The sequence below is a fragment of the Amborella trichopoda genome, chromosome 8, assembly GCF_054954075.1.
Source record: "Amborella trichopoda isolate Santa Cruz 75 chromosome 8, AtrichopodaSantaCruz75HAP2 v2.0, whole genome shotgun sequence".
Taxonomy (NCBI): Eukaryota; Viridiplantae; Streptophyta; class Magnoliopsida; order Amborellales; family Amborellaceae; genus Amborella; species Amborella trichopoda.
In genome coordinates this window covers 42,318,318-42,390,406 of record NC_142343.1, presented here as the reverse complement: position 1 = coordinate 42,390,406, position 72,089 = coordinate 42,318,318, and the positions used below count along the sequence as shown (strand labels likewise).

At 34.9% G+C, this 72,089-nt stretch overlaps 4 protein-coding genes and 1 long non-coding RNA gene across 21 annotated transcripts; 1 reads left to right on the top strand and 4 right to left on the bottom strand.

Annotated features, from left to right (window-relative positions):
* The first annotated feature begins 6,209 nt into the window (after nt 1-6,209).
* Nucleotides 6,210-11,427, top strand: LOC18432259 (putative pentatricopeptide repeat-containing protein At3g25970). Its single transcript, XM_011624415.3, has 4 exons — nt 6,210-6,320; nt 6,438-9,289; nt 9,442-9,620; nt 10,995-11,427. Exons 1-2 carry the CDS (start codon nt 6,225-6,227, stop codon nt 9,138-9,140), a joined length of 2,799 nt encoding a protein of 932 aa, XP_011622717.2. The 5' UTR covers nt 6,210-6,224; the 3' UTR covers nt 9,141-9,289; nt 9,442-9,620; nt 10,995-11,427.
* A 14,233-nt stretch (nt 11,428-25,660) lies between these two features.
* LOC18432258 (transcription factor SCREAM-like protein) lies at nt 25,661-27,146 on the bottom strand. The gene is made up of 4 exons (XM_006842369.4): nt 26,906-27,146; nt 26,210-26,335; nt 25,897-26,073; nt 25,661-25,776 (listed from the first exon to the last, which is right to left on the bottom strand). The coding sequence occupies exons 1-4, from the start codon at nt 26,981-26,983 to the stop codon at nt 25,681-25,683; spliced, it is 477 nt and encodes a 158-aa protein (XP_006842432.1). The 5' UTR covers nt 26,984-27,146; the 3' UTR covers nt 25,661-25,680.
* A 21,731-nt stretch (nt 27,147-48,877) lies between these two features.
* LOC110007094 (BTB/POZ domain-containing protein At3g56230) lies at nt 48,878-52,908 on the bottom strand. 2 transcript variants are annotated; one of them, XM_088875081.1, is made up of 4 exons: nt 50,687-52,908; nt 50,335-50,541; nt 49,266-49,709; nt 48,878-49,090 (listed from the first exon to the last, which is right to left on the bottom strand). In XM_088875081.1, the coding sequence occupies exons 2-4, from the start codon at nt 50,503-50,505 to the stop codon at nt 49,055-49,057; spliced, it is 651 nt and encodes a 216-aa protein (XP_088731207.1). In that variant the 5' UTR covers nt 50,506-50,541; nt 50,687-52,908; the 3' UTR covers nt 48,878-49,054. The 2 variants fall into 2 exon arrangements, with proteins under 2 accessions (XP_088731207.1, XP_020521810.2); XM_020666151.2 differs by lacking the exon at nt 50,687-52,908 and having other exon boundaries at nt 50,335-50,680.
* Nucleotides 52,909-53,263: 355 nt separating this feature from the next.
* LOC148781113 (uncharacterized) lies at nt 53,264-62,215 on the bottom strand. Its single transcript, XR_016061758.1, has 2 exons — nt 57,367-62,215; nt 53,264-57,266 (listed from the first exon to the last, which is right to left on the bottom strand). It is a non-coding gene; the product is annotated as an uncharacterized LOC148781113 (long non-coding RNA).
* An 894-nt stretch (nt 62,216-63,109) lies between these two features.
* LOC110007077 (BTB/POZ domain-containing protein At1g01640) lies at nt 63,110-71,866 on the bottom strand. 16 transcript variants are annotated; one of them, XR_016061754.1, is made up of 8 exons: nt 71,631-71,720; nt 71,342-71,469; nt 67,744-67,836; nt 67,319-67,425; nt 67,033-67,239; nt 65,836-65,917; nt 65,448-65,729; nt 63,110-63,637 (listed from the first exon to the last, which is right to left on the bottom strand). XR_016061754.1 is itself a non-coding variant. In XM_020666020.2 (8 exons), the coding sequence occupies exons 4-7, from the start codon at nt 67,829-67,831 to the stop codon at nt 65,489-65,491; spliced, it is 831 nt and encodes a 276-aa protein (XP_020521679.1). In that variant the 5' UTR covers nt 67,832-67,836; nt 68,178-68,235; nt 71,423-71,469; nt 71,631-71,709; the 3' UTR covers nt 63,110-63,637; nt 65,448-65,488. The 16 variants fall into 16 exon arrangements, 12 of the variants coding, with proteins under 12 accessions (XP_020521679.1, XP_088731202.1, XP_088731203.1 ...); XR_016061755.1 differs by having other exon boundaries at nt 67,346-67,425; XM_020666020.2 differs by adding an exon at nt 68,178-68,235 and having other exon boundaries at nt 65,448-65,917; nt 71,423-71,469; nt 71,631-71,709.
* Nucleotides 71,867-72,089: the final 223 nt, after the last annotated feature.

Here is a 72,089-nt window from a genome sequence, read left to right as displayed (position 1 = left end):
CTCTAATTCCTCCTGCCTCTTTTCCATGGCCTATCCTGTGCATTCTCATCGATTGGATGTGTGACCAAGTGGGGGTGGTTAAACCCCAGCACTAACAATTCAAAAGAAAAAATAAAACAAAAAAGAAAAAGCTCTAGCACCAATCACATGGACTTAGAAAGGTAATTGATTTGGTGGTCTTGAGATTATTGCTATATTTGAAAAAATATACCATGAGACCATTTACCTTTGGTGTTAGGTGGTCACAATTAATCTTGACCATTGGATAGAAAATTGGATGGTTGCATTTATACCATTGATCATGCACAAACTTCATAAAAAAGTTTTTCGAACTTTGTGACACACCGAAGTATCAGATTTCACATCGGATGGTTATAAATAATTGTAGCTTCCTTGCATCAAAGGTAAATAGTCTCGTTTATACTATCCCTTGCTAATTTGTGATCTCTCAAATATGTAGGTATCTTATTTTTTTAATCAAAGTTTTCAGGTCGCCTTTGATTCTCTAATCCCCATTATTGTTATGAAAATCCAAATGAAATTCTCCTCATCCCTAAGATGGTTCTTTTTCAAAAGATGTTCCATATCAAATTCACCTCGGATATTGACTCTTGACTTCCATATGATTACTTCTAGGTTTGCAAGTGGGCCTGGTTGGCCCAATGGGCTGAGCAGCATAAACCCCCCAAATGTGTGGATAAAAGGGCCCATCGGAATAGGGAAGACCCACAAAATTATTGAGCCGGGCTTGGGCCTTAATCTGGAGCAGTGGAGGAGACGTCATATCTTCCATCACTTCTTTATGTCTTTGCATTTAAAAACCCATTCAATTTGAATTCTAAGACTTCACTTCTTTTTTTTTTTTTTCATCTTTCTCTTTAGTACCCAATTCCCCAATGGCCTTCTGTTTATATTTTGTTAGGTAATCACTGTCTATGTATTTCGCATTTCTTCTTACTCTTTTTTTCTAAATAAAATTTGGTCTCCTTTTAGTTTAGTTGCACAATCTAAGCATACGTCCCTTAATCACAGGAATAATATAACGTCCCTATCATGTGGAAGTTGGATGTATTAGTACCATTCAACAGTTCAGATCAGAAGATCAGAAGATAAAACATGGACAACCATGATTTTCCATATAGTACTTTAATTTTGATTATTTACTATTAATTAGATTGACGTAAAATTTCAAAGGTGTTTGTGCACATCCTGAGGAGGCTATTACTTTCCTGAATCAAATATTTCATTTATGGCTTTAGCTATGTATACGGTTGAAGTACTGCTCACATGGGCTGATTCACTGAGATTATTAGTGATCCAATTTTTATTTTATTTTCAATGTTAACCACGAATTTCATTGCAACATTAAAAAGTACAAAGAAAATACAGTTCCAAGAAAGATGTAATCACCAACGATCATTGGTGAAACCCCCCCTTTAACTAAGGCATCAACCTCAGAGTTAGTCTCTCTATAGCAGTGCGAAAGGCTCAAAAGAGCGGATAAGTAAGAGATGGTGGATTTCATCAAATAGAGCCCTTCATCTCCAAGGGGGCTTTACCTCACATCTTGCCCATGTGATAACATTCGAAGAATCCCCTTCGATCATCTCATTTCATTCCATTTCAATTAGCAGCCTTTAAGAATCCCCTTCGATCATCTCATTTCATTCCATTTCAATTAGCAGCCTTTAAGAATCCCCTTCGATCATCTCATTTCATTCCATTTTAATTAGCAGCCTTAGACCCTCCAATAAACCTTTGTGTTACCACAGGGGCTGAAGAAATCTTTATTACTCACCCATTATGGTCTTTGGATAATCCCTCCAAAGCCAGCTAGTCCTGGATTGCCAATGGAGCTTCGATCAAAATTAAGTTTAAAACATTCCAAACGGTAGTGGTGTCCATATTGCATGGACCCTATTGAATTACTTTCTTAACTTTACCACCTCTAAATGATTTTGAATTGCTTGGCTCTTGGGTATACAGCTTGCAAATATATTTGAGAATCTTTATGCACCGAAAACCAGTCCACCACCATCTATTGGGTGGTAGGGTCAAGACCGGGCCTTGCTGCATTAAGCCAAGTGCAACTTGTTTGAAGTGGCTTTGGCTTGTTCACCCAAAAAGCAGAAATGGCTCGGGCTTTGGGTAGCCATTTTCAGGTCCTATCGACCTTTGACTTGTTTGGGCCCGGCCTGCTTGCACATTTAATTACATCTAGGTTTTTAAGGGTTATGAACCGTTTCTTGGTATGCACCAAAAGGTTCGGATGATCTACTAGATTCCTCCCTTTATCCAGCAATTTTAGGCTGAGGTATGTTTGGTTACTGGATGCTAGGGATTCCTTAGAACTTGGAAGTTCTAGCTCTTTGGAAGCTGGAATCTAGAACTATTGATATATAGAAGTTCTGAAAAACTTGTTTGACAATTTGTTTGGAAGTTTTAATACTATAGATCAAGCTTCACATTGATCTTATAAAGTTTCACAGATATTAGGCTTCAAGAACTCACATACATAGAGAGAGACATAAATATGACAAATCAAGAGAAAATACACAATTAGAGAGTCATGGCTTAGAGAAATAAAAAAGACATGGTTAGAGGGGATAAGGAGTTAAAAGGGAGAAATGATTCATTCCAAAAGATAATTGAGTTCGAGAGAAATGAAATGACTAGAGTGAGAGGATTTAGAGAGAGAGAAAAAAGGGCACGATTAAAGAGAGAGGAGAATCGTTGAGAGAAAAGGGTGCTATTAGATAGAGGAGTTAGAGAGAGATAATGTGTGGCTAGATAAAGTGGATTTAGGGGACAAAGGGCCCGACTCGAAGAGAAATGTCGTAGTTAAGAGTAAGAGAGAAAACACAATTGAGAAAGGAGTGAGGGAGAGAAACGACACATTTAGAGATAGAGATGCATTACGCGATAAAGGGTAGCATTAGAGAGAGTCAAAGAATGACATGGTTAGAGACAGGATTTAGAGAAAGAAAATCCGTGATTAAGAGAGTAAAAAGCTAGAAAGAGCAAGGGAAAGTGAGAAAGGACACAAAGCAAAAAAAAAAAGGTTAGAGATGAAATGGGCCGGGTTAGGTCCATGTCAAGCCCAATCCGGACCTGACCCAACTAGGTCTAGGTAAACCTGGACTCAAGTTAGGTCCAGGTCAATTGGATAGGAACGCTACCCACCTTGTCAGGTCATGTCTGGTAATAAGATTACTATTTTATCTATTTAATATTATATAGTTAATATTAAGATACTAAATTACTAATATATACTGGGAAGGGTCGGGTCAGTTTGGCCTTGACCTGGACCTCACCTCACTTGACCTAAAGTGGATCCAGACCTTGACCCTGGTCCAAAGTCACGTGGACCCAATCCCAACCTGTTGGATCTAATGTCCGGGTCCAGACCAGGACTCAGATAGGTCAACCCATTGGGTCGACTAAACCCATTTTCCACCCCCAATAGAAGTGCCATTGCAAAATGGAAATCCTAGCTTATGAGGGTGAAAGTTCCAACCATCGAAACATGGTCTAGGAGTCATTTTGTGCGAGATTTAGAAAATGGTTGTTAGTGGTTATAATGGTCGTTATAAAGGAAATGTTCTCTACCTATATTTCATAAAGAAAAGGAAAAGTCTAAAATAAAACTATTTACCTTTATTGTAAGGATACCACAGTCAACTTTAGTCCTTTGACGTGAAATTGGAGGGCTTGGGGTGTCCTCAGATTTCAAAGAAGTCAACTTTAGTCCTTTGACGTGAAATTGGAGGGCTTGGGGTGTCCTCAGATTTCAAAGAAGCCTTGTTGCAAAACCAGTTGGGTTGAACTAGATCCTGCCAGTTTACCCAGACTTGCCTTCTAGGCGAGCTGGGTTTTTGGTTGGTTATAGGGGTCTACCTGCCAAAGGTTGGACCCCCCAACCTAAGCAATCCAAGTAGATCTTCTACTCGGGCAAGTCTTTCTACTACCTGACTAGGTTTTCTTTAACCTGACTGAGTGATCTTTAAACTGGCAGTTACCAGGCTACCTGTCTGTCTCTTACTCTCTCTCTCTCTCATGGGGATAACAGGGCTCCTGCCCTTCTCTCTACCTCTCTTTCTCTTGGCAACAAGGCCCCTACCCTTTTCTCTCTCTCTCTCTCTCTCTCTATATATATATATATATATATATATATATATATATATATATATATATATATATATATATATATATATATATATATATATATATATATATATATATATATATATTATATGGTTTGTATAGAGCCGAGGCTCTAAACAATCAAAATAAAGCGCACTTTTAAATATTATTGAGGAATGGGCTTTCAATACTGAAAATCTTTGTGATTGTCTTGAAATATATTTTAATCTTTAATTATAAAATTTAAAGCTTTAAAAATAGTGTAGATCAAGTAGATCTATGAAAACTTGAAAATCTTGAAAATTGGCGATCCAAATATGCGTTACAAGATGCACTATTTTCGAAACTTGAAATCCATTTTTTTTCTCATGTCCATGCATCTTGATGTCTAGATGATCAGTTTGAGTATATTTGGGCATCAAAACAATCTTTTGTAGTGAAATTTCTGAGGTAGGCTCTAATTTGATTGTTTAGAGCCTCACTCTCATAAAAGGGACTTGCCCGACTAAGGATGGGTTACTTGTGTGAAGAGTCTCAAGTGTCTCTGAAGAGTCTCAGTGTCCATTAATTGATATGAATATACAGACTTGTCTTTAGATAAATTACAGATGACACTAATATATGCTAAATCATAGACACCTAAACTATACCTAGACTTACCATAAAATACAAGACACAATATCATACCCTTCCCATATTTACTGATTACAATATATGCCTTTTATATTAACCGGATATACAATATATACTTTCCTTTCATATCTGGGACCTAGTTTGGGTCTCCGCTCGGCCCATGGTGGGGTTTTGTGCTTGTGTCGGGCAATCCTACCCTGGTAAAAAATCTTTTACTTAGTGACACAACCCTACCCATCAACTTTCACTTTTAATGGTTGTAGTTAGTTGTAAATAGTATCACAAAATATAATTCCTTATTTTTTTTCTTTTCCACATTTCCCCTTTTTCCCTTTTGCCTTTGTTTGTGTAAAATATTGCCGTTTCCTTTATAAGGCTTGCCACAGTTATACAACAGAAATGCACTAACCCTTATTGTTTATTTTCTGCAGTTAATGTTTTTTTAAATTTGCTGACTCCAAATAATTGGGATAAGGCTTGGATGATGATGAATACTTCTAAACCTGGATTTTTTTGGAATAGAATGAAAGGGCTTGAAAGTGGAACTTGCAATCAGGTTGGGTTGCCAAAGTCTAGAAGTGTGACCTGATAATCAGGTCAGGTCCATGCCAAGCCTATGCAAGTTGGATTGTTGTATCTTATCCGAAACATATAATATTATCATATATCCATTTTTATTTTTCATATTTCGACATAGGTTGGGGCTTGTTCTAATGACCTAGACCGGACCGGGTTGGTTTGGAATTGGTCGCACCCTCTCACCTTGTGAGGCACTTCTAATATAGTTAAGGATGTTTTCTTGTATTTTTTGTTTTTGGGTAAATCAGTGGGAAGAAGGCTCCGTACCTATTTTTTATTAAATAATAACAAAAATTATAACTCACAAATTTACAACCTTATGTTAGGCAATTGCGTGATATCATGAAGTAAATGAAGAAAAATACAATCAAGTGGCCTAATCAGCCAAATGGTTGCATCAGAAAAACCGTGGCTTTTTCATTGAGTGTGTCGGCAACCGTAGATATGTAAATTATAGTACATACATCTAATAAATCTCCTTCTACAGTTGGCAGGAACAATGTGAAGACACCATGAGGCTCTGCATCCATCACTTTAGTAGAGAACAGCAAATTTAACTCAGTAGCAAGATCCCCTCGGCCTTGCTAGAAAGGAGATGACCCATTTACCAGAAAGTCCAACATTATTTTGATTCGCATAATTTTTAATATCCGTACAACATTGTTAATATCCGCAAGTCTTCCAAACAATTGACGTCGCAAATACTGGGTTTGACTTAACTCCACCACAATTGACGTCACGAGGCTCTTTCATGAAATATGCAAAATTATAAAATAAAAACCACGCCGCTGACAAAGGCACAAGTACACACGCCAGAGTAGATATAAAGTAAGAGGGTTTTATCATTACAAACTACAGAGAGAGGGGTTATGGCATGTCATGCCTTCCCTCTGCAATTAAGGAGCACAATACATAGCTCTCTTCCATTCCACCACCATTCCTCAAAGCCACTTCCATTACTACAGGTTAGTCACCTTTTCTTTTTTGTGTTGTTTTAGCTTCAAAAGTACTCTCTCTCTCTCTCTCTCTGTTTGTGTGTGTTCCGATATAAATGAATAAGATTATGGGTAACTCGATTACAGGCACGTAATTTTGCTATAGGCTCGTCACCAGAAAGACTCAAGTTTCGAATTCACAATGATGCTATCATTAGAACCAGAATTAACAGATTCATGGCCACAAAAGTGGAAGGAAAGTTATGTGTTCACAATGAAGAAATGGAAGTTAAACGGTGTATTGATGCAGAAGAAGGTGAAAATGGAGGGAGGATTGAGGGTGGGCGGCTTGAATCCTCACAAACTGAAGGTAATATGGATACCCACAAGGGGGAATTGATAATTGAAGAAAATAATGAGAAAATTGAGCTTACACCTTCATATTTTGAAGAAAGAATGGGAACCCAAAAGGAAACCGTGAAGATTCTTGGCTGTTCCAATGACCAAAATACTAAAAATATAGGAAAAACCAATCTTTGCAGGGTTGGACCATCACTAATGGGAGAAAAGATGAGAATCCACATTGAGAACATGGAACTTCAAGCTTTTCTAAATGAAAAAAGCGCTGAAAATAATGGAAATATCCAGAAGATGAAGATTAGCCCTTCGTTCAAAATGGAGGAGAACACATCAACGAACAATTTGGAATTCAAAAGCAGAGGAGCTTTTAGAGAGAAAAATGACGGTCCTGAAAGAGACCCAAGTCTTTACATTGAGCTTTTACGCCAGTGTGCGAGCAGGGGAATGCTTATGGAAGGAAAGGGATATCATGGGTGCTTGATAAAAACTTTTTTGGGCTTAGAAAATATTTTGTTATTTAATTTCCTGGCGCATATGTATGCCAAATGTGGAAGTTTAGAAGATGCTCACCGGATATTTGATGAAATTCCTGAGTATAATGTGTTCTCTTGGACTGTTATGATTGTTGGTTACACCCAAAATGGGTTCCCTGAGGAAGGGTTTAACTATTTTGTTGAGATGGAGGCAGCTGGAATTCAACCTGATAAATATGCATTTTCAGCAGCTCTTCAGTCCTGTGTAGCCTTAGGAGCTCTTGATAATGGTAAAATGGTCCATGCCCAGATTATTAAAAGTCGTAATTCTATCCATGCATATGTGTGCACTTCTCTTATGAATATGTATGCGAGGTGTGATGTAATCGAGGATTCATCAAGAGTCTTTGAGACAATGGCTGATCCCAATCAAGTCTCTTGGAATGCTATGATATCGGCATATACTCAGAGGGATTATCATAAAGAAGGTTTGGAATTGTATTCAAAGATGGTCAAGCAAGGTGTCAAACCAAATTTGTACACCTTTGCCTGTGTCTTGAAAGCTTGTGGAAAGCTAGGTGCTCTTGCAGAGGGCAAAAATGTCCATAAGTATGCAAAGGAGCTCGATTTGGAGTCTAATAGTGTTGTTGGGACTGCTCTTATTGATATGTATGCAAAGTGTGACTGCTTATCTGATGCAAGAATGGTCTTCGATAAGCTTGCAGATAATGGTGATAATGTACCATGGAATGCCATGATCTCCGGTTATGCTCAAAGTGGGTTTACTTCTCAGGCAGTTGATCTCATTATTCAAATGCTAATGAGAAGCATAAGGATTGATTCTTTTACATATGGTAGCATCCTTAATGCTTGTGCAGCTACAAAACATTTGGGACTAGGAGAGGGGATACATGGCATTATTATCAAAACATGTGACTACTTGAATGATTTAGCTGTGACTCATGCTCTAGCTGACATGTATGCTAAATGCGGGTGCTTGGAAGAGGCGGTCATGGTTTTTGAAGAGATACCTGAGAAAGATGTCATTTCATGGACTACTATGATTACTGCATATGCTCAAAATTGGCAAGGGGACAAAGCAATGGAAATGTTTTCAAAGATGAGAATGGAAAATTTAAGCCCCAATCAGTTCACTTTCTCCAGTGTCCTTATGGGGTGTTCTGGCCTTTCTTTATTAGAGTATGGTGAACAAATCCATGGACTTGTTTATAAATTGGGATTCAATGAGTATGCATGTGTTGGGAGTTCTTTGATAGACATGTATGCAAAATGTGGGTGTGTATTGGGTGCTCGTAAGGTTTTTAAGAGAGTATCGGACCCTGATGTCGTGTCTTGGACATCCATTATTTCAGCCTATGCCCAGCATGGTCTTGCAAATGAGGCACTTCAACTCTTTGATGAGATGGAACTCACCAGTATCAAGCCAAATGGCGTCACCTTTCTCTGTGTTCTATTTGCTTGTAGTCATGGGGGGTTGACGGATAAGGGCCTTTACTATTTTCAGTTAATGAGAGAAACATATGGAATTATTGCTGAAAAGGAGCACTATGCATGCATTGTGGATCTTTTAGGACGTTCAGGACGCCTTGATGATGCACTTGAGTTCATTAAAAATTTGCCTGTTGTTCCAAGTCCCTTGGTTTGGCAAACACTGTTAGGTGCTTGTAGAGTCCACGGCAATGCTGAGTTGGGCAAGCTTGCAGCAGGGCATGTCCTCTCTTTTGAACCAGAAGATTCGGCAGCTTATGTGCTTCTTTCGAACACATATACATCATTGGGAAGTTTGGAGATTGGGATTAGTGTGAGAAGCCTGATGAGAGAGAGAGGTGTCAAGAAAGAGCCTGGCATCAGTTGGATTGTGGTTGGAGGAAGGGTTCATAAGTTCTATGTGAGGGATGGGAGACACCCTAGAAGAGACGAAATTTATGCCAAATTGGGAGACTTACTAGACAAAGTTAAAACAGCGCGATATGTACCTGATCTAACATTTGTATGACATGATTTTGGGGGGGTGACTAATGAAGGTGGTGGTCTTTTTGATATTTAGCTGGAGAGCTTGATCTTTATTTTAGTTGACCTTTCCTGATGTTTTAAGATATTAGCTGTGAAGTGATGGTGGGAAGGGAGTTGAACCTTGCCTCGGAGGTATTCTTTTGAATAAACCCTCGATTAGTTGATACAGTTTATGGAGATCCATCTTGTTTAGGAGTACTGCTTCTTTGTGTTTCAGCTTCCTGTTAGCTCTAGTATTCTTGACGTTTATCCATGATATTAGTTTTTTTTTTTTTTTTTTTCAGATATGCAACTTCATCTTTTTGAAGCATTTGCATTGGCCCATCATTTGAGCACAAATAACAGCACAAATAAATCAATATTTTGGCTTCTTTGTGCTCAAGATAAAGTTGGCATCAACATAGAGATATCTATTTTGGAAGCATCGGTGTTCATCTACGGCTGCAACAAGTGAATTTGTGAGGCAAGTATCTTGAAGATCAGGGGCCAATTCATGAACTTTGATCAACTAAGTTGCTTCTATGCCACTCTTTTGCTCAGAGATTGATTCCAACATAATATTTAGAGATATGAGTAAAATTAACTTGATATCTTCCACTATACTTCTTTCAGCTTTTATGGACGGATAATGTGGATACTGTACCAGTGAAGGAGATATTTCAGTTTTCTTTTCAAAGAATTAAAATAATTGAAGTTATCATTAAGTATGTAGTAGACCATAGCTGCGTAAAGACATAGTTTTTTTAAAAGAGTTTAAAATCGCTGCTGCGTGTTTCCTATGGGCCTCCTTGTAGCTAGAGATCCCACTAAACTAGGATAAAGTGATTGAATTTGACCATTGTCTCATCTTAATTCAACACATTGTCATGCCTTTCATTAAAGTGCCCCCTTCCTTTTCTTGATAGGATTTTAGTTTCTTTTTTGGGAAAAAATCTATAGTACTTTCCCCATTAGTAGTTTTTTTTAGATTGGTCTTATATTCCCTGATTTTTGTTGTCTTATTTTAGGGTTCATTTGATACATGTTGTGTGCCATGCAGCTTTGTGATGTCCTGGATTGTCGAAACTCGGAAAGTGATTACTGGTTGTGTTTGTTCCTCTTGATTTTCACGTTTCTATTATCTAGTTCTTTGCTGATTATTTAGTTGGGATCACATTCAAGTCCATTGGTTTTCCTTTGAACTCAATGTGGACCCCATCTACGTATCGAAAGTATGGCATAAACATCTTGTGTATGGTATCCCTATTTACTGGCTGGGCATTGACCATCCAATCTCAAGATGACGGTGCAGATGAACTAGACACTAGGTGAATGTCTATCATAGCAACTATGGTTCATCTCCACCATTAAATGTTGACTAGGGATATTGTACTCACTGTCTGTATGGTATATCTCCATATAGGCACAAAAGCCTGGTTATTGAACTATTTGAAAGTAGAACTTCCCCATGTATATTTGAAGCTGGATCAATAATCCTGCATGGATCCATATTGCACATTTCTTGCTTTTACTTGGAAATCCATGGATTTGTTTTGCATCAAGTAGACCATTATCATATATTTACCTTTCCTCTATATTTTGATCCCCATTTACATTAGTTTCAAAGACTAAATTTGGGAGAAAATATGAATTTAGCTTTCCATCACACTACTTGTGGATCATTTAGAGACCCTTTTAGTTTCTTTCATTTTATCATTCTTTTGCAATTTCTTATGCTTAGTGATTTCTATCCAATTCATCATTTAGTTGGACATTTGACTGTTGCTAACTTGTCCAGTAAACATGTGCACATGTCCCTTGTTAGTTGAATATCTTACTTGGTCCTGTTTTTGTGCAGTAATTTCTAGAAGGTGAGCTTTCGCTTTAAATCTTGGTGAATTTGGCTCTAATTTGGACACTATCGACATTCAAGGCATGGACATTTGGGGAAGTAAAAGCTGTTCAATTTGTTTATAATTAGGTTGAGTGTTGGAAACTCATAAGGTGCTGTAACAATTCCCAAAAAGTGCATCCTGAGGCTTGATGCGCCCCAAACGCAATGAAGTCGGGGTTGGGGTATAGCTCCTAATTTCTCTCTCTCCTTCTCTTGTATCAAAAGTGTGCATCGTATTTCATTAAAGATGATTTTAGTTACTAAGATTCACTCGTTTAGTGAGCTTAATGTATCTGTAACAATTCCCAAAAGTGCATCCATGAAATATGAAACAATCTAGGTGTAATTGTGTGCCTCAAAATTCAATTTTAAAAGCGAGGTTGTTTTTGTTTCTCAACACTATGCAGGCATTATTATTATTTGAGCAAAACAATGCATCTAAGAAAATTAAAAATCTTTCTAAAGTGGTCCATTGTATCATAATGGTTAGTGACCAGTTGACCAACAAATCATCTCTCTGGAAAATATTTTTTATGTGCAGCCCTTGCATCAATATTACCTCTTAATATCATCAATACACAGCATGAACAATTTATGCGCATGGATATGGAAAGGTCTGTAAGGCTACCTGCATTTGCAGATCCATTTTGATTATTTTGGCCCCTTTTTTTTCAGTCAAGATTTAAACTTATTTATCGCTTGTGACCTTTACAAAATTGTGTGACAGTAGCTAGAACTTTGGAGAAATGAATTGATCCGAAGCCTTTTGGGCTACAAAAATTTGATGGTGATGGGCTGGGCATAAAATTGTATAAATCAGAAACAAACAGGATTCCTCTGCACAATATGTATTATGTGACTCTGGCAAGTGTGGTGCATATCGGTGGGTGGGTGTGAATTTGACTTGGTAACCAGAGATGGTCATCCACCCCATTCTTCGCTATGGTATCAGCTTAGTCGTTAGCTTTCCTCCAGAACATGGCTAAAAGTAACCGAAAGTGTTGAAAAAAAAAAGGTATTTGATCTAGCACATACTCCATGGTTTTGCTTTTTCTATCTTAGCCCAGAATATTGTGGTTGATGAATGTCTTTATTAATCAAGTTTTTCTCCCACCTGCTGTCAAAAATTTTGAGTCCAATTAGAAGGGCTTGGGACCTCAGCTTGGATGGAGTCACACTTCCCACTTAGGGCATGAATAGGTCCAACATGACATTAGTGGCCCTTCTATAGACCCCAATTCCGGAAGGGTCAGGGTTGCCCATCAAGCTTCCGCAAATTTCGACTTTTTTACCCTAGGGTATGGGGGCTTGCTAACACGAAGATCTGGTGTCCTCTGTGAGTCTGGAATGGAGAATAGTCAGTCAATTGTGATTGAAATAGATGGCTGAAAGTCCCTGGGATTCTTTCCTACTAAGGCCCAAAAGATGATAAGCGATTTGATCCAATCCTGATTGCTTACCATTCTAGACTCTGCTTTGAAAGATTCTTCTATATCTTTCTAACCAAATGGGATGGAATCACTCCAAGAATTGAAAGGCAACATAATAAAGTGCTTCAAGGCCAAAACCAAATGATTATGCTTGTGGGAATTTGATAAAGTGCTTCAAGATCAAAACCAAATGATTATGGTTGTGGGACTATGGATAAACAAGTGTTTATTTGTTTTTCTATAGGGTTTTTGGGAACCCCTCGCTTGCGAAATCGGGAATCCCAAATACTAGGATCCCATCTACGAGCTTGTACATGATTGGCTAAATGCGAAGTAAATGAATACAAATATAAATTGAATGCAATAAATAAAGCAAACATAAAAATCACATCACAACAACACACAATTTACGTGGTCTATTCCGTAGGGCTACGTCCACGGTCTCGACAACTAGAAATCCACTCTCATAATGAAGATTATAGTTTTGGGTAACAAGAGATATACGTCTCTCTAAACATCGGTAAAAAACCATCACCGGTCTTCCTTTCTAAACCTGCTCTCCTAACCAAGTAAAACTGTCGATCAATACATTTTTTTCCACTGCAATACTGCGACCAAAATGATAACCTTGAGAGTAACCGAGATACTTTCTCTATCTAGAAGTGAAAACCTTACCAACCCAAAATTCACGAGAATACCACTTCTCTCTCGAAGGCCATGTCTCTCTCTCTCTTGGAGACCCATCTCCATATTGGAGATCCATTCCCATAAACCCCAAAGGGGTGACCATCAAAAAACGGTTATTATGTCTTCCTTAACCCATTATATAGAAATTACTTTCTTGCTTCCCAAAATAGTCCCTTCTCATTTTACCATAATACCTTTAATCTTTAGAAGAAATTATGGGTACAGTGATTTGGCAATCACCAAACCCAACAATCTCCACATTGATAGCAAAAATTCACCGTAATTTCCTTAGTGATCTTCATTAGATAAATTTCTTGATTTTTTCACACTTGCCTCCACTGTGGAATTTTCACAAACATTTTGCCTCCCTATTTCTCCACCTCAAATCATGTATCTATCAAACTTCAAGATTCATCTTTTTATTAATGTGAGCCTTAGCCCCGTACACACCTTGTGCTCTTGTACCAATTGTAGGGTTCTCGAGAACCCCTCGCTTGTAGAACTGAGAATCCCAAATTCTAGGATCCCACCCAACATCTTGTACATGACTGGCTAAATGCGAAGTAGATGATTACAACTATAAATCGAGTGCAAGAAGTAACGCAAACATAAAAATCACACTACAACAACACACAATTTATGTGGTTCACCCTGTAGGACTACATCCACATCCTCGACAACTAGAAATCTACTATCATAATGAAGATTACAGTTTTGGGTTACAATAGACATACCTCTCTTTAAACATCGATAAAAAACCATCACCGATCTTCCCTTCTAAACCCGCTCTCCCGACCGAGAAAAACCATTGATCAATACCTTATTTCCCACTGTAATATTGCTACCGAAAAAATAACCTCGAGAGCAACTGAGAGACTTTCTCTATCTAAAAGTGAAAGCCTTACCAACCCAAAACTCAATGAATACTACCTCTCTCGGAGGTCGTGTCTTACTCTCTTAGAGATCAATCTCCATATTGGAGATCCATTCTCATAACCCCCAAAAAGGTGACCCTCAAAGGATGGGTATTATGTCTTCTTTAGCCTATTATATAAAGATCACTTTCTTGCTTCCGAAAAAAGTCCCTTTTCATTTTACCATAATATCTTTAATCTTTAGAAGAAAAGACGGGTATGGTGATTTGGCTATCACCGAACCCAACAATTTACACCTTGATAGTGAAATCACCATACTTGCCTTGACGACCTTCATTAGGTAGATTTCTTCGCACTTGCTTAGATTGTAGAATTTTCACAAATAGATTGCCTCAATATTTCTCCACCTCAAACCATGTATCCATGAAATTTCAATATTTCTCTTTTTCTCAATGCGAGCCTTAGCCCCGTATACACTTTGTGCTCTGATACCAATTGTAGCGTTCTCGAGAACCTCTCACTTGTGGAGCCGGGAATCCTAAATACCAAGATTCCACCCAATATCTTGTATATGAATGGCTAAATACGAAGTAGATAAATAAAATTATAAATCAAGTGCAAGAAATAAAACAAACATAAAAACCACACCACAACAACACATGGTTTACGTGGTTCACCTCGTAGGGCTACATCTACGGTCTCGACAACTAGAAATCTACTACCACAATGAATATTACAGTTTTGGATTACAAGATATATACCTCTCTCTAATATCGGAAAAAAACCATCACTGGTCTTTCCTTCTTAACCCGATCTCTCGACCAAGCAAAATCGTTGATCAATACATTCTTTTCCACCGCAAATACCGCTATCGAAAAGATAATCTCGAGAGCAACCGAGAGGCTTTCTCTCTCTAAAAGTGAAAGCGCTACCAACCCAAAAACTCATGAGAATACCGCATCTCTCTCAGAGGCCATTTCTCTCTCTCTCTTAGAAACCTATCTCCATATTGGAGATCCATTCCCATAACCCCAAAAGGGTGATCATCAAAGGGTAAGTACTATATCTTCCTTAGCCCAATATATAGAGATCACTTTCTTGCTTAAAAAAAGAGTCCCTTTTCATTTTACCATAATACGCTCAATCTTTAGAAGAAAATATGGGACGGTGATTTGGCTATCCCCAAACCCAACAATTTCACCTTGAAAGCAAAATCATCATAATTGCCTTAACGACCTTCATTAGATGTATTTCTTGATTTCTTCGCACTTGCCTCCATTATGGAAATTTCATAAACATTTGCCTCCATATTTCTCCACCTCAAACTATATGTTTATCAAACTTCAAGATTCCACTTTAATGTTTTCCTCAATGCAAGCTTTAGCCCCGTACACACCTTGTGCTCTGATATCAATTGTAGGGTCGCCGGGAACCCCTTGCTTGCGGAATTGGGAATCCTAAATTCTAGGATCCCACCCAACATGTTGTACATGGTTGGCTAAATGCGAAATAGATGAATGCAACTATAAATTGAGTGCAAGACATAAAGCAAACATAAACAACAACATACAATTTATGTGGTTCACCCCGTAAGGCTATATCCATAACCTCGGTAATTAAAATTTTACAATGACAATGAAGATTACAGTTTTAGGTTACAAGAGATATACCTCTATTTAAACATCAGTAAACCTGCTCTCCCGACCAGGTAAACCGTCGATCAATACCTTTTTTCTCATCGCAATACCACTACCGGAAAGATAACGTCGAGAGCAATCGAGAGACTTTCTCTCTCTAGAAGTGAAAACCTTACCAACCCAAAACTCATGGAATTCCACATCTCTGTTGGATGCCATGTTTCTCTATCTCTTGGAGACTCATCTCCATATTGAAGATCCTTTCTCATAACCCCAAAAGGGGTGACCTTCAAAGAACGAGTATTATGTCTTCCTTAACCCATTATATAGAGATCACTTTCTTGATCACCAAAAAAGTCCATTTTTATTTTACTTTAATACCCTTAATGTTTTTTAAAAAATATGGGTACGGTGATTTGGCTATCACCAAACCCAACATCTTCAGCTTGAAAATACTCTACACACCTATTAGGTACTGGAATGCCTCCATGTTGCAACTGATCCACAGTAACTTGTTCAAGGCAGCTAGTCCATGGAACGCCTGGACCTTTGGTAGAACTCGAATGGTCCACATTCAGTGGACGCTGGGATGGGAGGGATTTGGATTAGCTATAGGTTCTATAGAACAGGGAGACAGCATCTAGGCACTCGCTCGAATCCACTATGTTTTCCATTACTTCCCAGCACGTAAAATCGCCCAATCTAACCCTTAACCACTTGGTTAGATCGGTTTTGGGCGGATATGGTGATCAATCTGTATTTTAAAAAAAAATTCAAAAAATGTATATAAATTCTCAAAAACAATGAATTTGATTTGTAATGTATTTTAAAATATTCTTTACATTATGGCAAAAATTAAAAATTATTTTAGTCATTAATACTCACTTTTATATTTTCTCATCTTTTATAAAAAATTTTAAAAATAGCCATTGGAAGATATAAAATGGGCTAAAATCCATTTTTTGTTAGTATTTTTTTGACCGCCCGAGGCTTATCCAGTTAGAGTGGTTGAATCGGTAGGTTTACCAGTTAGGCTGGTTAAACCGCTTCTAGGCTCATATTTGATTAACCGTTCTTGTTCGAGTTTGCGAACACTGATTCCAAGTGAAATGTAGCATTGTTTATATTGGTTGCAGAGAGAGTAAGTTATTCCTCTCTGTATACTGGTGTAATAATGTAGCATTTATTTATGGGTTTTGTTACACTACGCCACTTGTGGTTTATACCCAAAGTCCTCAACATTTTTGGACACCTAGATTCAACAATTTTTGACATCTAGATACCCTTGAATTGTAATACACTATTTTTTATCATTTAGAGGGGTAGAATGGATATTTCTATAAAAAAATAGTGGCATGCTATTCTGTGGCCTAAGGCTATAGACAAAGCAGTCTGGGTCCAGACCTCTGACCGGTGTCACTCTGTCCAAATGCCCCAGACAGTCAACAGAATGGTGTCAATGTTTGGAAAAAAGAAAGAAAAGAAAAGTAAAAACCGGTAGTTAGCTCTTTTCATATTGGCTCTTTCGGTAATTAGCAAACTAGGAAAAATAAAGAAACCACATGGGGACTGACCATTGACGTAATTTTTGGGAAAAATTAGATCTTTCCATATTTTCCTATTTGTTTTAATGTCTGTATGTATATTCCTCATATTTTTAATAAAATAAATGACCAAAATATCTCTTATCGTTATAAGGGCATTTTATTCATTATTTCATAAGAAATATTATTTATTTAGTTTTCTTAGGTGCACTATAAAGATGGCCCATATTTCAACTTGTAGAAAAAAGAATTAAAAATAAAGTGTTAGACATGACAATGTCGTTGAAGCTATTCCCATAATTTCTTTGGATGGAGTATGGGTAACAGGCTAACAGCATTCACGTTTACATAGGGTAGTGCCACATAAAGAGTTTTCCAGCTACGAAAAACAATTAGGAAGAGTTAGGACAACTAATTGGAGATTAGGAACCTTCGCTCTACACAAAATTTGAAGAATGTTACCAAAAATAATATGAAAAAAAAAGGGCAAGTGAATGAACAGTTCATGTTAACAAGGCAGCATGGATACATTAATAAAGTGAGACGTGCTGGTTTTAGCGAGGTTTAAAAGTGATCCGGTTGCTCTTTTGAAAAGCCGGTCCAAATATGTGGACCGGTAGTTCAAATCGACGATGTAGCTAAGTGAATTGGAGAATCATTATCATCGGAGCTTTATCCTAACCATTTAGGATCCGCCACATGAATCATGTCAAGTTACTCTGCACTATCAAGGGCCAAAGTCTAAGTAAGACCATAAGTCCCTATATATTTTTTTTCACTACTTTCATGTATGTCTTTTTGGGTATTCTCTTACACCCTTTAAAGCTTTCCATTTGAACCAAGTCAAACATCCTAACTGATATTGTAGTACGTCTACGCTGCATATGACGAGTCCATCTAAGTCTACTTTTTTCTCATCTTATCACCCAGTGAATTAGCGAATAAAGATTTTAAAAATTAAGGAATAAAAACTTTAAAAAGTCAAACAATAAAGTGAGACACGATCTCTGGCATAACCGGCCGGTTCATGCAGGGAGCCAGCTGGTTCCCAATATTTAGAAGGATGTGGATCACCGAGTTTTAAAACCATAGTTTGCAAAGTACATTGTTATGTTATGGTGGGAGCACATTCTATAATTCACTCATCCAAAATTTTGGATCCACGAAAATTCAGTAGACTTCTATTTTAAAAAAAAGAAAGATATTGAGTTTTTTAACAATTAGGTCTAACCCTCCAAAGATTGAAAGTTCTTTGTTCAATATCGTGACTATGATTTTTTTTAGGTCTAACCCTCCAATGATTGAAAGTTCTTTGTTCAATATCGTGACTATGATTTTTTTTTTTCAGGTCCATAGATATTGCAGTTTGTAATAAGAAAAATCTGGGTTATTCATGTCATTTTACATTAATATGACGCATTAAGATGATATTTTATATTAAAAACAGGATACATATCAAAATCTTTTATACTTTTTTTTTTTCTTCTATCCAAAATGTTTTTGGTGTATCATCTTTCCCCCACCTTTTTTTTAACCAATAAGTAGCACATGAATTTTTGGTGTACCCATCATTCTCTTTTATTTTTTTAATATACAGTTCCCTATCAAAAACTATGCATTATAGTGAAAGCTTATCTTCTCAAAACTTAACGTAGACGTCTTTTTTGTCTAAATTTTTTGTTGGTTATGATATAATGGAATGGAACTCAAGACGTCATGGTGTTACAACCACCACCCTGACCACCTATGTTTTGAGCCCATTCTTCATATGGGAGCTCATAGAGTTAGTATAAGGGAACAAAATCATTGTATATCTCAGATTTGAGTGATAACTTTTTTTCATATGATTTTTTGAGAGATATCATTTTATGTTTTTTCCTTGGCATTTTTTTGAATGGTGTATTTCTTCCTTTGCTCTTGCATGTGTGTGCCTGACTAGATGTTTTAAAAAAGTGATATGTGAGTACATGGCCGTGCCAAATGAGTTAGTGAGAAATGTTTCTAGCATATGGTAATGGAAGTTTGAAGGAAAAACCCTTTGTACACTTTTTCTTCTTTCTCTAAATTTCTTTGAAGTTTTTCAAAAGATGGAAGGTGGTTCATTTTCACCTTTAAGGGCGTGTTGGACCACCCTTCTATATAACAGCCGAAAAGGAGTTTCCTATTCCCTATAAAAAGGCTATCCTTATTGTGATGGAAGGGCGGCTCTTATAGAAGACTACCCTTCCATCATTTTTTTATAGAAGGGTGGCCTTCCAAAACTGCCCCCTCTGGATGGGTGTCCTTTCAAGAAAGCTCGATTTTAATGTTGCAAAATGTAGCACGAAAGGCCACCCTTCTATACACACTTCCATGGGGCATTTTTAAACATTGGGAGTAGAATGTTCCACTCCCACATCCAAAAAATTCCTATTATCAAAATGCTTTCTTTATAGTAGGTGAAAATGAATTGTATACAATGAGACAATTTATCGTTGGTACATGGAGATCATAATTACTTATAATCATCCAATTTGAAATCTTAAGTGTGTCACGAAGTTCGAAAAAATTTGTTTTGAAGTTTGGATTTGATCAATGACATAAATGCAGCCACTCAATTTCACATTCAATAGTCAAAATTAATTGTGACTGCTTTGTACCAAAAATAAATAGTCTTATTATATACTTTCCCGAAAAGAAAATAGAGGCATGTGTATATCTGAATCTTAGAAAGCAAAGATTAAAAGTCCTCAAGTCCCAATGATTTTTCAAATTTTAAAAAGGAAAAAAGGTTCATGAGTCCTACAAAAAGTCTAGGGTTAAACCACCTCTTTAAGCTCCTTGGGCAACCTCCTGGGGAAAGAATTCACTTAGGACTTGCTAGATGAACACATAGCGTTGCACAAAGTGGGAATATGTGACATATATACACAGTTGCACCAATTTTTACTAGCAAAAACTATGCATGAGCGGTAGTTCCATTCCTCATGCTGGCAAACGGCTAGGCGAGGCCCGAGTCCGGCCTGGTTTAGACAGGGTCAAAGGGGCCATGGTCCTAGTGCAATACTAGCCTAGGCCTGGGCTTAATAGAAGAAAAAAGTAAAAAGAACATAGGGTAGAGTCAGGTTGGCCCATGCCGGTCTTGTCATGACCCTCGAGCCAATCCAGTCCCGCCCCAGCCATGCGTAACCCTCGAGCCACATTTTCTGGCCTAGGCCCTAAGTTTTTAAGTGGGGTTGCCCATTGCTAGCCCTGAAAAGAGTTTTGTGTCCTTTGTTAACAAGCCCACCATGTGCGGATCTAGACAAGGCTTATTAGTCTATCCGATACGCCAACGTTTTCTTTTTTTTGTATAAAACGAGACAATTTATCTTTATTACAAGGTCACAATTACTCCTAGTTATTAGATATTAAATTAGATAGCTTAGGATGTCATAAAATTCGAGATTTTTTTTTTTTGGAATTTTGAGTCCAACTAATGACGCTTTTACAACCATTCAATTTGAAATCTAATGGACAAGAATGTTACAACCATTCAATTTGAAATCTAACAAATAAAGGCGATTGTGACATCCTTGTGCTAAAATAAATGGTATCCTTATGTATTTTTCCTTTTTTTTTTATGTTTATTTCCTAGTTGGCAAATTTCTACCTAGAAATCATTTTGAATTTGGTAAATAAGGGCATACCAGTAGTTATAGATGACTGCATAAAAAGCATGATAGGATGCTTGACTTAGATATGCTATTGCATGCATTCTTTCAAGAACCTTTTGGGGATTTAGGGTTTTGGAGAAGAGGTCGTTTTTTAATGAGTTAGGGTACCTACCTATTCTTATGCATCTGCCTTCTGAAATCCTTCTTATAGATGGATTTTGTATCCCACATTTTTTCCCTTCACTACGATCGTGAATTTGGGAAAGAAAAATTCTTTGAGTCTTAAAAAATAATTAATTTTGTTCTGATTTTTGTATTGTTCATTTCAATTCTTCAAAGATCCTCAAATCCACACTATTTTAAGAGCTCTCAATTGACAGATCTGATGCCCAAATGGATTTGCAATAATTTAATATCTATTTCACATTCTAAACTAAAAACCAAAGTAACACATGAATCAGCCGACCCACATAAACTTTCCCTGAAAACATCCAATAACTCTACATCACGTAGTCCACATACTTTGAAATTAGCGGTGGGGATTGAGTTGGGTTTACCTGGGATCCGACCGAGTTCATGACCTAATGGGTCTGGTTTGGGTCCACTTGACCTTGAACCGACTGGGTCTGAGTCCATTCCCAAGCCCAGGCCCAGCTTGGATCCTATCAGGTCGGATCAGGTCAGGTCCCCGATTGAAGCTGGCCCGACCCGAACTAACATGCATATATTTATATGGATTATATATAAATAATATATATATATATATATATATATAATATCTAAAATAAATTATATATATTTCATTTATGGATCCTATCCATCCCTTTAAGTTCAGGAGATTCAGAAATGAGCCAACAAATCACTTCAGTGTACAAATTACACTAAAAACTTTTCAAAGAATCCTTAGACATTGAAGACAAGGAAACCACCAAAAAAACGTACGGACATTTTGATGCCAAAGGGTTCCAATTACACAAGCCATAGATGCGCAATGAAGAATACCTTAAATGTCCTCGCACAATTCACTGTTGTAGAAAGGTATCTTGGACTTTCCAAAGCTGTATTTGTCCAATTCTCAAATGTTTTATAACGCATTTAGATGCTCAAATCTTCTTATAACCCACTCAATATACCATGAATTTATTGCATTGAATGCTCATCTTTGACATTGCTTTCCTTCTAGCTCCTCCCAAATTGTGTACTGAAATACAAAATGGAGTTCTAATTGATCCCAAAGAAAGTTTGGATCTGTTCGGTTTGCAATTTTTTTTTAATAGTCTTGACAATTTTATCACAAACGCATGATACATGTTCTAGCAGGGTTTCAAAACCCGATTATCTGTATTGAGAATACCAATCTGGATCAGATTAGGGGGTGCAAGACCTGATCCCACCCTCGTCCCCCTTCCCCGAATTCCTCCAATTTTGGTTTTTTATTATTTTCTTAACCAATATTTCACTGGTTCAGATAATCTGGATCATTCGTTCGGATTAGTACAACAGGTAGTCATCCAAAAACTCAACTCTGAGTTTTAATACACTTTAGAGAATTGTATTGTACATAGAAACAACAATAAAACATGAACAAGTAGGTAGTCATCTAGTTTAATGTTTTCTGCAAATCCCAACAGAAAAGAATTCTATCCTCATTAAAGTTAATGGTTTCCTCTAGGAAATCCATTGCACTTCAAGGGCTCATTTGATCGGTGGAAGTTGAAACTTCCAAAGCCACATCTTCTGGCAGCAGCTTCTTTAGTTGGTGACTTCCATGGGGGAGTATGGAAGAAAGTGTTTTCTTGTAGAGAGAGAGAGAGAGAGAAGCCCTTTGTAGGAATTGTTTCTTTTATTAAGTTCGTGGGTCCATGCCGAAATACTAGTATCCACACATTTGTTCTTTCTTCTTGTGATTTCTTTCATAATTTTTAATTCTCTCTCATAAACTTGGTTAATTTGCCAAGTGATGTTTGTCGGTAAATTTTATACTGCATCATGGTCCAACCCTTATGAACTCCTTCAAACTCCAAAACTTTATTAACGTAGTCTTTGGTGCATAATTCTAGCTTTTTGTGCCAATAATATAACATATTATTATTGAAACTGATTCTTCAATTAGATGGCTAACTCACCCTAACCACATTTCCCCTTTGAGCTTAAAAAAAAGATGATTTTTGCCAACAAATATCCCTGACTATGGAAAAAACCTGATAATATTACACAGAAGTCACTGTTAAATTTTGAACTGAATTTTAGATACCAAATCAACATATGCTAGAAAGATATGAGGGAAAAATGGATTGACATTAGGTGACCAAATTGGATTTTTGAGTTTTGTGGTTTCGACATGAATTCAAGTATCATGCTTGATGGAGTGAACGTTTCTTGAAACTGTTCCAAACGCCCTCATTTGTCATTTGCAGAACGTTTTAGGTTTCATGATGCTAGATCTTTGTCTATCTTGTGTGAATTTAGATAACCACATAAATCATGGAATTGCTCTTTGCTCAGCTATATCATGCAATTGTAGTCATTCATAGTCCTGTAAATTCTTAATGCTTATTTACTCTAAGACCTGAATGCAACCTTTCCTCCCTACCCCTATTTTTATTACCAATTTAAACCAATTTACAGAATCTATATGAAAGAATCCTAATTCTCTTTATATCCTTCATTTCTAGGTCATTTGGCTTCAAGCTTCGTAGAGATTGGAGAAATAATTTAAAATTGCTATGATATTTTTCTCAAACTTAGAAAATTAGTTGAATCTAATATTTGGACTGATAAAACCATCTCTACTTCTAATAATTCTCTTAATTCCAGTCCATATCAACAATACCATCCAAATCTCGAATCATTGAAAAAAGCTGAAATTGTTGCAAACCAACTTGTGGCAACGAACAGACCGACGGCCAGAGTGGGGACGTCAACTCGACCCCACTCCTCAAATTTGAGTGCATGAGGTGGCCATGGATATCATCAAATGATTCTTTGAATGCTGTGGGGTTCATTGGTGGATTCATGATGCATTATTTAGTGAAGTTGAAATTGTACTCATGGCTCTCTTGGTTTGTTCATTCACTATACAAAGACCATTATTGAAGGTGACTCTTTGAATGCTATAAAATCAGTGAAATTTTTGAGGACTTGGCCTGATGGTTAGAGTGTTTTGTTGGATTTAGGGCTATCCAAAATTATCCACATAAGGACATTCCATATTATGTGGGATTGAGAATGATATTGATAAGATTCCTAAAGGAAATAGAAGTAAAAAAAGATTAGGACTCTTGGATATATATCTCTTAGTTCGTAAGATATATGTAACATCTATATGAAGTTTTCTATTTAGTGTGGATTCCTAACCTTATATATATGGGATGAAAGAGGAAAGGTGTATGCCCTATTTGGGTCACCATATGGGAAATATGGCTTCCTCTAGAGAGAGAGGGCGGCAGGAGCCTCCTATGCATGAGAAGTAAGGCGTCTTCCTAGAGAAAAGAGAGCTTCCTATGAAGAGTGTACATGAGATGCAAGGTTTCCTCTCAGAGAAAAGAGAGTTTCATATGAGGAGAAACATTATGATTATGTCTCTTGTAGACTCCTAAATTGAGAGACTAGTTTTTTGTAGAAAAGCAGTTCTCATAGAAATTTGGGTCGTTTTCTTTTAGTTAGAGAGTCAATTTGTTGTTGTTCTTGCCTCTCTATCTGGTGTTATCAGTAATGGTCGCTAGAAGTAAAAAGAAGGAAGAACGACATGTAGTGTTGGTCGGGAGAGTAGTTTAAAAGGGTTTGCTCAATTTGGTTTTGTCGAGGGTTGGAGAAGTAACTCTATGTCCATAAATCTTTGATGTAACTTTCATTGGTATAGTGGATTTCAGTTTGCCATGCCCGTGGATATAGCCCTTGTTGGATGCACCACGTAAATCTTTGTGCTCTTGTGGTATGTATTTTATACTTTATGTGGTATGTATTTTAGGCTTTACTTGTAAAAAATCAACCCATCAGGTTTAGAGCTTCCACGCACAACATTTTTGGAAGCTATAACACGATGTATTGGGTTTGAATACTATTTGTTAAACTACCTTGGGGCAAAAGAGATGCTAAATGTACTTGTGGATGTCCTAGAAAAATATTGATTGGGGGCATGGGTGTTAGGGGGGGTGGACGCTTCAACATAACATCTGCCCTCCATTCCCATTTTTAACATTTCAAAAAAAAAATACAAAGAAAAAGAAAGATTTGACGTTACTTTTGTCATTTAATCCCACAATTTTGGGATTTCATTAAATTTGTTCTCTCTTACAAAATAGAGTTGTTAATAAGATCAGATTTAGAAGCTTGAAATGTTTGATTTTCCCTATATTACTTCTGTAGTTTTAAGGTCTATCAATCTCTTGGATTTCTGGTGTTTTCTTTTATTACTTTTGATGTTCTCTGACCATTAACCACATATATCCATACATGGCATTCTTGCTATCTCAAAATTCCTCTAATTTACTGGTGGAGTGTTTTTATAGTTTGTGTCTAGCTGTATGGAGGACCTTTCTAAGTCTTGGTACTAATTTTGACTGCATTCTAGGGTTTCAATGGCAACTACTCCATAAATAGCTCCTCAAAAGAATGTGGGAGCAAATGAACACACACACGGAGAACCCCTTCATCAGTTGTACTTTTGGTGTTTAAATTTGGGTTCTTGATCATGTACCGTAGGAAAAAGATCATTTCTAAACATTGGGTTTTCGAAAGCATGATCATTTTGCTTGAGCCATCCAACGTTCATCACAAAAACTCCATCAAACCCGTTAGAAAAACCAAAGAGAACAGGAAAGAGGAAAGAAGGGATGATTTTTATTCCTGGCCACTACTTCCACTACAGTTATTGATTGCTTGCAAGACTACTTGCTTCACCGCTTGGGCATCCACGCTTTCGTTCTCCACTTGATCCTGCAAAAAATTTCCATATTTGTTGCTAATCAACTTGATTTAGAAATGACTAGATTCTTAGTTTGGATGGTTATAATTGAGATTAGAAATAGCTATATATCAGAGAGAGTTTAAGCTTACTTCTCCTCCAACTGCTTCGAGCCGAAAGGTATCAGTACAAGAAACCCTAGCTTGTAGCACATTTAGGCCCAATTCCTCAAACGCCTCAAGAATTGAGACAAGCAAACCAGGGCCGCTTTTTGCCGAAAATACAGTGATTAAGAAGCCTTTTTCCAGTGTCTCCACTGTAACTTGGTGCTATAATTAACAAAAAAAAAAAAAAAAAAGACAAATAAATTCTTCAAGATTAATAGAGGGGAATAAGTAAGCATAAACATGAATTTTACCTCTAAAAATTGTAAATGCATTTTACAAAAATTAAAGATATTGGTACCAAAGGTAGGGAGCTTTGGTCAACGGGTTCGACATCAGCTTGAAAGTTTTTATTGAGTTTGTCTACTTTTTGCTTCAATTCCTTGATGTACTTTGAAGCATCAACGATTATTGACGCTTTATTTACCTGTAAAAGATATGGGAAAGAAGAACGTGAGTGAAATAATACGAATATTGAAAAAAATATATTCCGACGTACTCGTTAATGGCTATCATCGTTATTGTTCATTTGGATGATGATGACCACGATGATTATGGAAAACATGAGAGAGAGAGAGATGATTCGTTGATGTATACAACAGTTGTGAAACATGAGAAAGAAAGAGATGACTCGATGGTGAACTCAACATTTGTAATGAGAGAGAGATGACTCAATGACGAACAGAATAGTAGTTGTAAAACGTGAAGAGAGAGATGACTCGATGATGAACTCAACGGTTGTAAAACATGAGAGAGAGAGAGAGAGTAGAATAGATTAGTTGGAGAAAGAGAAAGAGATTAGATTAGTTGGAGAGAGAGAGAGAGAGAGATTAGATTAGATTAGTTGGACCTCCGCAGAAGAATTAGCAGTAGAGTAAGTGGGTTATGAGGAGTGAAGTAGAAACAAAAAGGCAATCGAGACTATGCGTTTCACAGAGAGGAATGAGAAGAAGCTCTTGTTCTAAAAATCGCAGGAAACAGATTCATAGTGGCATACTGCATTAGAGTTAGTAACTGAGCGAAGAACTTGCAGCTTTTCGCGCAAAGCCACCCGTTTCTGCTCCCTAGAATCCATGGCCTCTCTCTCTCTCTCTCTGTGCTAGTTCTGCAAGCCCTTAGTTGGAGGAGGTGCTCTGAAACCTATATGTTAGTTTGCATATTACTGAGTTGAATTTGGATGGGGGAGATGCTACAGTTCGTTTTCCAAAGACCCCCCTTGATTTCCTCCCACCAGCGATAGGAGAGTGACACCTACGAGTTGGCTCCTTTAATAATGCCAACTATACACAATTTTTTAAAATAATCATAAACCTGTCACTATTGCATAAATAACTTTTATACCGGTAAGTGTTTTGAAACATTGCTACTAATAATAATAATTGTTTTTCTTCCTCCTTGATTCAAGTTACTTAGCCATTGACTTGTTAGTTTAAAAGTTCAAGAAAAGGAATCTCCATCGACATGGGCAGGTTCCCGGACTACTATGTAAAGATAATGGTATGGTACAATGAACAATAAGGGAAAATGAGAAATTAGAAGAAAATGAGTTAAGTGGAAATTTGGAAAAGAAAGTAATGATACGAAAAGAAAGCATGAAAAAATAAACAAGATGAACATTAGTTTTTGAAAAGATTTGGTTTTCAAAATAACACGTTATATCACGTAAAAAAATATATAGTTTTGATATTACAACCACACTGCACAAATTCTATTATTTTGTATTTGACTAATAGTAAAAAGTTTATATAAGGTGTCAACATTATACTATATAAGTAAGTCTCACCTCAAATATTTCTTGGAAAGATTGTTTAGACCCTGAGAAACCCTCAAATCGATCATCTCAAGATATGTGGATGCAAAAACCGGAAGTCATGGTAGTTGTGCATCTTGTGATATATTTTTTGGACCGTTCATTTCCAAGATTTTCAAGTATTTATAGATTTGCTTGATTTACATTATTTTTTGAGCTTTAAATTTCATATTTAGAGGCACAAATAGATTTTGTGGCCATCGCAAGAGTTTATGACGTTGGAATTACGTCTTTCAACACATTTTTGAGGCACCCCTTATTTTGATTGTTTAATGTGGACACATTTTATAAATCAAACCTAATAGATTAGGGAAATGTTTCTATACTTCCCCTACAACATAGAAGGTCTATGCTTCCCCTACCATCCAGCCGTCTAATTTTTATCAAGAGAGCCACTGACCATTTGATCTTAGATCTGATGTCTCAAATTATTTTATTTTTAGATTTTTTATAAAAATTGTATGAACATGAAATTTGGTACTTGTCATATTCTCATTGGGGCGCAATTATAAAAAATATTAAAAATAAATGTTCGATAAAATATAATGACCAAAATACCCCTTGAAGCTTTTAGGAGTATTTTGGTTATATTTATTTATTAAAATTTTTTTATATATATTTGTTACTAGTGTGAGTTTAATAGAGGATTGGACGAACAAAATTTGGTGTCAAGATAGTTTATAGAAAAATAAAATAAAATAAAATAGTGTAGAGATATGACATTGTGATTGGGGCAATCTTAGCTCTCCATTCAGAATGGACGGTTGGATAAGGGGAAGTATATAAGTTTTATGTTGTAGGGGAAGCATAGAAAGCTTGCCCAATAGTTTATACTCCCCACTATAGCATAACCGTACCAACTATCAAGAACCATATATCAACCGTTATGTTGGGTGTGGCCCATCCTGTTATGATATGATGATCGTTATGGTTACTCAATGTCAGACAATGGGGGAAAATATCGTAATATTGTTATGTATGAACCAATACATAACGGCGCAAAGGCCGATATATATGTGGATTCATAATTCTAAATAAAAATGCCATTTTATATCGATTACATTTTTGTTAAATCCATCATATTTTAGAGTAATCTATCTATGTAATTACAAATCCATTATTTTTAAAATGTAAATAAATATTAAATAAATTAAAAATAGGAAAAAGTTTATATAGAACCGAAGCTCTAAATAATAAAATTAGAGACTACCTCAAAAATTTCACTAGAAGATGTTGTTTTGATGCTCAAACATCTTACAATTAATTATCTCGACATCAAGATGCATGGATATGAGAAAAAAATGGAGTTCAAGTTTTGGAAATAGTGTATTTTATACCGTATTTTTGGGCCATCAATTTTCAAAATTTTCATAGATCAATCATATACACTATTTCGAAGCTTTAAAATTTATTAATAAAGATGAAAATATATTTTAAGTCTATCATAAAGATTTCAAGTATTGAAACCATACTATTTGAAGGTAGGCTTTAATTTGATTGTTTAGAGCTTAGGCTCTATACAAATTGCACCCTTAAAAATATAAGACGTATTTTACTTTTGTGATTTATCTGATATAGGATGTGCTCCTTCCAAATATGGCTATTATTTTTTTGGGGGCATTGGTAATATATATATATATATATATATATATATATATATATAGACGACACTACAAAACGTCTATAGGCAAAAATGAATACTAATTTCACCTATCCTCATCACCATCCAAACTTCATCGTACGGTCACCGTTGTCTGGTATTGTTTAAATTTTCATTTTTTTTTTTACTAATAAGAATGATCTGAAATTTAGAGAGTGTATACATCTTAGTGAGGTGCACCTAATAAAAATACGAAAAAAATAATTCAAAAAATATAAATTGACCAAAATACGCCTGTAAATTTTCGGGGGTATTTTGATCTATTTATATTTTACGAATTATCCTTTTCATATTTTTATTAGGTGTACCTCACTAAGATGTACACAAGCTTTAAATATCAAGTAATTTGGATTTGTATAAAAAAATAAAAAATTGAAACACTACCGGACAACTGTGGCTATGAGGTGAAGTTTGGATGTGATGAGGGTAGATGAAATCACTGTTCATTTTTTCCTATAGGTGTTGGGAGATATATATATTTGTTTTTTTTTTTGGGGAGCTGTTGGTATTAGTATAGTTATTACACTTACTTTTATTATTTTTCATATGAGATTGTCTACAAAGAGACCATTTATCTTTTGTATTTGAGGCTACAATCGTTATTGTTCCTTAAATTTCAAAATGGGTCGTTGTAAGAATGTTGTTGAACATAGATAAGGTTAAAAAAAAAAAAGATTCTCGGACTTTGTGACTCACCCCAAGCCATCCAATTTGAAATCTAATGAGTGAGAATGATTGTCACATTCATGTATAAAACATAAATAGTCACCGTAGACAATTCCTTTTCATATTTAGTATCAATTTTAAGGTGCCTTCTAAAGTGTCACTTACTTTTCAAATATTCATCTGAAATCCCGTGACATTGTCAAAATAATTGAAGCACTCGATCAACTACTTGTACTTTGGCACGGCCTAAAATGTATATCACATTTTGTTTTATGCTGAACCCATCAATGCTCGTACATTTGGGTTTAATCTTAGTGATGGATTTATCAATTTGGACGAGGAAGGTCAGTTGTTCGAATACTTGAATCCCCCCCCCCCCCACCCCAGTAGTAAATGTTCTTATGGACGGCGGGCCATACTAATCTCTATTGCTTGGGTATCATAGGATCATAAGTGTAAATTGTTAGATTAATGAGGATAGTCATTGTATGAAGTATTATAATGTATTTTTTTATATTTTTTTCTTTCCTTTTTAAATTCATAAATCCATGTATTGAAGGGCTGAGTTATAAAGTTGGAATGTGGCATAATTAGCATATAATTAGAATTTTTTATTAAATCAAGCATTGGATAAAATGTACTAAAGATTTTTTAAGCAGAGACAGATCCCACTTTCTGTCTTTTTTTTTTTTTGGAAACTTTATCATTGAGTTTTTCAAACAAATCATCATCATCTGAACCGTATCCCAACTAATTAGAGTCGGCTACATAAATCCTCTTTTGTCATTCCACTCTATCAAAAGTCATACCATTAGTCATAAGATAAGTTACTGTCTTCTACTGAAACCAAATCATCCATCCTATTCGGTTCTAATCTAGGCCAATGTTGCACATGACCAGACCCCGAAAGTCAACTTTCGCTAACACCTCTAAGTTCTCTTCGATGTATTTATTCTTAATTCTATCATTTCTTATCATGCCACATATCCATCTCATCTAGAAGAACTTCTCCACTTCGTCTACCTACTTGTAGTTTTATGCATGACATCTTCCTCAATCTCTTCATTTGACTCAGGATATTGAAACAAATCTCTTTAGATACAAATTTAGATTTAGGAAAACACACTTCCCCATTATTGTGTCCATATGCATACTGATCCATTTTAAAGATAGTTTTGTTTAGAAAGATTTTAGGGACTAGAACATAGAAAGAATGAAAGAGAGGCTTTTATTAGTATGGACGGAAATATAAGATTATAAAAGATTTAGGAGAAATTATAAAAAATATACCTTAATTTTTTGGATTATTAGAAATAAACTTCAAACTTTTCAAAACCTCATCCATACCCATTTTTTTCATTTTTTGTGTTTTTTTTACTAAAATAGCTTTCATGGTAGTCTAAGGATTGTGAAGACATCATGGTGGACTCACTGCCATGATGGTCATGGGCAATTTAATGTTTTGAGGCACCGCAACACTTAAACAGCTGTGATAGTCGTTAAGAGGCATCACAACACTTAAAAAGTTGTGATAGTCCAAAAAGCCATCACGGTTCTTTAAGTGTCACGATACTTCAAATCTGCATTTGACTTACAACCTGCCATGACCATCATGGTTTATAATAGACCGTGATGCCTTCATGGTTCTAAGACTACCGCAAATGCTATTTTCGTCTACTCACCCAACAAAGGGGCATGAATGAGGTTTTGAAAAGTTTAGATTTTATTTTCAATAATTTAAAAATTAAGATATATTTTTTATAATTTCTCAAGATTTAAAAGTCACATTTCCATTTAGTATCACTTATATATGCATATTTTAAAACATTGAACATTTCACAGTATTTTCCAATTTAGGGATGATAACTAGAGGAAAATTTATAAAAATACCCATAGGAGATGTATTATTAAATACTTCACTATTTTGTCAATATTCCAACTCATGATCATGTGACTTTTGATGGTATTTTGAAATTAAATCAGACTATAAAGACATTGTTAAATAATTCAATTTTTTTCTTTTTCAAGAAGGAAAATCTAAAACTTGCTGGCAGACATAACAAATGTAGGTTCTATTAGCTAGGGGCTTAGGTGGATGGGAATAAACAAAAGGGAAGAAAATGGAGGCGTGAGATAGAGAAAAGAAACAATGAAAACAATGAGAAGAAATTTTGTGAACGTTGTCCAAGAAGAAAAGAAAAAAATAAAAAGAAAAAAGAAAAAAAAAGGGAAAAAGAAAAAAAAGGGGTTGGATATCAAGAGTGTGCATGATAGTCAAGGAAAAGTACACAATGAGATTATTTATCTTTAGGACAAGATAGTCACAATTAATCTTGACCGTTAGATTTGAAATTAGATGGTTACATTTATTCCATTGACATACTTAAACTTAAAAAGAGATTTTCTCAAAGAATTTTTTAAACTTCATACTCAAACTTCAAAAGAGATTTTCTCAAAGATTTTTTTAAACTTTATAACACAATCGTCAGATTTCACGAAGGATGGTTGTAAGTAATTGTAACCTCTTCCTGCAGTCAAGAGCATCATTGTCATTGTAATTTTATAGAAAGATAGTAATTTTTATTAAATTTTTATAGTTTGGCCCATGACTTGTATGTATATATATACAGAGGTAGAAGGGAATCTGCGCGTGATCAGCAACCATCGATAGCTGCGAAGGAAGAGTCAAAGGATTGTTGTGCATGGGGCCAAACTCCTCACGGGGGTCTCGCCGCCTGCCTTTGTCTTCTCTCTCTCATTCTCTCTCTCCCTTACTCTCTCTCTCTGCGTCTATCTTTGCTGTTGTGAGTCTCTCTGTGTTCTGAGTCTATCTCTCTCCCCCTATCACATTCTCTTCCATGCAGGCCAACTCGTGCTCCATGTCATTTTCCCCAAAGCTAACAAAAAATTCAAGGGCCCAAAAAAGAAAAAAATATAAAAGATAATCTTCACCATGCTGCCTAAAAACTTTCTCTCCCATGCAACCCATCCCCTGCTCAAATTTAATTTATGCATTTTACTTCCACCCCAAACATTTCCTTAAGTAAAGTGGCAAAGAGAACACTTCCAAGTCTTAACCTTGTAAATGATCTCTCATATACTTTCATGTAATCCAACTCTCTCTCTCTCTATATATCAAGCTCACTTTCTCACACTAAAAAATGCTTATTTCACTACAAAAGAGAAAAAATGAATACCCAACTTTAAAGTTTAAACCTAACCCTAACCCTAGTAACCCTAACCCTAATCTTTGTTATGTGCTCCCCCCAAATTTCTTGCATTGTGCTCCCTTTGTCTCTTCAACACCAGGACAAAGTTGTCAAACTCTACACACCCTCTCAACCCCTTTCAATGACATGTTATTGTCCATTTCTTCCCTAATATATTGTCTCTATTGAACAAGGACAAGGCATGTGATCACGCAGCTCTCATGATGTTCACATGTGTGCAGCTTAATCATCAGAACAAAACATGAGAGGCATACTTCCAATTCTCTGTGTGCCAGTGAGTGTGTGTGTGTGAGAGAGAGAGAGGCGGGGAGGAGGTGTTGGGCCTCACGGATTCGCCATTCCGGACGGGCTTGTCATTGAGAATGGCTTCCCTCCGAAGAGGCCTTTTACCCTCAAGACAATCCATTTCCTGGGACGTTACTGATGGAGGAATGCATCTGTACTTTCCTTCTTTGTGGTCATGTGAGAGATGCTCTCTCTCTCTCTCTCTCTCGCTCACACACACACACAACACTTAGCTTGTAGTATTGTGTTGTTTCTTAGCTTGGTTGTGTGAATCAGGGCAACTATACTTGAACTGGGTTGGGGTAAAGTATCCCTAATGGCAATTGATCTTTCTCTCCCTCCCTCCCCTCCTCTCTCTCTCACTCTTTCTCTCACTAATGGAAGATAAAAATCACCCCATATTTTCGTTGGATACCAATGAAATTTTCCTCTTTGCCAGGGGGCCCTAGTGATAAGTTTATCTATACAAGCAACGGAGACTATCTCCCTCTAAGTCTCTCAAGTCTTTCTAGCAGAATTTGTTAGTACTATTTCTACAAGTGGTTCTTTTGAACTGATAAATGGGATAAGATAATCTCAAACCTTCATGGCAATAATGCATCGGTTAACTTATTTGGTGGTCCCACGGGACTAAACGGTGCATGTAGACAGGCTTCATTCAACTTAAATTTCGCAAATCATTTTTTCTACACCTCCCGATCAATTTCAACTTAAAAAAAAAAATGGTTTTTAAGATTTTAAAAACAATCTCAATGTCTATCACTTGAAGGGTTTAAACTAAATCTCCACATGGGTGTCGACTAGAAGCTTTGTTTGAGCTCGAAATCAAGCAAATCAAGTCTTTTAGATTGCTTTCAGCTGTGAATGAAGATGTTTTAGGTTTTTTTTGACAAAAGAATCACTCTAACATGGTGTTTTAACCATGGGAGCAAATCTACAACTTGGTCCCGTGGGGCTAAAACGTTTCTTTTCATTGAAATACATGAATTCTTATAGACAATGTAAGTTGATAGTACCAATAGAAATACTCTTATTAACTAGCCATACACAAATTGGCTCGATTGGATTGCAAGATTCCAAAGATAATTGCAAAGATTCCAAGGCTCACTTAACCCCAAACAAATAAAATTAAAAAATGTGCAGTGGATATGCTGGTGCGTATAGTTTGCTCCAGCGTGAGCAAATTGTACGCTCGTTCATATGGGCAAAACACCCACTTCACAAGATTCCCCAAACAAAGACAAGAAGCCTCGGGGCGCATATAGTGTACCCTCAAATTATAGGCTTGATCCCTTGGGAAAAGCATCCATTTAGTAGTTTATTTTATTGTTATTATTGTTATTATTATTATTGTTATTGTTATTATTATTTATATCTAAAACTTCAGGCATCACCTTTGAATCACTAAGTAAATAATTTTGCAAAATGGAAATATAATTTTGAGTGCGTGAACATATCGATCTAATGGTCTAGAATGCATTGTCTGTGTTCGCTTTAAGGAATGATTTTGGCATACTGGGGTGTAATTTCAACTTCATTTGCTTTTTCATACTGGCAACTAGGACGTGTAGGGCCAGTGATTACACTAAGTAGGTTTTTGCCCGAGGGTGTAAGTGGACAATATGATCTATGGGAGCATGTAATATTTATATTTTCTCGACATTTATTTGACGCAAGGTGAATAACGTAAGCACTGGGAAATCACGAAGACAAATTGAAATTTGCCAATACACCATGAATGCTTGTGTCCTATTCTAAATGGAAGAGGACAACTTTATAATAATGTAAGCTTTTCTTTGTTTTGTTCCACATAGTACTCTCATTAGGCCTCATTGAATTACCTAAACATTAGGAATGATCCTCCCTCACTCATTAATGCCTAAAAGTTTGACTATGTTATTGTTCTTCTCATGTTGCATGTCATTCGAACATGAAATTGTAAAGAAATTCATTGGTTGTACAGTGACAAACTAAGGAATATTGATGTCACAAGTTAAAGTAATCATAGTGTGCTTGGAATACCAAAATCTGGGTCCTATACCCCTCAAAACCACTTTTGAGTCATCTGGGGCCCAAGAAACTTTCAAGCTCCCTTGGTCTCCTCTAACTTTGATTTGGTTTGGAGCTGCAAAAGGTTTTATATTTGATTTTGAGCTCCTCTCGTATTACATAATGGATGGGCTTGAGTGGTTACCCGTTGATGTTAAGCAATGCTACATCTCAAATTCTATTTCTACCATTGAGCATGGAATTTGCAATTGTCGTGTTTGATAAAATGAGAAACAAGAGTGATTTACATACGGACTTTAATTCTTTTTTTAAAATATGAAATGACCTTTTTATAAGCAAAAATTATAAAGAAAGTCGGTCAACCTTTTTTTTTTTTTTTCAAAATTGCCTCTTAGTCTGAGAATAGAATCATCAGTTTGAGCTTTAAATTGTTTGTTTTTTTTTTTAGTTTTTTTGTTAGTAGGGTAGTAGTACCCTATGCTTTAGAGAAGTACTTTGCTAACGAAAAAACTAAAAAAAAATATTAAAATTCAGTCTGAGGATGGCCTCGGACCAAAGGATAATTTTGAAAAAATAAAAAAGGTAGGTTGACATATCTTCTTAGTAATTTTCACCTATAAATAGAGTATTTCGTAAAATTTTAGGGCCCGTACATAAATCACTGACAAACAATTGTGGGGTGGTCATTCAGCAGAGGATGTAATCGTTAAGAAGAAACGGTGGTAATTTAAGGAGGCGGGGGGGAGGTAGTCATTTGATCTCAACTTTTGTAAATGAGTCCAGCCCTGATTATTGTAGCTAATCTTATCAAACAGAGTTTCCGTACAACGCAAGGATACCCACATCTACCAAACGTGAACACGTAAGATATGACATTTTACCTGACAATACAAAATATCCATTTGATGGCTAAAATCAAAGTGTAAGAGGTTCTTGATTTGAGCAAGTGGTTCTACATGCTTTAAATATGTGGTGAAGGTTACTCGTAGGAAAGTAGGATTTGGTCGGGGATTTCCTAGGGTCTCATGCCAATTCCCCCCCTCCCCCCCGGAACAACTCGGGGGCATCCGAGTTGCTCCAGAAAATTTTTTGTAAGAAGGGTAAAATCATATGTAAAAAAGTAGGGGATTCATGATCAGATTCAACTTGATGAAATCTTAAGTCGAGCGATTTTTCAAACACTGGTTGAGAAAAAAATCATCTCCTTAACACCATGTCATTAACATTACGATTCTTACCAGAAAAAAAAGCTGCTTCTTTTCTATTCAACTGGCATAGTTTTGATGTGAACCTTAGAATATGACTGTTGTTGACATTTTAACCACTAATCAAGAGGCTTCATCATCATCTAAGCCTCGCCCAACTACACAAATCATATTGTGCTCTACCAAGGGGCAAACTAATCGAGAGGATGAAATTAATTATTGAACAAAACTCCACACTTTTATCATGAAGAGATAGATATGGCCTAAGGACCACACCTCTCTATGTGGGGTAGCCATCCTAGTACTTCTCTTTCTAAAGTATGCTACGCTTCCGAGGAGTCGTGCGAAATTGTACGTTGTGCCTACTAGCAAACAGCCTAGTAACTGCATTGGCATGTAATATTTAATATACCAACCCAAGGGCCTCTGTACCATTTCATCCTGATAAGTGCACCAATGGGGATTCGTGCTATCTTTTTCTCAAAAAGAAAACTACAAGTTTCAAATGAGCATCAAACTCACGTGAATTGGTTCACGTGAATTTTTCCTAATATTGGGGACCCTGTCTCTGGTGAGCATATCATGGTTACATATCCTCGTTAGATTAGGACTTCCTAGCTATAGCTTATGATTCTCTCCAATGGTTTCCTTGGAATCATGAGTTTTTTCCTCTTTTATCTTCTAATTTTTATTATTATTATTATTATTTTTTTTAAGAGCTTTCAAAGAGAAACCTTTTTCTTCCCATGAATTCAGTAGGGGGTGCACTTATATATCGTTATAATAGGCGATAAAATGAGGGAAAATAGACGCAAATAGGCTAATCATGTGCAATGTTGGCCTAGATCAAAACTAGTTCGGAGAGCGATAAGTGGAAGACTCTAAAATGGCAAAGGGAAGGCCCAAAAAGATGTCGATGGAGTAGTGAGAAGTGATATAATGATCTAACTGAGGATATGGTCTTTGATAGCACAGAATAGCCGGAACATAATTTATAAGAGAAACAAGTATTGTACACTTAGCAACTTTTATATACACTCTCTCTCTTATTGATAGGCTCTCTCTTTCTCTCTCTCTCTCAAACCACAACCCAATTATATCATGGAAGATCCAAAAGGACATGGATAGAAGTAACGAGAAGAGATATGGTAAATTATGATTTAATTGAGGATATGACTCTTGATAGAATAGAATAGCATAATATAATTTATAAAACAAAAAGTATCGTTCACTTAATTACTTATATATAGACTCTCTCTCTCATAGGGTTAGGCTCTCCATCTCTTAACCACAAACCAGCTACGCCATGGAAACCAAATGGGTCATCTCCTCTAAAATCCGTGAACTATTTTGTTCTAGAAGGTCGACATTGAATTAATGGTATAAAAGTACCAAGTATCCAAACCATTTTAATAAGATATGGAACATATTTCAATCGAAAAAATGTTTATGCAAGGACTCAACCATGTCTATAGAAGTAAGGCACTAAAAAGTTGTTTTGACGTTAGAAAACTCTCAACCATTATATATATATATATATATATATATATATATATATATATATATATATATATATATATATATATATATATATATATATATATATATATATATATATATATATATATATATATATATATATATATATATATATATATATATATAACGGATTTCGAGTTCTAAAAATAATGTTATTTTGTAACATATTATCTTGATCGCGTATCAAGATTTTCAATATATTTAAAGATCTGTTTGATCTATACTATTTTTCAATGACAAATCTTTTGATAGGGCTGTACCCCTTTCAAAACAATTAAAGCTTCACGTCAAGGCTCTTCAAAGTTCTGGCATTGAAAAACCGTGAAATCAATCATCTCGGCTTTAACCATTATGGCTGTGGGAAAAAAAAAAAGGATTTCAAGCCTTAAATATAGTGTATATTGTAACACAATTGTCAATTTCACCCTAAAAGTAAGTACTCACAGATCCACAAGATCTATACCAATTTTGGGTTTCAAATTTCATAGTTGGTGTTGGAATCAATTTTAGAGCCATTATGGAGATTTCTGATGCCTAAAGTTCTTTCTAGATGAGGATTCGATGTGAGGGTTTGCTTTCTTTTCATAAATCCTAGGCCTTATAGAAACTGTATCTTTTTTGGATATTTAAATCTCGTAATTAGAGGTAAACACATATTTTCAGCCATCTTAAAGATTTTTTTATACCAAATTGCATCTTCAGATACGGTTTCGAGATGTGCCTTGCTATTGTTTAAACTTCCAGATTTTATGCAAACCAGACCCATTACTTTAAAACCATATTGGAAAAACCGGGGGATCTAACCGGTAACCACTCGGCTAGATCAGAACCAGCTATTGGCGAGTTCCAATTTCGAGCGGTTTTGGTGATCAGCCGGTAATTAAAAAAAAATTAAAAAAACTATGTAAAATCCCAAAAATAAGAAATTTGGTTTCTAATACATTTTTTAATATTGTTTGTATTATGGTAAATATTAGACATAAAATCCCCAATATTGTTTTTAATATTCGTTATATTATGGTAAATATTGGACATTGTTTTGGTCATTGATACTCTCTTTTATATTTTTTCATCTTTTTCAGAAAATTTTAAAAATACCCTAAGTCACAAATTGATTCTTTAAAATCCATTTTTTTATTAATTTTCAACTTCATTTGAATGTGTTTTGTTTTAATTATTCTTTATATGCTTTCCATATTTTAGTATATTTTTTTGTATCTTTTTTATTTTTTTCAACAACTTTTTGACTGCTTGGGACTTGCCTAGTTAGAACGGTTGAATTGGCCCATTTATCGATTAGGCTGGTTCAATCGCTTTCGGCTCCATACCCAGTTCGCAAGTCTGGCTTTAAAACAAATGTCACTTTAAAACATATCCAATTTCTATACGCTCTAGTCTTTATGAAAACAAAGTAAACCCTCACCTCGAATGCTCGTCCGGAAAGCACTTTGGGCATCAAAAATCTCCATGATGGCTCTAAAATCAATTTTCAACATCAAATATGAAATTTGAAGCTAAAAAAAAAAAGTACATATCTTACGGATATGTGAATACTCATTTTTAAGGTGAAATGGATGGTATGGATTATGTGATATAATACGCATCATTCTTAGGGCTCGAATCCTTTTTTTTCATAACTCTAATGCTCAAAGCCAAGATAATTGATTTGGAGGTTTTCTAACATCAAAAATATAATATTCGGTGAGTTTTGAGGTGAGGCCTTACTTTTTTTGATAAGGAATCAAAACAATTTCTTTTTAAAACAGACGTAATTGGAAGTTCTAAATCTTCTGTACTTCCTCATATCTGTTGTCAACGTTGGACTTGGAGATGCTCTTGGCCTTCTTTTTAATGAAGAAGTTTCATCCTTGTATTAAAAAAAAAAGGCTTAGAAATTGTTTTCTTGAATATTCAAGTTGAAACAACCTACAAAACCAAATATCACTCTCTTGTGAGCTTCTTTAAGAAAAAAAGCTTAGGCATATCCCTAACTATTCTGATCACGAAGATTAGGTAATGTAAAGACCCTCAAGATTGTGAAGAGTTTCATGTTTTTTTTGAAGAGACTCAGTGTTCATTGATCAATATGAAAATGCAAGTTTGTTTTAAATAGATAAATATAGATGACAATAATAAAAATAAATTACAGACACCTATACTATACCCAGCCTTACCATAAAATACACGATATTATACCCAAGTCCTTCTCATATATATTAATCATAATATACATCTTCCATAGTAACCTGGTAAATAGTATATACTTTCCTTTCATACTCCCCCTCAAACTCAAGATACTATGAGAGAGAGCAACAAGAGTTTGAACACTAAGTTGCGAAAACGAGCAGTTGAATCTTTAGGTGAATAACGTGACCAGTAGAATCAGTGGTTGTCATGCTCAGATTGCTTGATCAATAAGCACAGAGGAGCAAGAGAATAGGGCAGGCTCAAGCAACGATATATCAACAAGCCTTAGAAACTGAAGGCTCGAATAGAGTAGCTTTGGATTCAGTAGCTCGCAGACAAATAGATAAGATCGAGTAATAGAACAACAGACTCGATCATATAAAAAAGAACATGATCAAGTAATAGAGTAATTGACTCGATCTTACAAAATGCGCACAACGAAGATGAATTTGGTTCTGATACCATGTGAAGAGTCTTAGGTTTTTTTGAAGAGACTCAATGCCCATCGATCAATATGATTATACATGCTTGTCTTAAATAGACAAATACATAAGACAATAATAAAAATAAATCACAGGTACATGTATTATAACCAAACTTACCATAAAATACTCTTTATATATATTGATTACAATCTGCACCTTCTATGTTAACCTGATATACAATATACTTTCTTTTCACAAAGATTACGTAATGTAAAGACCCCTATATGCTTCACCACCAACCATACTTGAATAGGGATGGACATGGCGCCGAATCTAACTCGGGACCCGAGGGTTAAACCCGATTCGGGTCTGGGTATGGGTCCAAAAATCTTGGACCCCGAACACTATTCGGGTCTGGTCGGATCTGGGTTTAGGTCCGTGAATATTTTTCAGGTCCCAACATATGAAATAGATAAAAATATAGTTAAATGCATAGATATTTTAATTTTTGGGTCCGGGTCCGGTTGAGTCCAGTCGGGTCCAAGTCCAGGTGCAAGCAGACATGGACCCGACCCATCTTGTTGCCACCCCTATATTTGAATCCTTTTGTACTACCAGATTATCCAGAGTACTTCAACCACAAGGTTATATTTTACTAGGCGGCCCGTCTCAAGCTAAGGTCACGCCAAAGCCATGGTCGACACGGCTCAACCTGGGGCTCACCATGTCCAAGGCCCGGGTTGACTCTATAGGGGTCTCAACCGCTGTTCAGACTTAGACCCGACATGTTGCTGTTTTTACGAGTTCTTCAAAAAATTGGAATCAAGCTCTAACTTGGGAGGGCCACGATTTCAATTACCTCTGTGGAGTGAGGGCTGGATTCCGACTAAGAGGGGTGCCATCTCAAATCCTAAATCAAAGACAGCTGTCGGTGGATATGGTGGGAAAGCCTTGGAAAAAGTTTATATAAAGTGTCAACTTTATATTATTTATAATTTCGTAATTAGAGGTGACGATAGATTTTTATGTTATTATAAGCTTTTCAGCACTGAAACTATATCTTAATTGGTTTAAAAATTACACCTTATACAAACATCCAAACTTCAGAGCTAAGGTCCTTGGCTGTAATTTTGCGAGGAACCGCTCCCTCGTGGTAAGATGTATTCTGACTCACGTTAAGGAAAAAGCACTGTGTACTTACACATGCTCTCTCTCTCTCACATTTTCCTTATCTTTATGTTAAGTTAAAAAAAACTTGGCTGAGTCGATACCCTACAGAGAGAGTACCGATTAGCTACCCTACAGAGAGAGTGGTTCGGGGAAAATCATGTCATTAACAGGTCTTTAAAATTTCAAATTTGTACTTCATCACTGATAATGATGCAAAAATATGCCTCTTTATATGTTTTCATGATGATTTTGTCAATTTTTTATCTCTAATGTTCTATTTTTCTATTTTTTCGGGATTGTTTTATATTATCTGAAGCTATAAATCAATTTTTTCTGTATTCTCTTTTCAATTTATTTTTTTATATTTTTTCTATACTTTTAATGTTGTTTAACACTTCTACACTTCTATATTATAAAACATACAATATATTTTATTAATAAAAATAGATATTTATAATTTAATACATATTATTTAATATTTAATATTTAAATATAAATAATACTTAATATATCATATTTTAATGATATTTAACTAGTATTTATATAATGCATATATATGTATAATTTTAGGAAAAAATTTATATGGAGCCGAGGCTCTAAAACAATCAAATTAAAGCCCCCCCATCCGATGTGAAATTTTATATGGAGCCAAGGCTCTAAACAATCAAATTAAAGTCCACCTCAAGTAAGGTACACCTCTAAATTTTTTCGAAGATGTTCAACCCTAATTATAAAATTTAAAATTTCAAAAACAATGAAAATTGAGAAGATCTATAAACACTTGAAAATCTTGAAAATAGATGGTCTAGATAACTTGTTACAAGATGCAATATTTTAGGGACTTGAAATTTTTTTCTTCTTTATATTCATGTATCTCAAGATTGAAATGATCAATCCAAAGGTTTTCTAACTTTGGAACTCATTTTCTACTAAATTTTTGAGGTACACTTATATAGTATAAGGTTGCAACCCTATATAATTTTTTTTTTTATTCAAATCAAGTTACCAAATATATGAAATTATTACGTCGTGCTGTTTTAACGTGTTAACAAATATGAAAAAAAAAAAAGTTACAAAAAAAACTTCCTGCGAAGCGTTTACATAAGTAAGTACTTTATCTGAGGAAATATTTATGCACCAATCAAACGTGCCCTTAAGGAAAGAGTTTGCTAAATATTGTGCAAAAAAATAAAAAGAAAAACCATTGGTGTCTTTAAGAAAGAAAGGGGAGTGGATGATCACCGAGCTCCATCAATTTCAACAAGAGTTCTTTCTCTTTATGAGAATAAAAAAAAAAAGAAAAAAGAAGGGAATATTGGTTTTTCTCACTCTTTCCTGCTGTCATATTGTGTCCTATTTTATTTTATATAGAGAGAATGGGGAAAGAAGGGCTCAGTTTATGGCATCGAGTGAGAGAGTGGAGATGAGGGTTGATGAAGAGGACTATTGGTGTAGACTGTAGAGGGACTGTGGAGATGAAGGTCTTGATTTGTGGAGAGGAGGGCTGGTATTTTGCCACTTCCATTTATTTATCTATTATTATGGTTTGTTAAAAGGGAATGGTTTCTATGAGGTTGCAACTTTAAACAATGGTGCACTTCCAAATTTATTATAACATAACAACTTTAGTGTAAAACATTCTTAGGATTATCTGAAATCTATTTTTATATCTAATTATAAAATTTTAAACTTAAAAGATAGTTAAAATCAAGTAGATTTATAAGCATATAAAAATCTTGATAATATACGGTCTAGATAATATGTTGCAATATGTACTATTTTTAAGACTCAAAATCTCTTTTTTTTCACATTCATACATCTCGAGGTCGAAATAATTAATTATAGAGCTTTTCAACATTAAAATAATATTTTTAGATGGTTTTTTGAGGTGTGTCTTTAATTCTACATTTTAAGATTGCAGCTTTGTATAAACTCTTTCCTTATTTAAAAATGCTGATCTAGAATGGAACTGGCGGATTTAGATGGGAAGTTGTTGGCGCAAAATGAGCTCCACTAACAATCGGGAACTGGCTGGTTTCCCCCATGAGAAGACTCGTTCTAGCCGGTTCCCTCGAAGAAACATAAGAATTGGTCCCACTTTTTTCATTTTAGTCGAATTTTTAATATTTTAAGGACCGCTTCTGTAGACCGTATCACTAATCCAAATCTCCGATCTGCTGAATCGTATCAAAAATTCGAATTAGGTCATCCGGGTCACCAAACTGTTTTCTAAAACCTCGTCTATTAATGTGGAAAAATAACTGTGACAAAATTAGAGATTTGAAATTTGAAATAATTGACGATGGGTTTCGATTGTTAAAGGATAAACTAGTTGAGACGTGACTTATTTTAAATACGTAACTTTTTGTGAAAATTATATTTCTTACTGCTTTTGAAGAAATTGACCAAATTAAAATCTTTCTTAAATATGCACCGCAACTTGTTTATAAGGCATTTATCTTTGTGCAATTCATATTAAACTAGGCAATTTGTTGGACTAAAAATTTGGGGAAATCATAGATACCCCAAATTTCAATTTTTTACACATCTTACCCTTAATATTTTTTTTATTATACCTTAAATCCGAAATTATGACCAAAATATCATTTTTTTCTCTTTTCTCTTTTTTTTTCTTGGTCCTTTTAGATAGGTGACCCTCTCTTATTTTTTCTCTTTACCTCTCTCCACCCATCCTCTCTCTTTTTCCTTCTACCCAATTTTCTCTCTCTACCCTCCCTCACTTTTTCTCTTTCTCCCTTTACCCTCCCTCATTGTTTCTCTCTATCACTTACATACAGATAATGCGGTCCAGCACGTTTTTGTGTCGGACCAAAAACAATTTTCGACCGCATTGGATTTTAGTAACTTTCACATGCCCATAATGGGATCCTGCACATTTTTTTGCCAGAACGAAATATTTTTTGCGGTCTAACATGCTCATAATGCGATCCGGCACATTTTTGTAAAATATTTTTTGTGGTCCGGCATATTTTTGTACTGGACCGCAAAAAAGCATTCGGTTTGCAAGTGGTAGAGAGAGAAAAAATGAGGAAGAGTAGAGAGCAAAAAAAATTTCGGTTGGCCATGTGAGTGGTAGAGAGAAAAAGAACGAGGAAATGTAGAAAGAGAAATGGTGAGGGAGGGTAGAGAGAAAGTATGAGGGTGGGTAGAGAGAGAAAGAGTGAGGGAGGTTAGAGAGAGAAATGGGTGGAAAGAGAAAGTGAGAGGATGGGTGAAAGTTTTTTTTGATAATTAGAGAGAGAGTTTGAGAGAGAGAAATATAAAAAATATATTGAAAAAGGGAAGAGAGAGAAAAAGAGGGTGCTTCAAAATGTTTTGAATATTTGACTCGATAAATACAAGAAACAATAGTGTTAGGATTTACTGTATAATTACAAAAGAATTGGGAGTAAGATGTATAGAAAGTTAAAATTGGGAATATCTATAATTTTTTCTAGACATTTAGTAATTTTAAAACTCACAGAATCAAGAGTATCATATTCTAAGAATCCATAAAAAAAAAAACTTTTAAAAATAAAAACTTATCTAAATATTACATATGCAAACTTTATTTATTATAACTTGATTGAGACATTCCTAGAGCAAATCTCTACGGCACTCTGATATGCGCCCCTCTTGAAATGATGGCTACGATTGCAAGATGGCAGTGGACAAACCGAAATCAAAAGGAATTCAGCATTGTGAAAGATTTCAACAACCCCTATTTGTATTGGGAAGATTTGTTCAACAGAATAGTGATAACAAACTATAAATAAGATTTGGTAGTCCCTTAAGACTTTTTTGACACCAAAAAACTGAACTAGTCTAATTAATCTCTAATATATATCCTGTTGAAAATTTCTTGGCCTGGTTTAAATATCATGTAGTGAACTCCATCTCCAAGAATGACTAAATCAACATGAATAGATAGAAAGAACATTCAACTGATTCAATCAGAGGGCAATTGAAATCGGCAAACTGGAGATGAATTGCTGAGCTGAGCCACTTGAAGATGCAGTGCTTGTGATATTTATGAGAACATGGCATCTCCTTCACATAGACATTCTTAGCATGAAGCACAGACATGCACACTGTGCAAAGAACCTCTTCTTTCTCCATAATCTCCACTTTCTTCAAGGCCTCGATGGCCGACTTAGCAGCTGGAAGTTGGGTGTCAAATTGTTCATCTTCATCTTCAGTTTCCTCTTCTCAATCTGACGCGATATCACTTTCCTCTTCTGAATCTGACGTTATATCACTTTCCATTTTTTTTTCAGCATCAACGTCGACCTCTAAGTTTCTTGGAGGATCAATATTGATTTCTACAATAAACAATAAAAAATAAAAAACTGGACATATCGTATTGTTGTGGGTGGAATCTATAAGGGTTGATTTTTGACCAATAAAATACAAAAAAAACAAAGAATAGATAAACAATATGGGTTGATTTTTGGTCAATTTATTTTCTGTAATTTTTTATTTTTATTTTTATTAGGTGCGTATCACTAGGATGTATACACGTTTCAAATTTCAGGTCATTCCGATTTGTAGAAAAAAAAAAAAAAAAATGAAACACTACCGGACAATCGTGAGCGTGCAATGAACTTTGGATAGACGAGGCTGTTCATTTATGCCTATAGGCGTTTTGTAGTATCTTCAATATATATATATATATATATATATATATATATATATATATATATATGGGTGTGGTTTGTATAGAGCCTAGGCTCTAAACTATCAAATTATCAAATAGGGTCGAGAAATATGACTTTAATACTAGAAATCTTTTTGGTAGCCTTAAAATATATTTTCATCTTTATTTATAAAGTTTATAGCTTCAAAAATAGGGTAGATCGAGAGATCTATAAAAACTTAAAAATCTTGAAAATTGACGGTCCAAAAATGCGTTACAAAATACACTATTTTCAAAACTTGAAACCCATTTTTTTCTCATGCCAATGCATCTCGATGTCAAGATGATCAATTTGAGGATATTTGGGCATCAAATCAACCTCTTCTAATGAAATTTTTTAGGTACGCTCGAATTTGATTGTTTAGAGCCTCGGCTTTATATAAACTTTCCCACATATATATATATATATATATATAGGGTGTGATTTGTATAAAGCTTAGGCTCTAAACAATCAAATTAGAGCCTACCTTTAAATAGTGTCAAGAAATGTGGTTTCATAGTGGAAATGATTATGACTTCGTTGTACAAAAAATAAATAATCTTTTTATAAAAAATCTCTTAGTATATTTGTTTCTTGTAAATAAATAGGACAGCGAGCTCAACTGGGTTATTTATTTCTTTGTTGTTAGTAGGCAAGTCGATGTTATTTACATAACTTAATTTTTTTCCTATAACCTAAGATAGTCCACATCAGGCCCCTCAATCATAGCTGTCATGTGGGATGGTAGGAAATATTGAACGGCCCTAAAAATAGGTCGGTCTAATATTCTTAACATTCGGTATCATCGAAGCTAATTAAAATAAAACAATCCGATATTTGGAGCATGAGATACTACGGCATTTGAGTTTATTCCGGAAGATATAAGTGGATGCACCAAAAGAAGGTGAAGATGACCAAGGTTCTCAATTCTTTCTCTTTCCACCCAAAGGTTCTCTATACAACCCCCCTTATTGTCTTTTTTCTTAAATTTTTTTGTCTTTTCCCCAAAAATATAAAACCTAATTTTTCGGATGTCATCATATCAAGTTATAGACTCATGCCCCATCCTAATTTAAATAGGACTTCACCCCAATTCAACGTCTGCATATAGAAAATTAGTTAATGATTCCAAATTCACATAAAACAATCCTATCAACTAAATAACCAAAATAAAAGGAAAAAAAATCCTTAATAATAAGAATTTGTGACAAATTAATATGAACATTAGTAAATAGTTAACACTGCATTTTTATTTAACTAATGCTAAATACTAAACATATTTCTCTAGATATTTACATACGCAAGCCGCACATGCACACACTGACATATTACAAGAATATATATATATATATATATATATATATATATATATATATATATATATATATATATATATATATATATAAAGAGACAAATCTGACCTTTTATTTTTAAAAAATGAAAAAAAAAGATAGATCTACAATATTTGGCAATAAAAAGTTCCTATACAATCACATGAAAAAAATGGAAATAAAGAACAAAATCTTGTTGGTAAATTTGAAGAACTCATCAAATTAATTTCAAACTTTCCAGACCAAATGGTCCGGTAAACCCAATAAAACCGACGATCGAGTTTATTCAATCAGTCAAATATCAACTTTGACCATTTTATATAAGAGGGCTTCTAATATTGAAAGGAATGGCCATGTTGTCGAAGGTTAGCCATATTAGAGTGCTTAAATTAATAAATACTGATGCCAGTGGTCCGTCCAAACTGTACTTAAGCCTATTCCCCTTTGACGTTATTTGAGGGTGCTGATCCTCTTTTCCTTTAATGAACCCCTTTGACGTTATTTGAGGGTGCTGATCCTCTTTTCCTTTGAGATAAAAAAGATATACCTAGAGTACATTTTGCCTAAAGGAGTAACCGGATAATATATTTATGCAAAAGTAGGAAATCTTTTGGCAAAAAAAAAAAAAACGAATAATAACCTGATTACAAACTCCAAAGAAAAGGCGCAAAAAAAATAAGAATCAGAGCAATAATGCCACAACTAACTACAAAAGAGAATGAGACATCGCCAACACCAATTCTAAAGAACTAAAGGAGAAGTGTATTAAAGTATATAAAAAAGCATATCACAGATTAAAAGGTTTCTATCGTCTAGGGAATGCATAGTTTTTCTTGCCTTGCTTTTCAACTTGCATTTTACAAAAGGCAGATAAAATATTCAAATCAATATAATAAACTCCTACTTCTCAAAAACTTAATGTTCTCCATTGGAGTTTCTCCTCCTCCAATTTTCATATCATCGTTTCATTGCTATTTTCTCCTCCACCCTGCCAGATACAACAGAGCTTATGATAATATTGCTCATGACAAAATTAGCCTGAAAATAAGATGACAAAAAATTTCCATCCATGTTTGTAGTTTCATAAATTAAGAAATCAATAAAAAGGACAACTAAAAATGTGAGAAAATTATTAAGAACAAAATTAAAGTGAACCTATTTACCAGTATCAAGAAAATTTGCACCTCAAGCGCGAATCTTAAACATAAGAGTTCTGCATTTCCGCGAGCAAACTTTACATATCTCTCTGAGAAGAGTATCTCATTTTGGTGCGCAACAATGGTCTTCAAGGCATTTTCCTTGAGAGTTTCATTCGAGCAAGTCTCTGACAGCTCGAGAACCTCAAGAACATTTGATGAGTCGAGAGTCCGAACGATTTGATATTCGCACTGCTTTTCAAGAAAAGGGATGTCAAATTTATCTGCTGCAACCAAGAGTGAATGTGCATGTTTTCTGAATTCATCATTGGGCAAGAAGCCTCTATAAAGAAATTCCAACAAAGCTTTGAGCTCATGGGAATTCATATCAGGAATGGGGAGAGCATCTTTAGGCTGTGCTTTACATTCATCAACTTCCAGCATCGTTCTGAAAATGGGCGATCTAGAGGCCTACACGAGCAGCAAATGTAACTCTTATTATAAAAAAATTCCCTCTCCTTGTCTGTCTTTTTTTATGTTTTTTAATTAATATCTCGTTTTAAAAAATGAAATCGCGACGAATTAGTGATGATATCAATACCAAAAGGGCCCTAAGGATTTCAGATGTAAATTAACAGAAAGTAATAGTTTTTAAAGCAATTTTTATGAGATAAACTGATAAATGAATTAGAACATATATATATATATATATATACATGCATGATTAAATAAAAATAATGTGTTATAAAATAAACTAGCATTTAAAATTCAAAAAAAAGAAGATGCATAACGTTTCCTTTGTTTATATTGGACAATGTATCATTGTTTTAAGTTTTAACCCCTATCTCAAGTCCTCAGAGCGTACTAAATTTGAGTTTCAATATCATGTTACAGGAATTCTGTGATTTCCTCAACATACTTTCATGCAAATCATCACAGCTAATACATTTTTTGAATAAATTAGCACAGAAAAAGGGCAAATAAAGTTGTTGCTTTTAGCATCACAAATAGGGATCGGGCAAAAGCACAACATTCAATTTTGGTTACTAAAAATTTCGAAGTAATTCAATCAAGAAGACCCAGTCCATATAGGTACCAGAATTGCTTTGTGTGCAAGAGTTACAGGTCCATTGAAACGTTCCAAATGAATATCAGCGTGAGTCCCATTCTCTAAAGCAAATTTCAGCTCATCCAAAAATCCGACCCTTTCATCCAAAGCATCCTTAATCTGCCTTAATTCCACGAATCGATCATTTAGAACATGCATATTCTTCTCCAGTTCATTGTAAGCCAAGGAAAGCCCCTGCAAAACAGGAGTTTGAAGATAAAAACAAATGTTCATTCTCCAAAGCAAATTTGAGTTCCTCCAAAAGTCCAACCCTTTCATTCAAAGTATCCTTCCTCTGTTTCATTTTCATGAATTGATCACTCAGAACGTCCATACTCACCTTCAGTACAATGAAAGTTGAGACAAGCCCCCTCTACAAAAGAAGTGTTTAAAGATGAAATATACTTGTAAAATTTGAGTTGAAAGTAAAGTAAAATTCCTAAGGATAAAATGTGCGAAAGTACACCATAATATTATTTAATTTTGATATAAGGAGATCACAATCACTATTGACTAATAAAACATGCAATAAGATCATTTACTTTTGATACAAAGATATCACAATCACTATTGACCGGTAGATAAGAAATTTGGTGGTTTACAGTGTAGAGTCAAAATCAAATTTTCTAGAGGCCTGTGACACACCCTAAGCGGTCAAGTTTAACATCTGGTTAGGAGTAATTGGGACCTTCTTGTACCAAAAGTGAATTGTCTTATAATACAATTGCATAAAATGATTGTTTTGTATAGTGCTTAAAAATCCACACCAACGAGCTCTATGATGAAGTCTCTGACTTCATTCTCACCAAAGAGTAGAGGCTCAAATGCCCACTAATTTATCCTTTTTTTTTTTTATTACAGTTCCAATGGTGTAAACTTCCAACTGGTTTTTTAGTTTTATTTTTTCTAGGGCAGTCCAATGCCGCGAATACTTGGACTAACTCATTTTTGTGGCAATCCGATATTGAAAAAGTTCGGCCACCCTTTGGTTCTACATGTTAAGTATGAAATGGGGTTGTCCGATGTCATAAAAAACAGACCATTTTAAATTATTAAAAAAAGTAGGCAATCCAATATAACATCAAACTGCCCAAGAATCTTAAGTCATCCACTCAAAATTGTGACCCCTGAAGTTTTAATCGTGCAGGATTAGGAAGAATAGTCGTCAAAAGAAAGACGGTTTGAATGATAACAATACAATTTATTAAAGAATAATGTAAAGAGCAGTTAGCCACCATGTCCATGCTTGTTCATTATTTGATCAACTGAGGTGAAGAGATATTCCCCCTATTTTATTGGTTTATTTATTCTTCCCGTCGCTTAATGAAATTTCTATTCTTACTACTATTACATTTGTTTCATAGATACGACCGCGATGCTCAATTTGCGTTATTTTATTTCTTTGTTGTTTAACTTTGTAAGATTTTTGGGAACGTAGATGTTATTTACATGACTTAATTTTTTTTATATAATTTAAAATAGTCACTTCAGAACGCCTCATTCATAGCTAACATGGGATGGAAGGAAATACTGAACCGCCCCAAAAATGAGTCGGTTTAATATTTGCAACATAAAATATCTTCAAAAACAATTATTTACAGCCTCTAACATGGGGATGGAAGGAAATACGGAACCGCCCCAAAAATGGGTAGGTTTAATATTTGCAACATCAGATATCTTCAAAAACAATTATTTACAGCCTCATGTTTGCAGCAAGAGACCAATGGAAAATTAAATTTTTTTAAAAAAAGGGGATAAAAACGAGGGACATGGCAGGACAATTAATTACAATAACTCCAATAAAATTACGATATTGTCTCTCTTGCGCCACAATGTTCGATGGTTATTGGGGATAGCAAGACAATTAATTTTTGGATTGATCCATAGTTATTAGAAAAATCCAATTAATTTTTTGATAGATCCATGGTTATTAGAAAAATCCATTTTAAAATTTTATAGTTCTCGTAATCGCAAGGACCTGAGAAGTTTTGCCAAGCCTAAGATTGTAGACTACTTTTATGGTTGTTCACAATCCTAGTGTTCTCCTACCCCTGCACCAGGACACGCTCTTAGAACCTCGAATTAATAGATCTGAATTTGGATGGAATTGGAAGTTGCTTCAATCCCTCTTAAACTCCAAATTGATCTTTTGGTATTGATTCACTCTGCAAATGAAATGTTTTCTGTTAAAACGACATGGAATTTCATCCATCGTAAGGGCTCTTCTCAAACAGTCTTCAAGGCACTATGGTCTTCTAAGAGTCCTCCAAGGGCTAAATGGTTCTCGTGGTTTAGCCTTCGTCATCGTCTTCCAACCTCTTCACTCATGCAACGAAGGGGAATCAACATTACTTCTATATGCCTTTTTTGTAATATTAATGATGATAATATTTGTCATATTTTACTTGAATGTGTTTTCTCGTAGGGATTTGGAGGACGATAGCACAACAATATGGTAAACACTTTATTATATATTGTTCTATTACAGCTACATTGTGGAAATAGTTAGCATTCAAATTCAAGTATGATGGTATTATCAACATTTGGCATTTTCACTTCTTCACAACTATATGAATGATTTGGGATAAGCGGAACCACCGTATGTTTCAAGGAAGGACACTCACTCTCGAGAAATGTATTTGAAGCAATGATTTAAAAAACGGATTGGTGACCCGGATCGGGTTTCTAAAAAACCTATCCGGATCGGCGAATCGACGATCCGGATCGAGAATCGGGTGAATCGGTCAGAATAAAGCTTAAAAAATATCCGAAAAAATTATTAAAATTCATTATAAATATTGTTTTTTATGAATTCAATAAGAAATGAGGGTACTCCATTAAGAATTTTCATGTTTTTGAATGAATATGCGAATATTGATATGTTCTTTCCCTGCATGAACCGCCATTCAGCATTTAATTTACATCACACAAAAAGATAAACATATAATTATCATGGAATAAGTATATCAACATATATGGACTACAATAAAGCATAAAATTAGTAACATATGATCTAAAAATAAAATGATAGACGACGTTATTGTTCTTCTTGGTCTCGCTGGTGCTATTGATTGAATTCGTTTAACAATTCATTGATTCGATCTAAAAACGAATCATCGATATTAGCAGGCATCTGACTATTCCCAAATCCCTGAGTGTTAGTGTTTGATTGTGTTCTCAATCTAAAATCCCCGAAGATTGTCCATCCTTCATGCTCACCTGCACTGTCGTGCTTATCCCTACACTGTTGCTGTTGCGACTTGACATGTGAATAATATGATTGGGATAGGGTGGCCTCAGAATCATCATCTCTCTCATTTTCTCTTTGAATAATATGGATTAAAAAAAAAATAACAAATTTTCAAAAAAATCGATCATGGATTAAAAAAAAAAAATCACAAATTTTCAAAAAATTCTGTCATGGATTACAAAAAAAAATTCGATCATGGATTAAAAAAAAAAATCACAAATTTTCAAAAAATTCTATCATGGATTACAAAAAAAATTCGATCATGGATTAAAAAAAAAAAATCACAAATTTTCAAAAAATTCAACCATGGATTACAAAAAATTTGATCATGGATTACATAAAATTCGATCATGGATTACAAAAAAAAACAAACAAAAACAAACAAAAAATTCAATCGTGGATTACAAAAAAAGAAAAAAACAATTCGATCATGGATTACAAAAAATTCAATCATGGATTACAAAAAACTCTATCATGGGTTACAAAAAAAGCAAAAAACAAAAAATTCGATCATGGATTACAAAAAAAAAAACAAACATTTCGATCATGGATTACAAAAAAAAAACAAACATTTCGATCATGTATTACAAAACATTCGATCATGGATTACAAAAAATTCTATCATGGGTTACAAAAAAAAAAAAAAATCGATCATGGATTACAAGAAAAAAAAACAAACATTTCGATCATGGATTACAAAAAATTCGATCATGGATTACATAAAATTCTATCATGGGTTACAAAAAAAACAAAAAAACAAAAAATTCGATCATGGATTACAAAAAAAAAAAAACAATTCGATCATGGATTACAAAAAAATCGATCAAGTATTACAAAAAAATCTATCATGGATTACATCAAAAAAAAAAAAAAAAAAAGATTCCGTACGGGACTCGTCGATTCACTGTACGGACTCGCCGATTCCGTACAGTGAATCGGCGAGTAACTGTACAGAATCGTCCGGTTCTCTCTAGAATCGGACGATTCCCGTTGTTTTCGCCGATTCGATCCGTCCATGGTGATTCCCGAGTCGAACCGGCGAGTCCAGTTCGACTCAGCGTTTTTTTAAACACTGATTTGAAGGATTACCTTCCATGTTAGTGATATGGCAAATGCTAAAGCATGGGCTTACCACATCTCAAAAAAGGCAATTATTGAGAATTTATATCTTACGTGGCGACGGTGAAGGGTCAAGTTACCCATAATAGTGGCATGGACTTTTCTACATTCACAACATTTTAAGCTAAATATTAATGGTTCTCCTATTCATAATCCAAGTTGAACTAGTTGTGGGGGCATCTTGAAACGGGATAATGATCTTTCGTTGCTACTTTTTCGGTTCCTCTTGGACTTGCTTCCAATAATTATGCAGAATTTCGAAGTTTACAAGAAGGTGTTGATTTAACCACTCAAATGGAATGCTTGCCCTACAAATTAAGAGTGATTCTTCGTTACTTGTCTAGGTCATATACGGTAACTGTAAAGCTCCATGGTCTCTTCATACCATAGCTGCTAATTGCAAATTTAGACTTGATAATCATTCATAATCTATTTTCCATGTTACCGTGAGGTTAATATGGTGAGCGATGTTCTTGTAAAAAAGGCAACAGTTTTTATGGATACCACCATTTGACGCTCTAGGCCTCCAGATTTTCTTAACCTTCCTTTACTTCATGATGTGGCACAATTACCCATTGGCCTCCAGATTTTCTGAACGTTCCTTTACTACATGATGTAGCACAATTACCGTATTGTACGGTTGTAAGATAATACAATGTAATTTTTTTCTATCTGTTATTAATGAACAACAGGTAGAAGGCCTTCTCCCTCACTAATTTACCCCAAAAAAAAAAGAACTCCAATAAAATTTTCTAGAAATTTGGAGTTTAAAATTTTATAATTAGATATGAAAATAGATTTTGAGATAATACTACGAATTTTTTCACCAAAATTACATAAAATATGGAGGTGCACCTTAATTGGATTAATGAAGGTTGCAACCTTATAGAAACCACACCCTTTAAAAAACCCTAGCCCTTTCCTCATTCTTATATGTTATTCTTTGGTTTTTATATAGGGAAAGGTTTATATACTTCCCCTACTATAGAAGATATTTCCCCCTTTCATCCAGCTGTCCAATTTACATCAAGTGAGCCACTGACCGTTTGCTTTAGATTTGATGCTTCAGAGTATTTTATTTTTATTATTTTTGTTCAAATTGGATGACTATGAAATTTGGTGTGTATCATCATATTTTTTTAAATTTTCAAGGTTATTCTGCTCATTTTATTTTATTGGGATTTTGTTTTAATATTTTTCAGGTGTGAGTTTAAGAGAGGAGTGGACAACCAAAATTTGTTGTCAAAATAGTTTGAAGGAAAAAAATAAAATAAAATAATGACACGTGTCACTGTGATTGTGGTCATCTCAACCATTCATTCAAATTGGACGGTTAAATAGAGGAAGTATATGATTTTTATGCTGAACGAGAAAAAAAGAAAGCTTAGCCCTTCTATAAATGTGACGTTCAGACTTTTGTCTATTTTATGATGGCCGTTATCATAATGCAATAATAACGAAAATTATTTAGGGACCTTGTTCTGATGACAGTGGTCACTAAAAATGACCAGCCATTCTGCATTAATAGGCAGAGGAGTTTACATCAATGCTATCATATTGATTTCCTACTCAGAGCTGGTTGGACCAGGTCTGACCAGGACCGCATCATTTTCCATTTCAGTCTAGTAAGAAAACAGGTTTTCTGAAATATTGAATTTTTTTATATATATTTTTGAGATTTTTTTTTTTTTTTGGAGGTTTGACTGCTTGAGCCAGATGACTGGATTGACCACCAAAAAACCAGATGGGGAACTTTTCAGGTTTGGTGTTTTAATGACAATAAAAATGAAAATCAGTTAATTTATAGTGTTATTAAAGAAATGATTTTTCAGAAAAACCAGATAATCAAAATCAGATAATCAAAATAAAATTCGTGTTCCTTACCAAGGAAAAGGAAACCATAAATAAACATTTCCGCATATCTCAAGAGCTCAGACCTACGATATAGATTGAAGACTTGGCCGAGTACTAGTGTTTACCCTAATGTGGAGGCGAGTTAGGCCAGCTGGTGCCCAACTTACCCGTCCCATCCTCAAAAACCCCAAAAAAAAAAAAATTTAAAAAAAATTTAAAAATCAGAAAATAGCTGACATGAATTGCTAATCATATTTTTAGATGATTTTAATAAGGGTAACGATCTTATGAGACCCTCCCACATCCATGTGTTTAAGACCTCAAATGACCACCATTTAATTTGACATAGATCTCTAAATAAATTATTACAGATGTGAAATTTGACTTTTTTAGAGATCTGTGTTAAATTTAATGGCGATCCTTTAAGATTTCACACATGAATGTTGAAGGGTCTTATAAGATCATTACTCTATTAATAATTCTTAAAAGTTTTATAAGATCATTACTCAGTTAATAATTCTTAAGATGATTGCGATATGTACTTGCCTGGTCAGGTGCTTCACGTGTTTGCGATATGTACTTGCCTGGTCAGGTGCTTCACGTGGGAGTAACTGCACTGATGTTGAGATGTGCCGCCGGAGCACACAGAGCAAGGTTTTATCGTTAACTTGTTTGGTGATGAAAATGCTAAGCGGCTCTGGTTGATCAAAGCGAACCAAAAAGAGTAATTGTGAAATTCATATGCTGCTCGATATCTATACAAATTACGACTTACAGAGAGAGACCTTCCAACTTACTTGAACTGACCTTCCAACTTCTCCAAGCGCATATACGTTTACCATTCTTCCTCTCTCTCAATTCATGAATCCCGTTGAGAAGATGGAATGTTGGGACACTCTCTCTTCATATATTTACGAATCCATTCTATAAGAATGAATGTTGGGAATCTGAGGCCGTGATGGACTTACCGAGCTTCTTGATGGCAATTCCCAAATTCCTTGAGCTATCAAATACATATTTTTCTTGTAGGGGCAGTTAAGATACATGCAACTATTTTTTCTATATTATTGGCGTAATACATTACCTGCAAATGGCTTAATACATATCCGGCAAATGAATTGTTATTGTTTGAGTAGTATTTAGATGCAACCTGGAGAATGCGTTGATACTGTTTGGCTATGTCGAGAAGAAATATGGAAAATGCATTACTAACAATTTATCAAAACTTGCCTATAAACTATTATATCTTTCTTTTTTTGTCACAAAATTCCATTGAAATGTAGAATTAAAGTCATCATCACATCATTCCAAAAAGATTTTCTAATAATAGCATCATCACCATTCCAAAAAGATTTTATAATAACAACTTGTACCATTCTAAAGTCATCATCACACAATTTCCCACTTATTTTACATGTCTTTGCCACTTACATGGAATCATAGACTTTGGTTTCCACATGATAAGTCATTGGAATAATATAATTGGAACAACATGTTTTTATTGTGATAAGTTTTATTTTTATTTATTTTTTATAGAAATATTTCAAATATTTATCTATATAATTATAATTTTAAATAAGTAATAAATTTATGCTATCAAAATAAAAATCCTTATGGTATAAGTTAAAAAATGAGAAAAATTTTGATTAATAAACTAGAAGGTTTGGTAATTACAGTAAAAAAGTTTGAAGTATTAGAAGAGACTAAAGATGTATCTTATTTCAATTGAGTTTTTACTAATCTCTTATGAGGATTATGTTGCGTGAATTTTTTTATTATAATTGTGTTGTATAATTTCTCAATCTCTTATAAGTATTATGTTGTGTGAATTTTTTTATTATAATTGTGATGTGTAATTTCTCATTGATTAGATTTGCTAAAGAGAATGGATATGCTAAAGAGAGAGAATGAAAAAAGAAAAAAATACAGAGGAGAGAAAGGGAACATAAAAAAAAATCCAAATGAGAAGAAGGAGCTTAAAGAGAAAAGAGACTTAAAAAAATCCAAAAAAAATCCAGGGGCTTATAGAGAGAAGGATTGCTTTATGCAAACCAGCCATTAAGGCTCAAGAGAGAGGGAGCTTAGAGGGCTGAAGAGATTACAACAATTAGGGCTGAAGAGAGACAGGGGCTCAAGAGATACCAGCAATTAGGGTTCGAGAGAGGGAGGGGCTTAGAGGGCTCAAGAGTGAGGGAACTTAGAGGGCTCAAGAGAGAGGTGGCGAGCTTAGAGAAGAGGGATCACCTAGTCAGAAAGAGTAGGCGGGTTGGCATTTTACTAGGGTACAAGTTTCTATACTTCCTCTAAGTTCTATCCTCCCCCTACCATCCAGCCATCCAATTTTGACCAAGAGAGTCACTCACCATTTGATTTTAGATCCGACATCTCAAAGTATTTTATTTTTAGTTTTTATTTATACAAATTGTATGAATATGAAATTTGGTATGTGCCATCTTCTCATTGGGTGCACCTCTAAAAAAATATTAAAAATAATTTTTCTCTAAAACACAATGACCAAAATACCCCTTGAAACTTTCAAAGGTATTTTGGTCATTTTATTTTATTTAAAATATTTTTTTATATTTTTCGCTAATGCGAGTTTAATAGAGGAATGGACATGTAAAATTTGGTGTCAAATTAGTTTATAGAAAAAAATTTAAAACAAAATAATGTAAAGACATGACGTTGTAATTAGGGCAATCTTAGCCCTCCATTCAGAATGGAGGGTTGAATGTGATTGGGGCAATCTTAGCCCTTCATTTAGAATAAAGGGTTCAATAAGAGGAAGTATATAAGTTTTATGTTATAGGGGAAGCATAGAAAGCTTGCCTTTTAATAGGGCTTAAGAGAGAGGGGGAGGCTTAGAGAAGAGGGACCACCTAGTTAGAGAGCAGATAGGTTGGCATTTTTTTAAGCGAAGCAAGGATAGGACAGTGAGAGACGCATAGGAAAGATTTTCCAAAAAGATTATACCTGTCAAACGGGGGATAGGATTGAGAGACGCATGCGACGAATAGAGCAGAGACGCCTATACGAAGTATAGGGCTTGCCCTTTTATTAAGGTTTAATAAAAGTATAGGGCTTGCCCTTTTATTAAGGCTTAATAGAGAGGGGCAAGCTTAGAGAGGAGGGACCACCTAATTAGAGAGAGTAAGCGGATTGGCATTTTTTAAGAGGGGAAAGGGTTTTAAGAGGGGAAAGGGCAAAGAGAGATGCACGCCAAAGATTTTCCAAAGAGATTATTATCGTCAAGGGATAAAGCAAGAGATGCGAAGAATAGGGCGGATAGGGCTAAGGTATTCTTTTAAGCAGGGATGGGGCAAAAAGAGATGCACGCGAAAGATTTTTTTTAAAAATTATTATCATCAAGTGACGGATAAAGTACAGAAATGCGAAGAATAGGGCGGATAGGGTAGAGACATGCGAATCATAAAGTAGAGACACGCATGTGAAAGACAGGGCAGAGACATGCGAATGATAAGGTAGAGACACGCGTGTGAAAGACAGTGCAGAGACATGCGAATGATAAAGTAGAGACACGCATGTGAAAGATTTCCCAACGAAATTATCCGTCTAGCGGATAATAGAATTTTCACTTTTTTCATAATTTTTTTTTAATTTTTGGGAAACGTCACCGACAGCATTCAAAAATGGTAAGAAACAACCTTGCTGCAAGAGTGCGCTTAACTGTAAAGAATTATCTTAACATCTTAATTTTCCTAGTCAAAACAAAAATACCAATATAAATTAGTGTTAAGTTACGATTCTAATGGACGAGAAATTTAAGGGTTGCTGCAAGAGTGCGCTTAACCGTAAAGAATTATCTTAACACCTTAATTTTCCTAATCAAAACAAAAATACCAATACAAATTAGGGGTAAGTTACGATTCTAATGGACGAGAAATTTAAGGGTTCCCATGATCCATATGGAAGAATATTGGAAGTTGTTGTGAGACAGAGATGAATTACATAAAGACGCGGTTAGCATGTGGCCAAGCCCACAAATGCACCAATACGGGCTTGGCAATAAATACATTTTTTTAAATATAATTTGATCATAACTTTTAGAGAATATATAATCTTTAGTATAAAAATCATGAATATAAAAAAAAATATTTTTTAAAAACTAAATATAATAATTATATTAAGAAAAAATCTGGGCTGTTAATTACAATTGTTTTTAGATGGATCACCTATTTGGATGACATATGGGCCGGCCCACATGAAACAATTACATAAAGGCAAAGAAAAAGTAGGACTTTTATTTCAAGTAAAAGCATCTGATCATGTAATGAACAATTGTTTCATGCGGGCTGGACCGCATTTCTACAATATGCAGTCTAGAGTTATAAAACATCCATTTTAAAGATGTACACAAATAGTTGGTCTATCTAAAAACAATTGCAATTAAACATCCAAATGTTTTTCTAATATACTTATTATTTTTAGCTTTCAAATTTTATTTTTTTTACATTCATGATGTCCATGTTAAAGAGAAAAGTTTCTATACTTTCCCTAGAGCATAGAAGATCTATGCTTCCCTAACCATCCAGCTGCCCAATTTTGATTAAGAGAGCCACTCACCGTTTGATCTTAAATCTAACATTTCAAAGTATTTTATTTTGAGCTTTTTTATGCATATTGTATGAATATAAAATTTGGTACATGTCATCCTCTCATTGGGACACACCTATAAAAATTATTAAAACTAATTTTTATAAAATATAATGACCAAAATACCCCTTAAAACTTTTAATGGTGGTTTGGTTATTTTATTTAATGAAAATATTTTTTTATATTTTTCGCTAGTGCTAATTTAATAGAAGATTAGATATCCAAAATTTGGTGTCAAAATAGTTTATAGAAAAAAATTTACACATAAAATAGTGTACTCGTGACATTGTGATACGGACAATACCCTCCATTCAGAATGGACGGTTGGATAAAAAGAAGTATATAAGTTTATATTGTAAGGGAAGCGTAGAAAGCTTGCCCAAGATTATATACGAGTGCGGTTTGTATAGAGCCGAAGCTCTAAACAACCAAAATAGGGCATACCTTGAAATAGTACAAAAAAATGTGGTTACAATAATGGAAATCTTTGTGATAGTGTTAAAATATATTTCCATCTCTAATTATAAATTTTCAAACTTATAAACTAGTGTAGATCAGGCAGATATATGAAAACTTGGAAATCTTGAAAATTGACGGTAAAAAAAATGCATTACAAGATGCATTATTTCCAAAACTTGAAATCCATTTTTTTTCTCATGTCCATGCATCTTGACGTCGAGATGACCAATTTGAGAATATTTTAACATCAAAACATCTTTTAATGAAATTTTAGGTGCGCTATTATTTGATTGTTTAGAACCTCAACTCTATAGAAATTTTTTCCTTTATGTAAAAGCCAACATCTGTTTCTTTTTTCTTCATAAAATGAAGTAAATATATATAAAAAAACTGGAATTAACCCACTAGCTCATATGAACATATGAGCTCAACGGCTCAAATTAAATCTGGACCAATCTGACGGTCACGACTTCATTTCGTGTTCAAATTTTAATTTTTTTTCTACAAATCCAAATCACTTGAAATTTTAAACGTGTGTTCTTCTCATCAAGTCGTACTTAATAAAAATATAAAAAAAATTATTCGCAAAACAAAAATGGTCAAAATACCCCCAAAACTTTTTGGGGGTATTTTGATCAATTTATTCATATAAAATATTTTTTTGACGTTTTTCGAAGATTCAATTATTTTTTATGAACACTATTAAAATTTCAAGTAATTTAAATTTGTAAATAAAAATTAAAATTCAAATACTACCGGACGCCCGCGATCATCAGATCAGCCCAAATTCAATCTGGGGCCATTGGGCTCATATGTCCATATGAGCTAGTGGGTCAATCCAAGCTTTTTCTATATATATATATATATATATATATATATATATATATATATATATATGGGTTTGTCTAAAATTAACAACCCCTCAAAATACAAAGGTACAAATTAAAAGGGATTGTGATGGGTGTATTTATCAAAACAATCATTACTTTTTTATTAAAATATTATTTAAATAGATAGCTTTACCATTAAACAATGGCAAATTTAAAATTTTTATAAAAAATACAATGACAGTTTAAAAGTTAGTGTCGTCAAACTTTATTTGTAGAGTACCCTTATCCTTTAATTAAAATTTTTAATTTTACCCCTTATGATAATGATAAAAATACCCTTTGTCTTGTAGTAATATTTACAAAATTACCCCACAAAAGTAACTTTTTTTTTTTGTTAAAGAATAGACTACAAAATAAATAAATTCACCCTTCACAACTCTCTTTATCTTGAACCTTTTGTAATTTGAAAGGTTGTGAAGTTTAAAATATCCCAAAATATATATATATATATATATATATATATATATATATATATATATATATATATATATATATATATATATATATATATATATATATATAATAGATATTTACAATATTATGTACAGTACAAATATATATTAATAAGACCCCAAAATTTTGATGTCAAAAATATTTGTAAATAAAAATTTAAAATAAAGAGCTTTCCAATTGTCCGGTATTTCAAATACTGGACTACATGTTATAACTACCAGATAGCAACTTAACAAAAGAGCTAGTTGTCTGATAATGTGAACACCAGAAGCTCTTGGTGATTGCATAAGAATAGGCCTACTGTTTGGTGTTGTCGTTGCTGGATATAAGGGCAACTATGGAGAAAAAAAAATCCGCAAAAAGGGTAGGAGGAGCGAAAAATGGGGTCCCACAAGTTGGGCACTCTGTAGTACACAACACAAACAGGACACTCTTTACAGCACACTATATATAACAAACGGGGAGAGGAAACCTGGACAGATAAGGAACCAGAAAATGAACTGCACAACTAAAACCAAAAAAGTGGGCCATTGGTCAAAAAGTTGCAAAAATGGAGCCAGTATCGGTCCCGTAGGCCACTCCGTCTTAGGCGAACACGACAGCTGCAGAATAGGCCCCCCGCTGCACATGCGAAATGGAGACAAAAATAGACCTGCACAGTTAAAATATAATGACGACCATATTATCAAGAAAAACAGAGTAGCGATGAAGTCTTCCACCGATTTTGTGATTCATTTCTCTTTTAGTATTTCCAGATTATGCGTTCAAGGTCATTTTAAAGCCTTTGATACGATAGAAGCATCATTTATGTCAACGGTTGACAATTCTATACAGATGCATTTGTTGTTGGGTGAAAGAGAAGTCAGGCTTTTAGCCTCTTCTGAGATCTCTAAACCTCCTCCAAACATCGAGCAGAAGCAGAACCTATGAAGCTGAGGAAGCCTGGTTACACTTATTGATACAATTTTTGTTTTTTTGTGAGATATAGTCCGACATTATAGATAAACCATAGTCAGACATTTAGTTGAATTGATGGTGGTCCAATCAGTAGTTAACTGTTATTGAAAATAATAATGTATGCTATAACTAGGGTCAAAAGTTGTAAGCCATGTTCATCTCACAAAAAATAAGAGCCCCGAAGTATTTAGATTTTGAAATAACATAACAAAAAGTGATTGTGTACGAGCATCTGTTTACCATCACCAATTATCTGAAGTGTGAGGACCCAGAAAAAGAAATTTCAACAGGCCTGAGTCAAGTTGGATCAGGAAGAAAAATGACCACTGCTCCTCCAAGTTACCAGCTTAGTACAATATACTATAGAGTTTGGACAAATAAACTACCAAAGAAAGGATAAAGTTACCTTCAAAATGAGGCCGCCTTGTAATATACTGCATTATTCTCAGCACATTGTTTAAGCAAAAATTAAATGAAATTACGCAGTTTCATCATTAAAAGAATCAACAGAAAAGGATAGATAGCCAAGTTACAAGCAGGACATTTAGGTGCATGATCTCTATATTTGTAGATCTTTTGATTTCGAATTTGTTCAATAAATACCACAATAAACCGTGATTTCTAATTTGTACAATCAACTTAATGAATCGTAACCCTAAATTTGGTGTGGCATTCAAGTGTAATGCTTTATAAACACCCTAATTATCAAGCCAGGGGTAGTGACAATTATTATAAATACAAATTGCAAAATCACCAGTGCAAGCCACAAAGGAAGAGAAATATGTTTCTTACAGAACTCTACCCTTAGCCAATCTGATCAAAGGTAAAAAATCAGGTTTGTTCAAAATTGGTCAAAACCAATTATTAACTAGTTTTAGCCGATTCGTTTAGTAGGTTTTAACCGATTCAACCAGCTAAATAAAGTCAAGCAAATTAATTAAATGCATTTTATATTTTTAACCTATTATATCTTTTTCTTTTCTTTTTTTGAAAATAAAGTCCAACCAATTCAATCAGTAGTTGGATTGGTTTTGACTGAGCAAAACCCTAATTAGTTCGGTGGTCGGTTGGAACCTAATAACAACGCTTATAACTTGCATTACAAATAAGAGAGCCAAGGTTAACCTAATAACAAACCTTATAACTTGCATTACAAATAAGAGAGCCAAGGTTTCTACATCAGTAAAACAAAACTTACAATCCCCTTTTGAGTTTATCTTAAACAAGCTCCTCCAATTTTCTCGTCTTCATTTCTTTTCTATTTTCTCCTACACATTCCCCCATCATTTATAGACCATCGAATAACTATTACCATGGATTTCCCAATGAAGAGACCAAAAAAAACAGATTATACTGCTCATGATGAAATTAGCCTCAAAATGATATGACAAAATCACCCAACATAATCATTTGTAGATCAACGACATAAGAAATCTGCCATGGCAATGAAAAATATAACTGAAAAAGAGAAAATTTATTAAAAAAAATTCATGTAAGTTACTTACCAGTATCATGAAACATTCCACCTCAAATGTGGGTTTTAGCCCTATGATCCTTGGATACGGGCCCTAGTGATCGCTACTGAGAGCTGCGTGTTCGAGTGAGCAAACTTTACATGTTTCTCAGAGAAGAATATCTCATCTTGGTACATGACGATGGTCTTCAAGGCAATTTCCTTGAGGGTTACATTAGAGCATTTCTCGGAGAGCTCCAGTACCTTAAGAGCGTTTGATGAGTCAAGAGTCTGAACGATTTGATGCACGCACTGCTTTTGAAGAAAATGGATACTGAAATTATCGGCTGCAATCATGAGTGCATGAGCATGTCTACTGAATTCCTCATCAGGTCTATACAGAAATTCCAAGAAGGCTTTGAGCTCTTGGGAATTCATACCAGGAATGGAGATAGTCTCTTTGGGAACTGCTTTACATTCATCAATTTCTAGCATAGCTTTGAAAATGGGAGATCTAGATGACTGCAACAGCAAATATAACTCTTATTAAGTGTTGAAGTTTCTTCCTTTTTTTTTTTTTTCTACTGTCACCTGTGTAATTAATGTCTCATATTAACAGATAAAATGGCAACCAATTAGTAATAATATTGTTACCAAAAGGGCCCCAAAAGATCTAGATGCAAATTAACACTAAGTAATGGAATGATCAATGAATTCTGGACATATATATACATGCATGATAAAATAATGTGTCATAAAATAAGGATAGCTGACATTGAACAAACCAAAACAAGATACACAACTTTTAGTTTGTGTATATTGGGCATCTGTGACTCGCGCCTTGACCATGTGTCATTGTTCAAGCCCCTAGCTAGAGGTGGCAATGGGCGAGGTGGCCTAGCCACATCAGCCAGCACAGCCCTAAGGAACTAGGGCCTGGGCCACATGATGTGGCCTGAGGCCCATGCCAGGGCTGAGCAACCATGCCCTGAGGGTAGAACCGGACTGAGCCATGGCTGGCCAAATCCGACCTTGTCTTTTTAGGTTTTTTTTTTATTTTTTTTGTTTTTTATTTGGCTTGGTCCGGCCCGGACATGATAGGACTAGGGCCAGGCTTGCACCAGGGCCTCTGTGACATGTCCTGAGCCTACCCTATAGGGACTAGAGTCAGAGCTGGTCGTGCCCAGGCCTGAAACCTTGCCACCCCTAGACCTATCTTAAGGTCCCAGAGGGTACTACCTTTAATCTTCTACACCATATTACCAGAACCTTGTGTGATCTTCTCATGACATTTTTCAATTTCAATTATATACAATCTACAAAAAATCAACTAGGTAAAGGTACCCAGCCATTGGCCAAGGCAAGTTGCTTGGGCAAGTCCAACTAACTTGCTGGAGTCCAGCCTGACCCAAAAAAATAAAAATAAAAATAACAAACAAAATGATGTATATTATATAGCGTCCCTTTTGAGTGTTGGTCAAATAGTCCCTTAATGAGACGTCTCCAATCCGAGAGATTTTTTTTTTGGAATGCGTGCTTCTTAGGTCCCCTAGCTAATTACTTTGACATCTAATGGCTAGGAGTAATCGTAAAATATTTAGATTATAAAAATTTCGTAGTAAGAAAACGCAGTTTACCAAAACTGCTTTGTGTGCAAGTGCTGCAGGTCCATCTTGAGGTTTCAACGCAATATCAGCGTGAGTCCCATTCTCAATACCAAATTTGAGTTCCTCCAAAAATCCAAGTCTTTCATTCGAACCATCGTTACTCTCTTTCACTTTCACTAATTGATCATTTACAAGATCCAAAGTCCTCTTCACTTTATTGAAAACTAAGGAAAGAGCCTGCAAGAAAAGTGTTTCAAGATTAAAAAGGCAATTAAATTTGAGTTCATAAAAAAATAGGGATAAATATTTATTTCACATTGTGTGTAAAAAATCTTAATTGGACCCTCAATTGGCCGAGGCCCCAAATACGAATCCCCTGATCTGAATCGGACGATCCCCACTCCCAATTCGGAAGTGAATACACTGTCACAAAGAAATAAAAACTTACTAGAAAATAGCAAAAAAACAATGGGTGACTCGACCATACCAAGTCAGATTGCAATTTTTCAAACACTCATTTTCGAAAGAGAATCCTTTTAAGATCAAACACTATTATGATGTAAAACATATGGTACAAAATATAGCGAAGGACAAACTCTATTGGTTCGTATTCAAACCCTCAGCTCCCATAATCTGAGTGTTTTACTAACTCTCTCTCTCTCTCTCTCTCTCTCTCTCTCTCTCTCTCTCTCTCTCTCTCTCTCTCTCTCTCTCTCTCTCTCTCTCTCTCTCCGTACTTGCCTGATCTCCTGTGGCACCAGCAGATGTGGTTGTTGCAGTCCCTTCTGAAGCCCTTCCACAAAGTAAATAATCTTTTGCGCACCATCATAGAACCTGGTACAGTACTTAAATGAGTTGCAGTAACTGCATCAAGTGACAGTACCAGAGCCAAAGAAACCGCACGGCATTCTTGTTGAGTGTATTTTTTTTTTGAAGATCTCCGGTTGATCAAAGCAAACTAAAAAGAGTTATTGTGAGGTGATTTGGTTAGTGCCAAGCATCTCAATATCCATATTTTGAAATACATGTTTCACTTATGATTAGGACTGTGTGCACCAATGAAAGAATAAAAACGCAAAATAGTTGAAATGTAATCAAACTATCTAAACAGAGAGGCAAAATTCTTATTAGTACCAAGCAATCTATATAAGCAAATTAAAACATTTGAAACTCACCCCCCAATTCCTAGCCATCTGAATCTTCCACTGTGACTGAACTACTCTCTCTTCCTATCTGCCATGGTGCTCGTCGTTTAGAGAAAAAGAAGTTTCGTCATTGGGTCTCTTCCACTACCTCTACTAGTTTTTTGCGGAATACTACTTCTTTTGGGAGAATTTCTATTTTATTTGAAATACGTTGGTGACTATTTGAAATACTTTTTTGGAAATATATTGGTAAGACTCTTTATGAAATTTTGGATCAAATCAAAATTCTTCAGTTAATCCCACTATTAGTAATCTTATCTGAAAATCAAAATTCAAATATATTATCTCCATGAGGATAAGAGAATTTTCAAAAAACTTTGACTTTTGGAGGGCATGGAAATAGGGAAAAAGCGTTTTTAGAGACCCTTTTTGAAAAAACATAAATACATGTTTATATCAGTTCCAACAAAAAATTTGATTGTTTGAAAATCGTTTTTACTGGATTTCAAAAAAATCAGAAAATCTTGTTTTAATTGGAAACCTGAGAACTACAGTTTAGCTTATCAACTGGAGTATTTTAACAAACCCTCTCGTGGAAAAAGCAGACAAGAAAATCCTACTGTTAAAGAACACTTTCCTTAGGGAAGTACAATGAAATAGTTTCTCCTGAGAATCATCTTAGTAGAAAACAATGCAAACACACATTTTTACGAAAGCTGTAGATATTGGTAAAAATAACATTTACGATTTACTAGTAATTACCCTCAACAGACAACATACAAAATGAGTATTTAAAGATCATAAAAAGCTATTCAAAAGAATCACACCCAGAGTGCATCTCCAACCAAAATTTGAGAGAAAGTATTTCTTCATTAATTTCCAAACCATACATTTAATTTTTTTGTAATAGTTGAGGAACATTCTTATCATACATTGGATAGTAAAGCCCCTCGTATCTATAGGGATTGTAGTCTACTTTCCCAAACTAAACCTATTAGTAAGTTATTATAAAAAAAACTTATCCAATTGTAAATCAATTGGACAAACCAGAAGAAAGAGTGATGAACATATACAACTTTAGTAGCATTTCTTGTTTTAGTTGACAAGCAATATACAACTAGAAAAACTGGATCCCGTGCAACTCAAGATCACAATCCCTAACAAGAAGGATCTAGATTCCAAAGTTTAAAAATCACAAAGTGAGATTCTCTTTATTGGAGCACAAGAGGGAGACTCCATAGCAGAATGGACACCTTGGTGGTGATCCCAGTGACTATTGACTTTTTTATCCATTTAATTCATAGTCAATATCAGAAAGGGTGCTTTTGGCTGTATGTCTGAAAGTGGTATATGTATGAGGGTAAACGAAAAAGTAATGAGATTCCTGTGAAATGTGGTGGAGGGTTACCAGAAACACGACATCAAAAGTGAAAATTTGACGTGTTAGTATATTTTAAAATGTAACCTTGAACTTGTGGTCATAAGTTACTTTTCAATTTTTGACCATAGAAGAAAAAATCAACCAAGAAGTGAACTGCATTCGATACATTCATATGACAATAACATCAAGGGGGAATGCTTGAACATTGGATTGACAAAGTCGTATCTCAAGGAACACCACAAATAAAGGGATTGAAAAAATGTCCTGCTCTCAACACAAAAAATTACCATCACTGAAAAGGGAAATTAGTGCCATAAAAGTAAAGCTTTTAAAATTCAATAAATACTGTGTAGTTTTCTTAATTCAATGTGCCATGTGATTTTTTCTCAGGTAGCTATATATCCCCAGATAGCATTATCAATTCAAGATATAATTCTCAAATACCACAATCAATATAAATTTATTATTACTATTTGATAATGTACAATATAAAATTATTATTGTTACAGAATGGCTTTCATTCAACTAAACACACCCAGTGGTCCTCTTAGGTAGGTCGGTAGCTAGTTGCATGCATAGTAGAATGATCATCAGACACAGTAGGTCCCAGCAAACTAACAAAAACTTAGGAAAAATACAGATATCAACTTAAAACAAATCTGACCACAGAAAACCAATGTTCTTCTACCTAGGGGGGAACTAAAATTGAATTTATACATAAATGGGTGGTTAAGTGATTCTCTAAACCCTAACATTCACTTGTGAAACTGTTCAAACAATGTTATCAGATTCACTTCAGAGTGCTCTTTGTTTGACCAGGAAAGAAAGTGCTTCAGCACTTCAGTCAATTTGACAGAGTCTTCAAGTGTATTACTAAAAACAAAAGATAAAAATCCAAAATTAAATTAGGTATTTGAAATAGATATGTCCGAAATGAAGTGTATTTTCCAAAGTTTTTTATGAAATTGGGTATTTGTCATCATTTCAGGATTTTTACCATATTTTTGGAAAATTCGGGCTCATTTCTACTATTGTATACTATTATTATCAAAATTCTGGCATAGATTCGCCTCACTTCACTCTAAGGACTGAACTGAAACCTCGAAGCAGGAAGTGTATCTGATAACAGGTAGAAGCTCGCAATCAGAAATTCTCTAGAAATTTTCATTCCATTTAGAGTGTGGAGAGACGAATCTTCAAAATTAAACCAAATGAACAACGTGAAAGAGAAAAACATTCAAGTAAGAGAGCGTGAGAGCAGAATCCTCTAACACAGAAGAATAGTGTGGAAAAGAGTAAAACGCTCCCAAAGCCATTCATAGAAACAAAGAATTAACCCCAAATTAATAGCCGCTCAGAATCAACAATCTTAGCAAGAACATCCGATACATAGCTCCCATCACCACAAAAGTTGAAAGCGCTCTCCAAGAAATGAAATTCGTTGAAATGACCGAACGATATAAAAACCAAATGGAAAAACTAGTGAATAACCATAAGGGCAAAACTGAAGGGTAAAATAAGATGGAATGACATAATGTACGAGCAAAAAGCTATTAGACTCAGAGAGGAAAATGCAGTTTGTATACTACTGTGCACTTCTTCTTTTATGGGTAGGAAAGACAAATTAAAAACAACAAAAATGCATACACCAAAACTAAATCAAGAATTAATATCACACACGAAACTGCAAATAATAAATGAGATAAAAAATTATGCAAGATTGCAATAAGTTAAACCAGAAGCTTTATGGAGAAAAATGAGAGCATAACTAATATAAAATAGCATATAAAGAGATCAACGATGCAAGACACACCTAATACACTCAGAGAGGAAAGCCTATATGCTAGCATGCAATTCCTCTACTCAATAGGGTACAGAGAGAGAGTCTAAGCACCTTAGGGGGGCGAGGCGATTCTAAAGAGAGAGAACCTACATATTTCTCTAGACAGAGAAGAAATAAGAAACGAAATGAGAAAATGCCAAAAGCCAAGCATCAAAATTAGGTTAACTGTGCCTGAGAAACAGTCTACCTCACTTCACTGAAAAAGTAGGAAAGAGATACGAAAGACACAAAATAAATACGTATTGGAGGTTGGGAATACCTGAACATCTCTTTTTGCGTTGTTCACCCGATCTGAAACCAGAAAAGGAGCAACCACATTTCTACATAACGGGGAGAGAGGGGAGGGGAGGGGCGGGAGAGGGCTGGAGCATACCGAAGGGCTCTGCACAGCGCTGCATGGACGCTTTACTGTCGTTATCGGGTGAGGTCCTGTGTAAACACGTGTTAGACGCGTGAATCATATTGATCTATACAAATACTTCCCGTGCGGCTGGCAGCAGGCCGCGCCACACTAAAAAATTCAAAAGGAGGTCTGGACCACTACGGGACAGACCGATATGGCCGCGGGCCTGACCCGGCCCGGAACTGCCCTCTCACACAAGAAAAGCCTTATTTTTTTTAATCAAAATACCATCATTTTAACCAACGTTTCATACTCTCTCTCAAAGTTAGAATGTTTCGGACCAACATAAGTTGAATGTAGAAGCCGGATTTGTGC

Bases quoted from the DNA above. Each gene is read 5' to 3' on its own strand.
- LOC18432258 (XM_006842369.4), bottom strand. From the start codon at position 26,983: ATGGATTCTAGGGAGCAGAAACGGGTGGCTTTGCGCGAAAAGCTGCAA. The intron at 26,074-26,209 runs GTACCAATATCT...TGTTAATTATAG, and splicing joins ACCAAAGCTCCCTACCTTTG to CACCAAGTTACAGTGGAGAC. The intron at 25,777-25,896 runs GTAAGCTTAAAC...AATTTTTTGCAG, and splicing joins TCGAAGCAGTTGGAGGAGAA to GATCAAGTGGAGAACGAAAG.
- LOC110007094 (XM_020666151.2), bottom strand. From the start codon at position 50,625: ATGAAAGGGTTGGACTTTTGGAGGAACTCAAATTTGCTTTGGAGAATG. The intron at 49,710-50,334 runs GTACCTATATGG...CTGCTCGTGTAG, and splicing joins TTGCACACAAAGCAATTCTG to GCCTCTAGATCGCCCATTTT. The intron at 49,091-49,265 runs GTAAATAGGTTC...TGTATCTGGCAG, and splicing joins TGCAAATTTTCTTGATACTG to GGTGGAGGAGAAAATAGCAA.
- LOC110007077 (XM_020666016.2), bottom strand. From the start codon at position 71,378: ATGCTAGCATATAGGCTTTCCTCTCTGAGTGTATTAG. The intron at 67,426-67,743 runs GCAAGTACGGAG...TCTTTGTGACAG, and splicing joins CTGGTGCCACAGGAGATCAG to TGTATTCACTTCCGAATTGG. The intron at 67,240-67,318 runs GTGAAATAAATA...CTTTTCTTGCAG, and splicing joins TAAGATTTTTTACACACAAT to GCTCTTTCCTTAGTTTTCAA.
- LOC18432259 (XM_011624415.3), top strand. From the start codon at position 6,225: ATGGCATGTCATGCCTTCCCTCTGCAATTAAGGAGCACAATACATAGC. The intron at 6,321-6,437 runs GTTAGTCACCTT...ACTCGATTACAG, and splicing joins AGCCACTTCCATTACTACAG to GCACGTAATTTTGCTATAGG.